Source organism: Mustela putorius, unplaced genomic scaffold (genome assembly GCF_011764305.1).
Source record: "Mustela putorius furo isolate JIRA1106 unplaced genomic scaffold, ASM1176430v1.1 tig00000253_pilon_pilon_pilon, whole genome shotgun sequence".
In the NCBI taxonomy this organism is placed as follows: domain Eukaryota; kingdom Metazoa; phylum Chordata; class Mammalia; order Carnivora; family Mustelidae; genus Mustela; species Mustela putorius.
Genome location: NW_025421329.1, coordinates 9,318,215 through 9,390,303, shown reverse-complemented (window position 1 = coordinate 9,390,303; position 72,089 = coordinate 9,318,215). Strand labels below are relative to the sequence as shown.

At 44.2% G+C, this 72,089-nt stretch overlaps 1 protein-coding gene and 1 long non-coding RNA gene across 3 annotated transcripts; both read left to right on the top strand.

The window, feature by feature from the left end:
* Positions 1 to 24,379: 24,379 nt before the first annotated feature.
* On the top strand, positions 24,380 to 28,734 carry FOXA2 (forkhead box A2). Of its 2 annotated transcripts, XM_004754118.3 has the most exons (3): positions 24,380 to 24,613; positions 25,637 to 25,706; positions 26,716 to 28,734. In XM_004754118.3, exons 2-3 carry the CDS (start codon positions 25,638 to 25,640, stop codon positions 28,018 to 28,020), a joined length of 1,374 nt encoding a protein of 457 aa, XP_004754175.1. In that variant the 5' UTR covers positions 24,380 to 24,613; position 25,637; the 3' UTR covers positions 28,021 to 28,734. The 2 variants fall into 2 exon arrangements, with proteins under 2 accessions (XP_004754175.1, XP_004754174.1); XM_004754117.3 differs by lacking the exon at positions 24,380 to 24,613 and having other exon boundaries at positions 25,261 to 25,706.
* Positions 28,735 to 31,319: 2,585 nt separating this feature from the next.
* Positions 31,320 to 63,635, top strand: LOC101681516. The gene is made up of 5 exons (XR_001179746.2): positions 31,320 to 31,492; positions 45,962 to 46,466; positions 49,533 to 49,708; positions 60,176 to 60,248; positions 62,382 to 63,635. It is a non-coding gene; the product is annotated as an uncharacterized LOC101681516 (long non-coding RNA).
* The last annotated feature ends 8,454 nt before the right edge of the window (positions 63,636 to 72,089 follow it).

The following is a 72,089-nucleotide window of genomic DNA, read 5'->3' as shown; positions in this document are numbered from 1 at the left end:
GTCTGGAACATAAAACTCAATTATAAGAAAGACCATTGGGATAGTGATAAAAATAAAGGGTAGAATTTCCAGATAAATTCTGAAGAGTTTTGTAACTGATGTAAGGTCCCATTAACCTCATGGGGATCTAATCAAAGGCTTTCTGTTAAAAGTAAATCTGAGACTCAGGGAGTGAGAGTTCTTGCAAGGACAGGTGAAATTCCATCAGTACTTTGTAGAAATGGCCCTGAAAATGGGATGTCCCTTCTCACACAAAGTGGGAATATCACAGTCCCAGTTTTTGCACAAAAGCGCTTAAGGGTCAAATCGTAAGAGGTTTTCTCTGTGATCTATAGTCTAATTTGAGTCACCAGTACATTGTACTTTCTGGCCGCAGGGTTTAGGGAGCAGCTGGAGATCCAGTCTTCACTATGAAGATTTTTCACGGTGAGATAATTTTATCTTGAGTCCCCATTTACTGCATGTGAATCATCTCACCAGGAAATGAGAAGCAAGGCAATAGTTTACCTTCTATTTAATAAGGAACAAAGTTCACCATTACTCAATACTTCAGCTGACTCTTACACCACTGAGTGTTGGAAATGCATAGTTTTAGAATGTTTCTGTTCAAACTTGGCATTTCTGCCTGTCTTCCTTCAAGTAATGAAAGACCTTGCATTTCAGGGAGCATTGCAGTGGAGACATAATCCTATTAACCCTCTAGTTGACATCGACCCCACTGATCCTAAATGTTATACCTAAAAAGTGGAAAGTAGAAAATGTTATACCTAAAAAGTGAAAAAAATCACATTACTGAGTTCTGAGGCACTTTTCTGAGGAGCACAGTTCATAGTTCCATACTAGAATATCACTTCTAGTAAATACAGGTGATTCACTCTACATACTTCTGAAAATCAAATTTGGAAGGTCAATCCTATCTTGAAGGAGTTGGAGGGGACTCCTGGCCTCTCCACTCTTGGGAATGCAGTGCTGGGGTCCAGAGCATGTGATAACTGTTACTACTATATGTCTACTTGTCTCTCCCTTCCCTATCAGTCATTCTTAAAGATATCTTTTGAGAACTAAAGCCAAGTCAGATGGAAAACTTCACAGTGATGATGAGGCACTTATCATCATTATCCTTGTTTTATGACAAGGATAAGGCCTCTAAAATCTTGGCACTAGGAAATGGACAGTAGAACTTAAACAAATGATGTCAGAGCCCCAAATATATCCCCCTAAGCCCACCCTCCATCTGTCAACATATACTGTCCACAGAATTCTACCTTTCCCACACACGACTGGAAGAGCCTAGAGAATTAAGACTGCCCAGCAGCAGCTGCTGTCAATCAATGACTGACATGACTTGGTGTATAAATACCCCAGTTCCCTCTCCCCTTGATAGGAAGAACCCTGAGGTCTTCATTCTGTTGTGTCCCCCAGGGTCCCCAGCAAGATTAAACCTCAGTTGCCCTTAGCAGTAACTAACTCAGTGGCATGCCCTTTATTGGCTACCTTCCCTTCCCAGTCTCAGTTTGCACCCCTTTCCAAATGTTTCCTGGCCAAACACCATGTTTGTACAGAATGCTTAGACATACTTCTAGGGGAACCAAATGGAAACACAGAACTTTTGACTCTGGTTCTATATTTTCATTTCACCCAATGCTTTCCTGGCTTTCTCAACAGTTTGGAATTTTCTGGAGAGACTGTCAGAGGCCAGAAGTAGATCTCTCCTTCCAGAATCAGGCCATGTCCATTACTGTATAGTAGAAGCCAGAGACAATGCTGGTCTCAGAAGTGTAGCTTCCCCACCCAGATTAGTGCTGTAGCCTCCTAAATGGTTGTATTAGCTGAGTTCCCTGAAGGCAGCCTTTAAGTCAGAGCTTAGCATGAGCCATGGTTAAGAAACAGGGGATCAATGACTTGTGTGGGGAGAGGAGGCAGGAACCGGGGTGGGGGGGGGTAGATATTGGCTCCAAAACTGTCTTGGTCCACCCCAAAGAGAGCTCCAGAGCTAGTGTGGCCCTCAGATTTTTCTGGAATTTGGTTGAGATGACTGGGTTATATGAAGGGCTGTGACTTCAAGAGAGGTTATCTCTGCAGATGAGGTGACTCCAAAGGGACTGACAGCTGACTAACTTGTCCTTCTTTGATAAGGACCAGTTTAGTAGTGATCCTGGGTCCCACCTCACCTTCTTCCACACTACTGAGAGAACAACTATTCCAAACCCTCAGTGATTCCCCATCCTCAAGGAAAGAGGTCCAATTCCTTATTCTTCAGCTTCTTTGGCAATCCTCCCATCTCCCACCAGCAATCTGTTTCTCCAAGGATGTTCCCAAACCCCCACTGTTGAGCCATACCCCTGCATTGGTGTTTCTCTCCAACTAGAGAGAGACCAGAGGAGCACCTCAGTTCCTTTCAACTTGGGGAACAAACTCTTCCTCTTCCCCCAGGATTTGACTTAAATATTGCCCCATCAAACAGGAGGCACCTCAGCCTTCCCAGACAAAGAAGAGCAAACTGCTCCTGTCTTGGGGATATACGGCCTACTGTTGCAGCAACACATTGCATTATGTTCAGTTTGTTCCTGGCCTACTCCCAACCCTGTGAACTCCTTGAAGACATTTGTGGTGCCCATGATCTGTGAATCCACAGACATATTGGGGATTCAGTACATGTTTATCTAATGCATTTTGGTAGAGCTTCTCCCAAAACACAGATAAATGTGCCTTTAAGTGGGAGCTAAGACCAAGATTAATGCACACCCCTGTCACAGCTGGGGCAGGAAAAGAATGAGGGCCTCTTCAGGAGCCTTGGACTCACAGAATTCCTAATTCCTGAGCTTGCAAGCAAAGGAGGAGGAATTAGTTCCATCACTGCTATCTCTGGCTCCAACCCAAAAGGAAGAGGCTCAGAGCAGAGACACTTGGCAAGTCTCTTGACCAGAATTGCTAACATTTAATTGGTTGATGCGGTTGAAGATATTTTAGCATATGTTAAATGCAAAAACAACACATAGACATATTCTTCTTGCAAAAAAATTTAAAACATTACAAGTAAGGGCAAAGTCCCCTTCAATACCCCCCCTTTAACACCCACAGTGCACACTTTTTCCTCCCCAGAAAAGTATGGTGTGGATCTTTCCAAACCCTCTGTGCACTAGAGAAACACAGTCACATGCATACACAGACATGTACAAAAAATATTCATTGCACTACTGTCTATTTAGCAAAATGTAAAGTTGTCCCATAATGTATACTATTGGTACACTAGCCAACTTCCCTCTTTCCATTTTTGTCATTTGGTGTGGGGTTTTCAGTAAGCTTCTGTGCCTGCTACTCTATCAGAGCCTGCTCTTGGGCTCTAAGAGCCTCTTCATGTGCTCCCACAGAGAGTTCCAAGTGCCGGAGAATGTGTGATCTGACCCCAGGATGTGCCTTAACCAATGATGGGCATAGGAGTGAGAACTCATACAGCTCCTGTCTGCAGGGCTTTACCCAAGATGGTTCTTTGCTGGTCTTTGCATCCTTCCCCCATCCCTTACCTGGGATGACTAGCTTAGTAAATCACAAGCAAATGAGCTCCAGCCCTCCAGACTCTGCTTCTAGGGAACTCATCTGAGACACCAGCAGTAGTAAACTGACTAAATACTGGTGGAATATATATATCATACCATAGTATGATAAGAGGTTGTTGTGCATGTTTAAACATGGGAGAATCCCATATCCCCAAGACATACCTTTGTGTAGAAAAAGCTAATTGGAATATAATATGGATCTGTGTGTTAAAATACCATTTCAGGGAAAGAATAACTCTGAGCAATGTTTTAAGAAAGATAACCAAGAGGGGCACCTGGGTGGCTCAGTGGGTTAAGCATCTGTCTTCGGCTCGGTCATGATCTTGGGATCCTGGGATTAAGCCCCGAGTCAGGCTCTCTGCTCTGTGGGGAGTCTGCTTCTCCCTCTGCCTCTCATACCACTCTTTTTCCTCTCTCTCTTTCTCAAATAACTAAATAAAACCTTTTTAAAAAGTTAACAAAGGCATAATTCTCCCCTCACACACCATCGTGTACTCCTGCTTTCTTTCCCTCCACCGCCCCCCGCCCCACTTTCTTTTTACCAGCCTGACTTCTTCTGTTTTTCCAAGCAATGAGCAAAGCAGCAGCTCCTTATGGGAATTTCCATTCCTGCTCACCACCCAATCAGGTCCCATGGAAAAGGGGAGAATTTTCCATTGCTAAGAGCAAGGTTTTCACTTTCTCATGGAACAGGTGGCTATGTTGATCAGCTTAAGAGAGTGAGTTCTTTCAAATTACCTGAATCCAAGTAGAAGTGTTTGCTGTTTTGTTTTATTTTGGTTTGTATTTTATCTAAGATGGAAGTTGGCAAATGTTTTTTCCCAGAGCAAGTTCTCCAGGCTGGGCTGAAACAGCCGGTGGGAGGAGCAGCAGCCTGGCCATGGTAGCTGAGGATCTTTCTGAAAAAATGAATGAAGGAAGCTTCTGCCAGATTTGGGTAACCCAGAGAACATCACATGGGTGGAAGTTAGCTTTGTGGGTGAGAGAACAGCATAGTATAGAAATTAAAGGAATTTTAATTCTACAGGGAGTGAGAAAGAATGGTGAGCAACATATTACCGTGTGGAAGCTAAGGTTTTCTGGACTTTAGGAAGAGAGCAGGAAGGAAAAGGGGTAAAGGTCTTGGAAATGATTGGGGTTATTATCTGCACAAAAAAATGAAATGCTGAATTGACTTAGCCTTCAAAGGGAGGAAAAGCCATGGAATTAAAGCAAAGTGAAGCTTCAGACTACTTGTCAGCTGGGTCAGGCTCCTCAGCTTCTAGCTCTTTGCTACGAAGAATCACAAGATGGGAGAACCCATTTGCTAAACTTGGAGTTGCCCTTGGCCCAGAGGTAAGCACAGCATTTACATCAGAGTGATCGTTTCAAATTTACAGTACCATTTTGAACAAATACCCTTTTCCTTTAAGAAGGTTGTTTTTTTATTACAGTTGAGAGGAGAAATTGTAAAATGCTGAGCTCTTCCTCTAGTGTATTGCTGAGAAACTGTACAGGATACAAGAAGGAAAACAACACTGACCCATGTTCCTGATGTACCAGGCAGTGGACTGAGCTATCATCATGTGCCTCAACTGATTTCATCCTCACCCAGGCCAAGGAGGCAGCTTCTGTTATTCTTCCGATTTTACAGATGAGAAATCTGAAGCTTCTTTGAAGGCAGAGCTAATGAGTCCTCAGTCTTCAGTATACCCAAATTTTTCAGGTTCATAAATGAGAAACCACAGTAAGAACTGAATTTTCTATCCTGAAATGGATAATGCACACATTAATAATAGAAATGGGTTTTTTTTTTCAAAAGAACACATGTCTTTGCTATATGAAATGCATTGAAAGATTCTTTTGTATTTCTTTCCTTTATTTAATGATAGTATTAATGGAATAAACTGCTGTCACAGCATATTAATAAGCCCTCAATTGAAATTTGAAAAGCACTCGGCTAGGATTTGTTGTAATCTGATTTGATCCTTCCAAAACCAGTCTTCCCAGGTTAAGTATGAGTTTTAAATTAATGTTGCATAGCAACTGTCCTCTATTCTTCCATCCATCCATCCATCCGTCATCCATTCACCTACTCAATAAACATTTACTAGCAGGGACGCCTGGGTGGTTCAGTTGGTTAAGCAGCTGCCTTCGGCTCAGGTCATGATCCCAGCATCCTGGGATCGAGTCCCACATCGGGCTCCTTGCTCGGCAGGGAGCCTGCTTCTCCCTCTGCCTCTGCCTGCCATTCTGTCTGCCTGTGCTCGCTCTCTCCCTTCCTCTCTCTCTGATAAATAAATAAAATCTTTAAAAAAAAATAAATAAACATTTACTAGCATGCAGAAGTTGAACCAATTTCAGATTCTCCATCATAGGAACTGATGCTATATAATCAACACTCAGCTCCCAGATGGAAAAACTCATGTCATCAATCCATGCAAAGAATCAGTAAATGGCAGATATACACCCTAGAAATGCCCAACACAACAATTATAGATAGCCCCAGAGCTAATGTCTTGAAGCATAATCGCTCCCCCACCAAACAAGAAAAATATTCTTTTGGACAATCAGTCACAAAGACATGAAAATGTGCAAAGGAGGTAAGTGGAAACAATCACTGTGACATTCTGAGACTCCCTGTTGGAAGTCTCACACAGCAAAGAACACGGATCGGTGACATGAAGAAAACTGAAATCACACCATTCCCACAGATCCCTCGTTCTTGCCTCTGAATCTGTTGTGAGTTCTGCTAACCATGACCACAGGCTATTTAAAATTACACCGTTTGCCTTATTTAATTTTCTTCTGCAGTCATAAATATTAATTAAACTAAACCACAGAGCGCCTGCATTTCGATCCTTTCACTTCCTGAGGTCCATAAGCAATTAAGACCCACAGCCATTTAAGTACTAGCTGGTTCTTTAAGTCCACCTTGTGAATCCACTTTTTAATTTTTTAATTAGGTCAGATTAACAAATCTTAGTGGTTTCTTTTTTGTTACCTAACTTCTCTTGGCCTGTGGGTGTTCCCAATTTGATTCTCTTCTTGCAAATACAATCTCTTTCTTTCAACAGACTTGTTCTTTTTCTCCAAAATAAGATGCAGAAAAGCATATAAGAAAAGCTTAATAAGAATCAGAGATATTTGTGTGCAGTCTGTCAGCTATCCAGTGATATCCAGTGACTTTTCAAGTCTTATTCATGGTTATCAAATGGTATTTAATGACAAAGACAAAAGAGAGGATGATAAAAAATGAAGAATGTATAAAATGCAAGGGAAGCTCTTCTCCCAAACATCCCCAAGGGCCCAACTTCTGGGGTGTCACTGTTAACAGTTTCATGTGACCTTGAAATCTTTTTTATGTACAGACAGATTCACAGTTTATTTTCATCAAAACTAAATCAAGTCACCTTATCCTGCAACTATTTAACCCTTCGTCATAAATATACACATTTTACATGATATTAGAAAGATTGAGGTCATTCTGTATAACAGCTGCATAATATTCCACAATAAAGTTGGGTTGATGTTTATTTAACCATATTCTTTTGGGCTTTTTTAATTTTTTCTTTAAAGGAATTACTTCAGAATAAAGTAAATAAAGTGAGAGTTGTTTTGTAGTTGAACAAATTAAACTGAGAAGAAAGCAACAAGAGTACATTAAGATGTTGAAGCAATTTTTTTTTTTAATTTCATTTATTTGACAGACGGAGATCCAAGTAGGCAGAGAGGCAGGCAGAGAGAGAGGAGGAAGCAGGCTCCCCACTGAGCAGAGAACCCAATGCGGGGCTCAATCCCAGGACCCTGAGATCATGACCTGAGCCGAAGGCAGAGGCATTAACCCACTGAGCCACCCAGGTGCCCCTCTTTTGGGCTTTTGATATTGGACATGTTGTAGATACACCACACACCCATACACACAGTGCCAATAAATGGAGCATTTTCTTTCCTCCCAAGGTTTTTGAAAACTGTTCCATCTCACTAAGGTAAGGTCTGTGGGGAAGGGGAAGAGATCTGGGTCAGAGGGCCTGGGTGTGGATGGGAGGGCTGGAGGACCAGGGGCCAGAGGCTGGTTATTAGCATCTCTCACTCCCAAGACCACAGCAACAATTTGAGTTTCCATCACAGACAGACCTGCTTGTGAAATATTAGCCCTTCCACAACCTCTCTATTCTCCCTCACCTGTGTCAACTAGGAGATCCAGGGAGAATCGTAGAAAAAATTCTGAAATTCAACATGTCAAGAGGGAGAAAAGAATGAAACAACCAGGAAGAAGAAAGAAGACTTCTCCTTCCAGTTTCTACGGAACTGTAAGGGAGTGTATCTCAGAGGTGAGGCACAGGACTCCCACAAAGACCAGATGTTTCCCATCATTAGCATCTACTTAGCACTTTATTTTGAAGACTTTGAGGAATGAATTCACCAGGTTTCTCTTGTAAAGGGGAGAGTTAAACTCTCATAATTGTGAAAGCTATAGACCCATTTATGTAGACTACTTTGGAGAATATTATGCGGACTATATAATTCTTTATATGAGGGCGCCTGGGGCTCAGTAGTTAAGCAGCTGCCTTCAGATCCCAGAGTCCTGAGATGGAGGCTCACTTTGGGCTCCCTGCTCAGTGGGAAGTCTGCTTCTCCTTCTGCCACTCTCCTTGCTTGTGTTCTCTCTCTCACTGCGCCTCTCTCTGCCAAATAAATAAATGTAAAAATATTTTAAAAAAGAAAAGAACTTACATGATATTAAACAATACATTTGAGTTCAGTATCACATATTGCTGTCTTTTGAGCTGAAAGAGGCAAGCAATGTACTAGCTAGCTGGGTGTGAAAGAGACAGCTACAAAACCAATTTGTATTTTATATCCAGTTCCAAGCAGCTTCATACAATTCCCTCACCAGTCTCACTATCACAACTCACGCTGCTTTAAAATCAAACCCAGGTTAAGTACTTGGTCTAAATTTCTCACTGCATTGACATTAATTCTCCACGTGCTTCTACAGGAAAAAAAAACAAAAAACAAAAAACAAAAAACAAAAAACAAAACCAAAACAAAACAAACAAAAAAATACCCTCCCTTTGAGCAATTCCTACCTGGAAGGAAAGAGCCCTTTCCAGAATTAATGCCTTATTTAAATTCCCACAAGGGAAAGGTGTTCTAAGCACTAATTATGAGTGCATATTGCAAATAGAATAAGCATTGAAAAAACATCCTGAATTTTTAAATTGCTCTCCCCTTAGAGACTCAGATTTTAGTTCATAAACGTTTTCTATTTTATACAAAAATACATGAGTGGCAAAGCAAGGGAAACAATGTGTTTCTTAACAGCGGGTTCACTTTGGTATTGTCTGTGAGTTCAGTTTTGATTACTTCTGATGATGTTGTTTTTCTCATGCACTGGTGGGCAGGGCCAGTCCAGCATCGGGTCAGTCTGTGGAAGAAAATTCCTACTCTCAATCACCATCACGAGAGGCCTATGTCTTTTCCAGGAGAAGGACCTGCAAACCTGCAAACCTGCAAACCCATTTGGAAATTCAGTAAACAGGAATCCCCTGTCTCTCTCTCACTTTTGCTCTTTCTCTGTCTCTAACATCTTTCCATTTTTCTTCAAGCAAAATGCATGTTGGGATCAGCTAAATGGTTGTGGGCTATTTAGGAAAGGTCCACAGGGAGGCAAGACCAGACTGGGTCCCATGGACCTCTTCTTTAAGACGAAAAGTTAAGGGGCCTTGGTGGGCGTTTTCTGAAGCCATGTGAAAACAATGGAAACTTTGCTTAGGCCATTTTCCATGCTTGGGAAAGGACAGTTTCCACATTGCAAACTGATCATAGCCACAGGTCCCCTGTCCCTCCTAGCCAAGCAGAGAGGTCCCTCTCTCCTGAAGACTTGTGTGAGCAGATCAGGTATGGGACCTGTGGGGGGCGCTCTGGGTGGAGCATGGGACCTGTGGGGGGCGCTCTGCATCATGGCTGAAAGGAGACTACAGCACTATTTTGCCTGCACATGCAGATAGGTTCTTACTCCTGTGAGCCAGGAAGGTGGGATCTAAGCTGAGGGGAGGGTCAGTGCGGTCACAGGCCAATGAGGGGAAAACAGACAAATGTGAAGAAGGACTTAGCACTTGTTATTTTTTCAAGTCACATGCCACCATCCATCTCGGGACAGACTGCAGACTGAGTGAGAAACAGGCCTTGAAGGGCTGAGCTGGTCTGTCTGTGGCCAAGGACCCGCAGCATGGCTTCACCAGGAAGCTTGTTGGAATGCAAACTCCTGAGTCCTTCCCCAGACCTGCTGAATCAGAATCTGCATTTTAACAAGTTCCCCAGGAATTCCCATGCACATAAAAATTTGAGGGGCAGTCCTGGGTCTGGTTAATTACCTCAGTCACAGTGGATTTCTGTTGTTCTGTTATGCTACCCCTCCCTGTAAAATAAAGCTCCCACTTTTCAGGAACCTCCACCATCCTCCTTCTGGAATTACTTTCGGAAGTGAAATTGACAACGGATACAGAGGTGTGTATTACAAGCACTTGAGGGCTGAGAGCTCTCTGTGCCAACTGCTTTTCTCACACCCATAAGACTCCGTTCTCAAGCCAGCATCAACCACTAGCAGAAGCATCTCCCTGCTTCCTGCTCCTTCTTTCCAAAGCCATAGCCCTCTAGTACCCCATATGCTAGAGGAATCGTAAAAGGTGGATTTATAACAGGTAATTTGAACAACACGTTTCTCCCTTCTGGCTACCTTCTGGCCAGATCCATTCTGCTGGCACTATGCCAACTATTTCAGAGGACTAAGCCCTTGATTTTGCCATCAGTTCTGGGTCAACACAGACAGAACACTTTGTCTTGGGTTTTAGTCCATCCCTGCCAGGAGATAGACTATTTCTGAATGGCGAAATGTAGATTACCCTTTGGAATGGGCTGGGCAACTTCTGCATCATGGCTGAAAGGAGACATGAAAACATAAGGAAAATATGTTCTGCTAGAATAGGTGGCAGAATCAGCAGGAGAAAGTAGAAGGAAACAACCTCTATGAGCCCATGGTGTTGCCTACCTTGTTCAGGGCTGCATCCTCGCCTCTGGAATATAGTAAATACTTATTAAAATAGTTGCTGGACATGTCCTCTGCCCATTTCTTGATTGGATTATTTGTTCTTTGGGTGTTGAGTTTGCTAAGTTCTTTATAGATTCTGGACACTAGTCCTTTATCTGATATGTCGTTTGCAAATATCTTCTCCCATTCTGTCAGTTGTCTTTTGATTTTGTTAACTGTTTCCTTTGCTGTGCAAAAGCTTTTGATCTTGATGAAATCCCAATAGTTCATTTTTGCCCTTGCTTCCCTTGCCTTTTGCGTTGTTCCTAGGAAGATGTTGCTGTGGCTGAGGTGGAAGAGGTTGCTGCCTGTGTTCTCCTCAAGGATTTTGATGGATTCCTTTTGCACATTGAGGTCCTTCATCCATTACAACATGGATGGAACTAGAGCGTATCATGCTTAGCGAAATAAGTCAAGCAGAGAAAGACAACTATCATATGATCTCCCTGATATGAGGAAGTGGTGATGCAACATGGGGGCTTAAGTGGGTAGGAGAAGAATAAATGAAACAAGATGGGAATGGGAGGGAGACAAACCATAAGTGACTCTTAATCTCACAAAACAAACTGAGGGTTGCTGGGGGAAGGGGGTTTGGGAGAAGGGGGTGGGATTATGGACATTGGGGAGGGTATGTGCTATGGTGAGTGCTGTGAAGTGTGTAAACCTGGTGATTCACAGACCTGTACCCCTGGGGATAAAAATATATGTTTACACAAAATAAAAAAATTAAAAAAAAAGTTGCTGGATGGACCAACAATATATAAATGCTTCTTCATTGTCTCTACTTAATTTTGGAGCAAGTTCTGCATAATTATTTTATCTTTATGCAGAGCCCCTGTATCATCTTGAGATGGAGACAAAAAGCAAGCAATTCGTTTCTAACCATAAGACTCAAACTCCAGGCAGTACTAAGCACTTTCTCATCTCCACGACTGTCACATGCTGTCATATGCTTCATCCTCTCATACTTACTGGAAGTGTATTTGTTAATCCACATAAATAATCAGTAGTTCACAGATCTAATTCTTAATTACCTCTCTGTATAGACAGTAACTTCTTTGACATCAGCTGTAGCAACTTTTTTCTAGATCTGTCTTCTGAAGCAAGGGAAACAAGAGCAAAAATAAATATGAGAATGACATCAAAATAAACAGCTTCTGCACCATGAAGGGCACAATCAACAGAACTAAAAGGCAGTCTACAGAACAGGAGAAGATACTTGCAAATGACATAACCAATAAAGGAAGGGTTAATATGCAAAATACATAAAGAACTTGCACATCTCAACAGCCAAAAAAGTGAATAATTCAATTAAAATGTGTAGAAGGGGGCACCTGGGTGGCTCAGTGGGTTAAAGCCTCTGTCTTCAGCTCAAGTCATGATCACAGGAGCCTGGGATAAGGTCTCTCTTAGGGCTCTCTGCTCAGCAGGGAGCCTACTTCCCACCCCCACTCTGCCTGCCTCTCTTCCTGCTCGTGATCTCTGTCTGTCAAATAAATAAATAAAATCTTAAAAAAAAAAAAAACCTTAAAAAAAACTTTAAAATGGGGAGAAGACATGAACAGACATTTTTCCAAAGAAGACATCCAGATGACCAAAAGACACATGAAAATATGCCCAATATCACTCATCACCAGGGAAATGCAAATCAAAACTACAATGAGATATCACCTCACACTTGTCAGAATTACTAAAAACAAACAAAACGAAACAATAAGCATGTGTTGGTGACGTGGTAGACAAAAAGGAACCCATATGAATTATTGGTGGGAAGGCAAACTAGTTCAGTCACTCTGGAAGACAGTATGGAGGCTCCTCAAAAAGTTAAAAATAGGAGGAGTCAAGATGGCGGAGAAGTAGCAAGCTGAGACTGCTTCAGCTAGCCGGAGATCAGCTAGATACCTTATCTAAAGATTGCAAACACCTGAAAATCCATCGGCAGATCGAAGAGAAGAAGAACAGCAATTCTGGAAACAGAAAAACAACCACTTTCTGAAAGGTAGGACCGGCGGAGAAGTGAATCCAAAGCGACAGGAAGATAGACCCCGGGGGGAGGGGCCGGCTCCCGGCAAGCGGCGGAGCAACCGTGCACAAAATCAGGACTTTTAAAAGTCTGTTCCGCTGAGGGACATCGCTCCAGAGGCTAAACCGGGGCGAAGCCCACGCGGGGTCAGCGTGGCCTCAGGTCCCGCAGGGTCACAGAAGGATCGGGGGTGTCTGAGTGTCGCAGAGCTTGCGGGTATTGGAACGGGAAAGCCGGCTACAGAGACAGAGCCGACAGTAAGCTCACAGCTCCGTGTTACCTTGAACCGGTCGCAGGCTCGGTGAGCTCGGAGCGTGGCCGGAGGTCAGGCAGACGGGAGTAACTGGGCGCTGTTCTCTGAGCGCGCACTGAGGAGTGCGGCCCTGGGCTCTCGGATCCTCCAGGCCGGAGACCAGGAGGCCGCCATTTGTATTCCGTCCTCTGGAACTCTACGGAAAGCGCTCAGGGAACAAAAGCTCCTGAAAGCAAACCCGAGCGGATTACTCACCCCGGCCCCGGGTAAGGGCGGTGTAATTCCGCCTGGGGCAGACACTTGAGAATCACTACAACAGGCCCCTCCCCCAGAAGATCAACAAGAAATCCAGCCAAGACCAAGTTCACCTACCAAGGAGTGCGGTTTCAATACCAAGGAGAGCAGCAGAATTCCAGAGGAGGAGAAAGCCAAGCACGGAACTCATGGCTTTTTTCCTGTGATTTTTTTTTAGTCTTGCAGTTAATTTAATTTTTTCTTTTTCATTTTTTTTTTTTTCTCGCCTTCGGGTAAATTTTTTTTTTAACTGTTACCTTTTTCTTTTTTAACGATTTTATACTAGTTTATCTAATATATATATTTTTTCTTTTTTACATTTTTCTTAGGTGTATTCTTTTTTAAAAAATTCTTTTTTTCTTTTCTTTTCTTTTTTTTTTTTTTTTTTTTTTTTTTTTTTCTTTCTTCCTTTTTGAACCTCTTTTTATCCCCTTTCTCCCCACTCACGATTTTGGATCTCTTCTAATTTGGTTAAAGCATATTTTCCTGGGGTTGTTGCCACCCTTTTAGTATTTTACTTGCACCTTCATTTAGTCTTATCTGGACAAAATGACAAGACGTAAAAATTCAACACAAAAAAAAGAACAAGAGGCAGTACCGAAGGCTAGGGACCTAATCAATACAGACATCGGTAATATGTCAAACCTATAGTTCAGAATGACAATTCTCAAGGTTCTAGCCGGGCTCGAAAAAGGCATGGAAGATATTAGAGAAACCCTCTCGAGAGATATAAAAGCCCTTTCTGGAGAAATAAAAGAACTAAAATCTAACCAAGGTGAAATCAAAAAAGCTATTAATGAGGTGCAATCAAAAATGGAGGCTCTAACTGCTAGGATAAATGAGGCAGAAGAAAGAATTAGTGATATAGAAGACCAAATGACAGAGAATAAAGAAGCTGAGCAAAAGAGGGACAAACAGCTACTGGACCACGAGGGGAGAATTCGAGAGATAAGTGACACCATAAGACGAAACAACATTAGAATAATTGGGATTCCAGAAGAAGAAGAAAGTGAGAGGGGAGCAGAAGGTATACTGGAGAGAATTATTGGGGAGAATTTCCCCAATATGGCAAAGGGAACGAGCATCAAAATTCAGGAGGTTCAGAGAACGCCCCTCAAATTCAATAAGAATAGGCCCAAACCCCGTCACCTAATAGTAAAATTTACAAGTCTCAATGACAAAGAGAAAATCCTGAAAGCAGCCCGGGAAAAGAAGTCTGTAACATACAATGGTAAAAATATTAGATTGGCAGCTGACTTATCCACAGAGACCTGGCAGGCCAGAAAGAGCTGGCATGATATTTTCAGAGCACTAAACGAGAAAAACATGCAGCCAAGAATACTATATCCAGCTAGGCTATCATTGAAAATAGAAGGAGAGATTAAAAGCTTCCAGGACAAACAACAACTGAAAGAATTTGCAAATACCAAACCAGCTCTACAGGAAATATTGAAAGGGGTCCTCTAAGCAAAGAGAGAGCCTACAAGTGGTAGATCAGAAAGGAACAGAGACCATATACAGTAACAGTCACCTTACAGGCAATACAATGGCACTAAATTCATATCTCTCAATAGTTACCCTGAATGTTAATGGGCTAAATGCCCCTGTCAAAAGACACAGGGTATCAGAATGGATAAAAAAACAAAACCCATCTATATGTTGCCTCCAAGAAACACATTTTAAGCCCGAAGACACCTCCAGATTTAAAGTGAGGGGGTGGAAAAGAATTTACCATGCTAATGGACATCAGAAGAAAGCAGGAGTGGCAATCCTTATATCAGATCAATTAGATTTTAAGCCAAAGACTATAATAAGAGATGAGGAAGGACACTATATCATACTCAAAGGGTCTGTCCAACAAGAAGATTTAACAATTTTAAATATCTATGCCCCCAATGTGGGAGCAGCCAACTATATAAACCAATTAATAACAAAATCAAAGAAACACATCAACAATAATACAATAATAGTAGGGGACTTTAACACTCCCCTCACTGAAATGGACAGGTCATCCAAGCAAAAGATCAGCAAGGAAATAAAGGCCTTAAACGACACACTGGACCAGATGGACATCACAGATATATTCAGAATATTTCATCCCAAAGCAACAGAATACACATTCTTCTCTAGTGCACATGGAACATTCTCCAGAATAGATCACATTCTCGGTCCTAAATCAGGACTCAACCGGTATCAAAAGATTGGGATCATTCCCTGCATATTTTCAGACCACAATGCTCTAAAGCTAGAACTCAACCACAAAAGGAAGTTCGGAAAGAACCCAAATACATGGAGACTAAACAGTGTCCTTCTAAAGAATGAATGGGTCAACCGGGAAATTAAAGAAGAATTGAAAAAAATCATGGAAACAAATGATAATGAAAATACAACGGTTCAAAATCTGTGGGACACAACAAAGGCAGTCCTGAGAGGAAAATATATAGCGGTACACAAGCCTTTCTCAAGAAACAAGAAAGGTCTCAGGTACACAACCTAACCCTACACCTAAAGGAGCTGGAGAAAGAACAAGAAAGAAACCCTAAGCCCAGCAGGAGAAGAGAAATCATAAAGATCAGAGCAGAAATCAATGAAATAGAAACCAAAAAAACAATAGAACAAATCAACGAAACTAGGAGCTGGTTCTTTGAAAGAATTAATAAAATTGATAAACCCCTGGCCCGACTTATCAAAAAGAAAAGAGAAAGGACCCAAATAAATAAAATCATGAATGAAAGAGGAGAGATCACAACTAACACCAAAGAAATACAAACTATTATAAGAACATACTATGAGCAACTCTATGCCAATAAATTTGACAATCTGGAAGAAATGGATGCATTCCTAGAAACATATAAACTACCACAACTGAACCAGGAAGAAATAGAAAGCCTGAACAGACCCATAACCAGTAAGGAGATTGAAACAGTCATTAAAAATCTCCAAACAAACAAAAGCCCAGGGCCAGACGGCTTCCCGGGGGAATTCTACCAAACATTTAAAGAAGAACTAATTCCTATTCTCCTGAAACTGTTCCAAAAAATAGAAATGGAAGGAAAACTTCCAAACTCATTTTATGAGGCCAGCATCACCTTGATCCCAAAACCAGACAAGGATCCCACCAAAAAAGAGAGCTATAGACCGATATCCTTGATGAACACAGATGCGAAAATACTCAACAAAATACTAGCCAATAGGATTCAACAGTACATTAAAAGGATTATTCACCACGACCAAGTGGGATTTATTCCAGGGCTGCAAGGTTGGTCCAACATCCGCAAATCAGTCAATGTGATACAACACACATCAATAAAAGAAAGAACAAGAACCATATGATACTCTCAATAGATGCTGAAAAAGCATTTGACAAAGTACAACATCCCTTCCTGATCAAAACTCTTCAAAGTGTAGGGATAGAGGGCACATACCTCAATATCATCAAAGCCATCTATGAAAAACCCACCGCAAATATCATTCTCAATGGAGAAAAACTGAAAGCTTTTCCGCTAAGGTCAGGAACACGGCAGGGATGTCCATTATCACCACTGCTATTCAACATCGTACTAGAGGTCCTAGCCTCAGCAATCAGACAACAAAAGGAAATTAAAGGCATCCAAATCGGCAAAGAAGAAGTCAATTATCACTCTTCGCAGATGATATGATACTATATGTGGAAAACCCAAAAGACTCCACTCCAAAACTGCTAGAACTTATACAGGAATTCAGTAAAGTGTCAGGATATAAAATCAATGCACAGAAATCAGTTGCATTTCTCTACACCAACAGCAAGACAGAAGAAAGAGATATTAAGGAGACAATCCCATTTACAATTGCATCCAAAACCATAAGATACCTAGGAATAAACCTAACCAAAGAGACACAGAATCTATACTCAGAAAACTATAAAGTACTCATGAAAGAAATTGAGGAAGACACAAAGAAATGGAAAAATGTTCCATGCTCCTGGATTGGAAGAATAAATATTGTGAAAATGTCTATGCTACCTAAAGCAATCTACACATTTAATGCAATTCCTATCAAAGTACCATCCATCTTTTTCAAAGAAATGGAACAAATAATTCTAAAATTTATATGGAACCAGAAAAGACCTCGAATAGCTAAAGGGATATTGAAAAAGAAAGCCAACGTTGGTGGCATCACAATTCCGGACTTCAAGCTCTATTACAAAGCTGTCATCATCAAGACAGCATGGTACTGGCACAAAAACAGACACATAGATCAATGGAACAGAATAGAGAGCCCAGAAATAGACCCTCAAATCTATGGTCAACTAATCTTCGACAAAGCAGGAAAGAATGTCCAATGGAAAAAAGACAGCCTTTTCAATAAATGGTGCTGGGAAAATTGGACAGCCACATGCAGAAAAATGAAATTGGACCATTCCCTTACACCACACACAAAAATAGACTCAAAATGGATGAAGGACCTCAATGTACGAAAGGAATCCATCAAAATCCTTGAGGAGAACACGGGCAGCAACCTCTTCGACCTCTGCCGCAGCAACATCTTCCTAGGAACAACGCAAAAGGCAAGGGAAGCAAGGGAAAAAAATGAACTACTGGGATTTCATCAAGATCAAAAGCTTTTGCACAGCAAAGGAAACAGTTAACAAAATCAAAAGACAACTGACAGAATGGGAGAAGATATTTGCAAACGACATATCAGATAAAGGACTAGTGTCCAGAATCTATAAAGAACTTAGCAAACTCAACACCCAAAGAACAAATAATCCAATCAAGAAATGGGCAGAGGACATGAACAGACATTTCTGCAAAGAAGACATCCAGATGGCGAACAGACACATGAAAAAGTGCTCCATATCACTCGGCATCAGGGAAATACAAATCAAAACCACAATGAGATATCACCTCACACCAGTCAGAATGGCTAAAATCAACAAGTCAGGAAATGACAGATGCTGGCGAGGATGTGGAGAAAGGGGAACCCTCCTACACTGTTGGTGGGAATGCAAGCTGGTGCAGCCACTCTGGAAAACAGCATGGAGGTTCCTCAAAATGTTGAAAATAGAACTGCCCTATGACCCAGCAACTGCACTATTGGGTATTTACCCTAAAGATACAAATGTAGTGATCCAAAGGGGCACATGCACCCGAATGTTTATAGCAGCAATGTCCACAATAGCCAAACTATGGAAAGAACCTAGATGTCCATCAACAGATGAATGGATCAAGAAGATGTGGTATATATACACAATGGAATACTATGCAGCCATCAAAAGAAATGAAATCTTGCCATTTGCAACAACGTGGATGGAACTAGAGCGTATCATGCTTAGCGAAATAAGTCAAGCAGAGAAAGACAACTATCATATGATCTCCCTGATATGAGGAAGTGGTGATACAACATGGAGGCTTAAGTGGGTAGAAGAAGAATAAATGAAACAAGATGGGATTGGGAGGGAGACAAACCATAAGTGACTCTTAATCTCACAAAACAAACTGAGGGTTGCTGGGGGGAGGGGGTTTGGGAGAAGGGGGTGGGATTATGGACATTGGGGAGGGTATGTGATTTGGTGAGTGCTGTGAAGTGTGTAAACCTGGTGATTCACAGACCTGTACCCCTGGGGATAAAAATATATGTTTATCAAAAATAAAAAATTAAAAAAAAAAAAAAGAAAAGAAATTAAAAATAGAGCTTCCCTATGACCCTGCCCTTGCACTCCTGGGTATTTACCCCAAAGTGACAAATGTCGTGAAAAGAAGGGCCATCTGTACCCCAGTGTTTATAGCAGCAATGGCCACGGTCACCAAACTATGGAAAGAACCAAGATGCCCTTCAACGGACGAATGGATAAGGAAGATGTGGTCCATATACACTATGGATTATTATGCCTCCATCAGAAAGGATGAATATCAACTTTTGTAGCAACATGGATGGGACTGGAAGAGATTATGCTGAGTGAAATAAGTCAAGCAGAGAGAGTCAATTATCGTATGGTTTCACTTATTTGTGGAGCATAACAAATATCATGGAGGACAAGGGGTGTTAGAGAGGAGAAGGGAGTTGGGGTAAATTGGAGGGGGAAGGGAATTACGAGAGACTATGGACTCTGAGAAACAATCTGAATGGTTTGAAGTGGCGGGGGTGTGGGAGGTTGGGGTATCAGGTGGTGGGTATTATAGAGGGCACGGATTGCATGGAGCACTGGGTGTGGTGAAAAAATAATGAATACTGTTTTTGAAAATAAATAAATTGAAAAATTTTTAAAAAAACAAACAAACAAAAAAAGAACACATTTTTAATACTGCAAAAAAAAAAAAAAAGTTAAAAATAGAACTACCCTGGATTACACTATTGTGTATTTACCCAAAGAATAAAAGAACACTAATTCAAAGGGATACAAGGACCCCTATATTTACAGCAGCATTATTTACAAAAGCCTAATTATGGAAGCAGAGCAAGTGTCCATCAAGAGATGAATGGATGAAGAAGATGTGGTATTTGAATACAGTGAAATATTATTTAGCCATAAAAAATGAAATATTGCCATTTGCATCAACATGGATGGAGCTAAAGTGAATGCTATGTGAAATAAATCAGTCAGAGAAAGACAAATCTCATGATTTCACCCATATGTAGAATTTAAGAAACAAAACAAATGAGGAGAGCGGGGAGGTGAGAGGCAAACTAAGAAACAGACTCTTGACTACAGAGAATACGCAGATGGTTACTAGAGGGGAGGTGGATGGGGGATGGGTTAAATACGGGATGGGGATTAAGGAGGGCACTTGTCATCTTGATGAGCACTGGTTGATGTATGGAAGTGTTGAATCACTAAATTGTACACTTGAAACTAATATAATACTGTATGTTAACTAACTGGAATTAAAAACTTTTTTAAAAATATTTTATTTATTTATTTGACAGAGAGATATCACAAGTAGGCAGAGAGGCAGGCGGGGGTGGAGGGGGGAGCAGACTCCCTGCTGAGCAGAGAGCCTGATGTGAGGCTCCATCCCAGGACCCTGGGATCATGACCTGAACCGAAGGCTTAACCCACTGAGCCACCCAGGAGCCCCTAAAAACTTTTTTAAAAAGAAAAAACAATTATCTCTCTGTGTAGCAAAGGATTCCCAAGAAGAAATGCCCAGGGTCTGATTCTTCAGGTCTGTGACCCACTCTTCGTGACTCCTGTCCCCAGTGTAGTTTACTGCTTGCCTTTTTGGCAGGAATAACAGAGACTGCCTCCAAGAATAACATTCAAATATATGAAATAGCTCCCAGGGCCACAAATGCAGATGCATCTAATTTAGGCATCCCTCAAAGAAGAGTTTATGCTTACTCACGTTGACATGTTATTATTGCTACTAAAAGTTGTCATTTCTTTATTTTTATCTCTTCCAATTATGTTAATTACCTGCTATAATAGTCTCGCATACTAGGAAAGTGCTCAAAACTCAAGAACAGTGGACAGGATGCTAAGTATATACCAGAAATATTTGTGGAACCCTGGACCCAAAAGGCAGCGTGCTGGCCTTCACAGACCCACACAGATGGAAGCCAAGTTGACAACTGCTCAATCCAACTACTGGAAAGCCCATAAAAGAGGAACAATCCATAACTGCACCAACCTCCCAACAGCAATCACATTACATGTAACGAGAGAGAGAGAAATCCAGGTGCCAAATTCATTCTAGTAGCACCCCAAGGACTGTCTTCTTTCTTCTCTTGTGCCATGCTAGGAAGTCACCATCTGTGGCTGACATGACTATTACTTCTCTCCTTCCCTCAATTCAAGGAGGGGCACAGCCCACTTTCTGAGACAGGAAAGAAAAAATAATATTGGTTTGCTTTTCGGAACTCAAACCTTTGGTTCATTTGAACGGTGCCTTCATCCATCTCCTTTTCAGTGTGAGAATTGAAGGAATAGCTCTAAGTTAGTTTGTGAAAGTTTCCTTGACATCAGATCTAATATTTATTATATATTTCACCTTAGAATAATTTAAACATTTTAATAATCAAATAATAAATAATAATATAAAACGATACAGTTATACTGCAGAAAAGATGTAGATTGAAGGTATGAGTCTACCACTCAAAAATCATATTAACACCATATTTATTTCATTTTATTTTATCCTTATTTGTTATTACTTCTTTCCCATCTTTTCCTGTGAATCTTGCCCAGGAGAGCAAGATTACATTGTATCCAGGGGCATTGCATATTGAACGTGTACTGTTGCTTTATGCTTTTTTTTCCCCACTTTTATCAGCACATTCCTCTGTGTGTATGCATGTGTTTCTGAAGACTAGGACATGCTTAATCTTTTCTTCAATCTTCACATAAATCTCCTTTGATAACATAGTCTTAGCTAATTAACTTTCTGATTGACCTCTCCATAAACAACTGGTGGTTTGGGCCATCAAGGAAATATGAAAGCCAGCAAAAGAGTATCTGAGGTTGTGTTCAGCACCAAATAGACTAATTTTGTGGTCAGGTTTCTTTAAATAAAATTTCAGAAATAACAACCCACCCGCAGAAAGTGAAATGATGATTGTAACCTTCGGCATAACTATATGCCTTTTCTTTATGAAGACCTAAGATTCACCCTGAAAATTCCATTTTGAGAGCTGTAAGCATCTGATTTCTGCCAAGTCGAAAACTTATTTAAAAGTAAAAAGTGTATTTCCACAAAACTGTGCAGTCACCTTTCCTTCTCCTCTATCTTAATCTCACCTGCAGACCAGCCTGATAATGCCCTAGAAGCAAGGCCTGCCCTGGACCTTTATTCTCTGAAGGACTTCAGGAATTGTAGAATCGATGAGCCAAATGCCAACCACATCCCGACCCCCATCCTTGGTATTTTAGAGGTTATTTCTTAGGGAATTTGGTATCCCTTTCCCCAGAGGCTAGTGTTAGAGCACAGAAAAAGCCCCCAGGTGAAAAGGGTTTTGCTAGGGAAATGCAGGATAGTAGCGTCTTCTCCCAGCAAGAGCAGAGGAGGCCCAGATTTGAGCCCAAGTCAAATCCGCTGGGGGAACATCAGAATATAAACCGTGTGCTATCCCCAAGCGTAGCCGTCAGGGACAAGGAGGCCTTATACTGAAACGGGGCAGCGCCGAATGAAAAGAAAGGAAAACGGGGAGGACACGGGCAAAGGAAAACTTCTCAGGTCTCGGTCCTAGGTAGCATTTAAACTAAGGAGGCATCAGGGGAAACATCTGTTTTCAACCCGAGTTACCCGCGAACTTTTTCCTGGAGAGAAGCTCCCAGAGCAATTTACAGCATTCCAGCCTGAGGCTTTCGTGCCAGACGCTCTGAATAAACCTTTAGAAACCGAAGCTGCCTGCCGGGGAGGACCAGGAGTGTGCAGGGGAGGTAGCGCCTCCAAAGACCTCCGCGCCGGGGACGGAAAGCGAACCTCAGGCTGTGTGGACGTTCCTGTCTGTTTGCTCCGTGCAGTCGGTGCCTCGAGCGCACTGCAGGCCGCCCTCGCCTTCCTCCGAGCGGAAGCGTGCTCGGGAGCGTCCCGTACTGGCGGCTCGGACCTGACCAGAGCCCTGGGCGCCTCCGAGGAGGCAGGAGGCGGTTCGGGTTTGTGCAGAACTTCGGGGGTCTCCGAGCAAATGCCAAGCCCGCATCTGGGAGGCGGGGGAAAAGGTGGCCAGGCACTTGGGTTTCGGGGTTAGGAGCACAGGGGTAAGGAGGGCTCGGGTCGGGCCCAGGGACCGCGCGGCCGATAGGGGGCGTCCTGTCACTGCGGGAGCCGGGGGCGAGCGCTCCCGGTGCGCCGGAATCCCGACCACCGACCCTGCGAGAACTTGAAAGGTTTGCTCTTTAGGAAGGGAGCGCTCCTTCCTCCCCCGGACCTCCTCTCTAGGTCCCTTTCGCTCCTTTGCTCGTGGAATAATTTCTAGAACCATAGTTTCAGTCGGGACCAAAAAGAGAAAGGGAAATGGAATACATACACACATGGAAAGATTAGGTTAACCAGAATTTTCGACTCCATACACACGAGAAAGCTATGTGTCTTGTCGTTGATTCGCAGGTTTGTCTGTTTGGGCGTCTCTTTTTTACTGAATTTGAGAAGCGCTCCCTGGGCAGGGGTGTGTGGGTGTGTGTGTGGAATTGACAAAGTGTTTTGAGGTGTGTGTGTATGTGTATAGCTGCGTTTCTGCTCTGATCCTCTGCAGAAAGCTTTAAAACACACACACACACACACACACACACACACACACGCAACTTAACCTCTTGAGTGCCAGTGCGCACCCTTCTTCCCCAAGCCCTGGGGAGAACAGTTAAATTGCTCCCCTCATGCTCTGAGACTCGGTGAGAGATGCCGGGAATCTATCTCTTGGGCTCCCCAGCACGTACATACACTAAGTGTTCATTCATATACCCCACAACACACTTCCTAGATGCACCGGGCTGGCCTGCCTCTACCGAGAGCCCTCTGGGCTGCGCAGGGCTTTGAAAGCCATTCAGACTTCAGCTTTGGGGGATCCTACCCTGACACTCTCTAACCCCCTCACTATGAATGGGTCAAACCATTTGAGGTTCAGCAAAAAAAGGTGGTACCAGCGACTCCATCTGGTTCAAAGAGATGCAGGCCTGGGATGGGGGCGGGGGGGAGGAAAGGGTGTCTTCCCTGCATGGACTGCTCTTCCTCGCTGTCCTTCTAGACTGACCCTCATACAGTCCTTCCATTCTCAGTGCTCAGCTCCTGTCTTCTGACACCATTACCCATCACTTTGGCCAGTGGACCAGATACCCACTATTTCCTATTTGTTCTTTATCTCTGTGGTGAGGGAACAGGGCTGAATCCTCATGGCCCAGCCTGTTTTTAGAACCAAGAAAAGAAGTCCACATCAAACACCTGCAATAGCCCCAAACCCTGCAATCTGGGCTCACTTAAGGTGTTGGTAGCTGGCCCAGGACAGATGATAAGCTGAACCCAGAAGCGGTAGCAAAAATAAAAAGGAAGTAAATGGTTGCGGGGCTTCTAATTCTTACAGAAGAGCCCCTCAAGAAAGCAGAGAACAGAGACCTTCCTGAAGTAAATTCCATGTGTCCCATTATTGATTCCTTTATTCCCCTCTCTCCTCCCGCCTCACCCCCCACCTCCTGCCCTGTTTGTTTTAGTTACGAAATGCTGTGGGCACCTCGGTTGTGACTGCAAAGTAACCTTGAAACACGGCGTCCTGAATGTCAGAGACAAATAGCAGTCTCCCAACCGTCGACTGCAGCTGGCGGGGGCCGAGCGCGGGGCGCTCGGCGATCGGACAGTGCTCTTGCCCGACAGCCACTCCCCAGCCGGTCTCGGAAGGCTGGGCTCGGAGGAGGAGAAAGCGCGCCCCGCACGCCTTCCCGAGCCGTTTGGGTCTTAACTGTAACAGGGAGGGGCGTCCCAGGAGCAGCGGCAGGCGAGTTCAAGGTGTGTACACAGTTTTTCTAAATACGACAGCGCTTTGCAAATTGGCTCTGTCACCGTCTTGTCGTTTTGACAGGGAATGAGCACTGAGAGCGAAGAAACCCGGGATAAGTGAATGCGGCGTTTCTAAGGCTCTGCGGAGGGGCAACCGGGCGCGGAGGCCGGGCTCGCCCTCCGACTGGCGCACTAGGCGCCGGGCGCTAGGGGACCGGGCGGCGGTCAGAGCCTTGTGCCGCTACTGGGGTGGCTTCCTCCTAGGTCCCTCCTCCCACGGGCACTCCCCGCGCACGGGGGGGGGGGGCATGGGGGCTGGAGCAAGGAGCCTGCTCGCCCACTCGCCCCGCTCGCCTGGCCTGGCACCGGTGCGGGCGCGGCGGCATTGGGGCGGGCGCCGGGCGCCGAGGGGCAGGTGCCGGGCGCCTGCCGAGGCTCCCTCTCACCTAGGTGTGAGCTGATTATTCAAATGGGCTGTCCCGGGTCTGGGGATTGGAGGCCCGCGCCAGCGCGCCGCGCTATATCACCAGCCGCCCACGTCACTGCGGCACTTGTCCGCTCCGCGGTCCACACCTCCTCCGCCTCCTCCTTCTCCTCCTCCTCCTCCTCCTCCTCTCCTCCTCCTCCTCCTCCTCCCTCTCTCCACCACCCCCCCCCACCCGCCCCCGCGCCGAGCGCTTCCCGCCGCCTCCGGGCAGCTCGCACTGCCAACCTCGGCCTCCGCCCGGCAGCCCGCAAGCGCGGCGGCGGCTGCGGCGGGCGCTCCCTACAGCGGGGCTCGGGTCCGGGCCTCCTCCCATCCTTGGCCCCCTCCTCCCGTGGCTGACCCCTCCCGCCCGTTCCAACTACCGCCTCCGGCAGGCCAAGGGAAAGAGAGGGAGTGGAACGGGAGAGAAGGAGTGCGAGAGAGGGAGGGAGGGGACGGTGCCTTGGCTGACTTTTTTTTTTTTTTAAGAGGGTGGGGGTGGGGGGTGATTGCTGGTCGTTTGTTGTGGCTGTTAAATTTTAAACTGCCATGCACTCGGCTTCCAGTATGCTGGGAGCGGTGAAGATGGAAGGGCACGAGCCGTCCGACTGGAGCAGCTACTATGCCGAGCCGGAGGTAGGCACTCGCCTTTTCCAGGGGGAAGTGGGGTGGTGGCGTTCGCACTGTTCCCCAACCTCAGGACCGTTTCCCTCGCCGGCACCCGCCCCCCACCCCCAGCCGCTCTGGGCAGCCGCCTTTTCCACCCTCCTTCGACTCAAATGGGTCTCTTTTTTATACGACACACTGTTAGCCTTGAGATAATATTAACTTTGTGATCAAATATTGACTTGCGGCGCCTCCAAATCCTCTTCGTGGCCGAGCCACGCACTATCCTAACAGAGTTATGTTTGGCAGCGCGCGGCTGGGGAGGGGTGGGAGGTCGGCCGGCAAGGGGGTGGGGAGCTGGAGAGAAGGTGGATAGGAGTTGGGGACTGAAGTAGAGTCAAATTCAAAGACTAGAGACAAAGAGAAAGAAAGTTTGTGGCTGCAAAGCCCAGCCGCCTGTAGTTCGGTTCTCGGTCTTCTCCTTGCCCCTTAACTCAGTGCCTCCAGCTGGCCCCAAACTCTGCGCAGGCACTGGGTCTTGGTTCCCCTGGGGCCAAGGATGGGGTCCCAAGAGGAAGGATGAACGGAGAAGCCTGGAACAATCTCCGCTTGAGGCCGCTGGGCGCCCTAGGCTGTGACCCACAGGTTGTTCACTAGGGTCGGAGGACGCGACCAAGGCCACGGTGCGGATTCGGTATGCTGGCCTGAGAGTTGAGGAAAGGAGATGCATTTGGGGTGCCTGATTTAGGGGTGCTCCGGGGGACCCTTGCTTTAGAATCTGAGCAAGGGGCAGAAGGGCTAGGATCCAGCCACATGCAAACAGCAGCAACCTGCTGGCCAACTCCTTCTAGACGATCCCGGCTTTCTCCGGGTGAAACGGACTCGATGTCCGGGGCCCAGGGGCCAGCCGGGGGAAGGACTCCCCAGAGGCCTCCTCGCAGGCGGGGGGGCCTGGGCTAGCCTGGTGGGTGGGAGGTCAGGGCACGCTCTAGTTTCGATGCTAACCCTGTGCGCCTCCCTCCCCGGGCTCTGTCCGCAGGGCTACTCCTCCGTGAGCAACATGAACGCCGGCCTGGGGATGAACGGTATGAACACTTACATGAGCATGTCCGCGGCCGCCATGGGCAGCGGCTCCGGCAACATGAGCGCCGGCTCCATGAACATGTCCTCGTACGTGGGCGCGGGCATGAGCCCGTCCCTGGCCGGCATGTCCCCCGGGGCGGGCGCCATGGCGAGCATGGGTGGCTCAGCCGGGGCGGCCGGTGTGGCGGGCATGGGGCCGCACCTGAGTCCCAGCCTCAGCCCGCTCGGGGGACAGGCGGCCGGGGCCATGGGCGGCCTGACCCCCTATGCCAACATGAACTCCATGAGCCCCATGTACGGGCAGGCGGGCCTGAGCCGCGCGCGCGACCCCAAGACTTATCGGCGCAGCTACACGCACGCCAAGCCGCCCTACTCCTACATCTCGCTCATCACCATGGCCATCCAGCAGAGCCCTAACAAGATGCTGACATTGAGCGAGATCTACCAGTGGATCATGGACCTCTTCCCCTTCTACCGGCAGAACCAGCAGCGCTGGCAGAACTCAATCCGCCACTCTCTGTCTTTCAACGACTGCTTCCTCAAGGTGCCCCGCTCGCCGGACAAGCCCGGCAAGGGCTCCTTCTGGACCCTGCACCCCGACTCGGGCAACATGTTCGAGAATGGCTGCTACTTGCGCCGCCAGAAGCGCTTCAAGTGTGAGAAGCAGCTGGCCCTGAAGGAAGCCTCAGGCACCACGGGCAGTGGCAAGAAGGCCGCCGCCGGGGCCCAGGCCTCGCAGGGTCAGCTAGGGGAGACCGCCGGGCCGGCCTCTGAGACTCCAGCGGGCACCGAGTCGCCCCACTCCAGCGCCTCTCCGTGCCAGGAGCACAAGCGAGGGGCCCTGGGGGAGCTGAAGGGGACGCCCGCTGCGGCCCTGAGCCCCCCGGAGCCCGCGCCATCGCCGGGGCAGCAGCAGCAGGCTGCGGCCCACCTGCTTGGCCCTCCCCATCACCCAGGTCTGCCGCCAGAGGCTCACCTTAAGCCCGAGCACCACTACGCCTTCAACCACCCCTTCTCCATTAACAACCTCATGTCCTCGGAGCAGCAGCACCACCACAGCCACCACCACCACCAGCCCCACAAAATGGACCTCAAGGCCTATGAACAGGTGATGCACTACCCTGGCTATGGTTCCCCTATGCCGGGTAGCCTGGCCATGGGCCCGGTCACGAACAAAGCGGGCCTGGATGCCTCGCCACTGGCCGCAGACACCTCCTACTACCAGGGAGTGTACTCAAGGCCCATAATGAACTCCTCTTAAGAAGATGCTGGAGCCAGGTAGCTTGGGACAAGGACAAGAAAAAAGGAAGTGGGGTGGAGAGTTTGAGGAAGGGGTGCTGGAGAGATCCAAGGGAGAAGAAATCCATTACCTCCTCACCCCCAGGACAGCAGCCTCACCTCGCCCTCAGCAGCTTCCCCTCCCAAACAGAGGGGCCACACTGATATCTATTATTCTGTATAAGGAGGGAAGGCAAAAAGAGATATAGTCAAAAACAAACAAACAGAGGAGAGGAAGAAAAGAGCAAAAAGCCTCTGGTTTCTACTACTGTGTAGACACCTGCTTCTTTAAGCATTTGCGAGTTCTGATTTTTTTTTTGTTGTTGTTGTCTTTCTCCTCCATTGCTGCTGTTGCAGGGATGTCTTACTTTATTAAAAAATGAAAAACAAAAAAACAAAAACAAAACCCCACAAACTTTTGTGAGTGATTCAGTGTAAAATCATGTAGTTTTAACAGAGAAGCAGAGTTGTACTATTGTTTAAAAAGGAAAAAAAAAAAAAAGATGTAAGGGTCTGTTGTAAATGACCAAGAAAAGAAAAAAAAAATGCATTCCCATTCTTGACACGGTGAAATCCAGGTCTCGGGTCTGATTAATTTATGGTTTCTGCGTGTTTTATTTATGGCTTATAAATGTGTGTTCTGGCTGGAAGGGCCAGAGTTCCACAAATCTATATTAAAGTGTTATTGCCAGTTTTACCCCTTGAATCTTCAAGATTTTTTTTCCTTTTGCCTGACTTGAAAAATAAACAGGTCCAGAAATTATTTAACAGTGGGGGGAAGGGGATCCTGTCTGGTTGGAGATTTCATTCTATTTTGGTGAAGGGGGGGCATGATGGTTGTTGTTTTAACATTTTATTATTAAAACTTTCAGACACACTGAAGTACAACAGATTTTACAGAAAACACACATGTGCCCATTGCCCAGATCCAACAGCTATTGTTTCACTATTCTTGTTATATCACATATCTGTCCAGCTGTCTGCACCTACATTGATCAATTCAGGTTATTTTTTTCTAAGTGCATTTCAAACGCGATCAAGCCCATTCAGCATGGTATGGCCATAGACCTAAATGCATTTCAAAGTAAATTTCAGACATCAGTACACCTACCCCTAAACACTTAAGCATGAACATCATTAAATAGAACTCAATATTATTTATGATTGCTTTTGGAGTTTTGAGTTGATCTTTACACACATTGACTCACACAGATCCAAGGTGGACCATTCCCGGGTTTGATGCAGGTTTACGTATAAAGTTGGAAGAAAACATATATCTTAATTTCCCATCTGGCTCATGTGAAGGAACAATGTAGTTGATGTCTCTTGGGCCCCAGGAAGCTGACTTCTCTGGGGCGAAGCCTGTATTTTACTGTATTTCCAATCTTAGGCCTCCCTTCAAGTCAGTGAGCCCAGATTGGATTTGCAAATTCCTGGTGCACCACTTTCATCTCTGCTTCTCTGGCACCCCTTTACCCTCCTACAGAACTGGAACTCTGCGTAGATCCTAAGCCTCAGGGCTCCCATTAGCCTCCACCACCCTATCCTACTCTCCTCCATTTAGATGTTCTGCCCAGCCTTGGTAGACCTAACTGTAGCCAGAGAGCAGTGAGATTTTCGGGACCACCTCCTCCCACTGTGGCACCTGATTCAGAGAAACAGAATTTCTCCTGGAATTGGTGTTTAAAGGGATAGCTCAAGGTGATGGTCTAAATCTCCTTTATAAAATAAGGTATATTTGGGGTTGAGGTTGTCAAGTGACCCTGGCCAATGGTGAGAACCCAGGGTCTGTAGATCTGTTTACTCCACCCTCTCCACAAACAACCCCCTCTTTGGACAGTCATCAATTAGCCCAGGCTGGGAAGTCAGGAATGCAGGGCCAAGGGTATAAGGAGGTGTTTTGTGAACCTTAAATGAAAAATCTAAAAGTATAAAGAAAGACCAGAATAGATTCTTACAAATCTTGCTGTATCTCCCCACAGATGGTGAAGCCTCCCCAAATAGGCAGCCAACCGGACTGAACTGGCTACCAGAGAGGCGAAGCACGGCCTGGGCGGGCAAAACGGACCCGGTTTTGACTTTGCCTGGGCCATGTGCGGGCCTACAATCTGGCGGGATGAGGGCAGGAGCCAGTGTCCCCGCAGACTTAGAGATGTGCCATGCACAGCTATCTTAAGGTGGACGATTACCGTCTGCACAGGCTTCTGAAGCAGGACTTTTTGCCTCAAAGTTTCACAGCCCAGGACCCTGTTTTCAAGGACTAGATTTTTGGGCTTGTTGAGCACCCAAACCTGGAGTGTCCCAGGTTCGCCCCTACTCTGGAGACATGGAGACAGCCCCCCCCCCTTCGCCCTCTGCCACCTTGCGAGGTCTCTGCACCCTCAAGACCTGGCCTTCCCACGCGCTTGAGGGGGTTTGCCCTCCCCTCGCATCAGCCCCCCCCCCTCGCCCAGGCTCCAAATCCCTTTTTAACATGCCACATTGTCCCAGGAACACAAGGAAGAGAAATTGGGGAGGGGTGGGGGGGATCCGGAGGCCACAGCCAGCAATCAGGCCCGTCTCTCCCCCTGGCAAGGACACACACGTCGTGAGCCCGGCCTGAAATGTGTTTCATTATCACATAAAAGGCTCCCGTGGCGAAGGAGCCGAGAGGCAGGGCCGGGGGCCGAGTGGGGGACAATGGAGGCTGAAAGCGCTGCCCTAACCTGCTATGTTTCGTATCGCACGCCCATTGTGCGAGGGTCGTTTTAAACTACTTAGCGCTCCCCCCTCCACTGATCCCGGCCGATAAGATATAGTTCTGTCCGAATACATAAAAAGGATGTCGGAGAGGGGGCGCTTTCGGAGGCTTTTCTGCGCTTCTGGTGTCTTTCACACACACCGCCCCCACCCCGCCCGCCTCAGACCCCTCCCCCAGCCGGGCTCCAAGCTCTCTAGCTCACAGTTCGTCCTCCTCCCGCTTTCCCCAACTCTAAGTATTGTAGGGTGCAGCGTTTCTTTTTTCCTACCTCTCTCTCTTTTTCTTCCCTTTCCCCGCGCGGTCCGCGCGTCGGTTTAAGCAATCGTGATCTGTGAATAAACAAAGTCAGTAAACAACCGAAAAAAACATTCTAGATCCGAATTCCAGGAGGGTAAACTTTCCATGCCACGTCACACTTCAGCAAATTTGCACAGATATTATATTGCCTCCCCCTCCTTTATTATTCTTTTTTTTTTTTTTTTTTTTTTTTTTTTGCTAGGATCCCATTGTACTTAACTGAATTTTATAACGCTGATCGATATCTTGGTAAAATATTCATTTTTAAACTAGCGGGCAGTGAAATCTTTGCTTTGTGTGCTAAAGTCAACAGTCGCTCGGTTTGAGCTCAAATAAATGCGGAGATGCCTCGGCTCGGAGCAGTTGGCCGCCTCCCTCCGCGAGCTGGACGCTCCGCCGCCAGCCCGCCACACCGAAGGTAGGGAGCGCGCCCACTCTGGGGCCATAACCAGGTCCCCTGGGCAGCGTCCGCCCCCCATTCCCGTCCGCGCGCTTCCCCTCCCCCAGCCAGTCCCTTAACCTTCTAAAAGCTCCAACGCAAGGTGTTGGGGGTTCGGGAGTGAGAAACTAAGTCGGTGAAGAGACCTGGGGTTTGTGAGATGGCCTTTTTTTTTTTTTTTTTTTTTTTTTTTTTTTTTTTTTTTTTTTTTTTTTTCCGGGGATTTCTGAGACTGCACGGTGTGGGTGGATGAAGGGGTGAAGAGTTGCAAACAGACTCAGTCTGGGGTCTGAGCATACAGAGTTTCTTGAGGCCCTGAAGCTGTGGAAGCCAGGACAGACTCCTGCATCGCCTCTGGGCTGGGGATTCGATCCGACGGCTTCACGTTTCCCAAGGACAGTGAAAGGGTGGGAGTGGAACACTTCTGGCCTCTGAGTCTGGGGTGGGTGCAGCGGAAAATGGAGGGCTGGTACCGGATCGCTGCGGGGCAGAGGCCGGAGAGTGGCGAAGTCCTCCCCCAAAACCTGGCGTTTGGGTTCCAGTCTGGTCTAAGCGTTTGCCTCAAGTCCCTAAACCGGGCACAGTGGGGATCGACGCCGCGAGGCATCAGGGGAGGGACAGGGCCTTTCCAAGAAAGCTCCAAGAAGCGGCCGGTGCCCTTTACGCACAGGCGCGCACAGCTACAGACAGGTTTGGAAGCCTCGCGGGTTACAAGCGGGACCCCGGGTGTGGAGGAGGGGAGAGAAACAGGCCACTAGGCCATTTATCTCCATTTTCCCAGAGGCTGTCCGGCGCAGGGGCGCGCTGCGGTAAGGGAGGACGGGATTTTGGAGGGCCGAACAGAACCAATCGCATCTTAACTGCCGCGGGCGGGAAGGCACCGGCTCCGAAAAGCTAAAAGTTCCAAAGCTGCCAGTTGAAACTGCAGGAACCCGGGGTCCCAGGGCAGGGCATAGGGTACTGGAAAAGTATCTTTCCTCTGGGGTCTACCAGGTGTTCCCTGAAATTTGCAATTCCCCTAGGGTGTTTGCTTTAAAGAGCTAGACATCCGGCCTTTTTTAAAGCCCGCGCAGACTTCTAGGTATTTCGCCAGGCGGAGAGACAAGCGCTCTTCCCGTCTGCCCCGGAATCACCAGATCCCGAACTCAAAAGGGCAGAAATAGGTCCCTGTGATTGGCAGGGTCAGTTATGTGGGCACCTCTGTGTGGGGAGCACAGGCGCCCCCTCCCTGCCTTCCCTGGCGCCCCGGCCCTGGCACTTTTGTCCACCTCACCAGCGGCGGGCTAGAGAGAGCGCCCGCCGAGCTCCCACGCCCGGGTTCCGGCTCGCGACGGTTATCTTCCCTAAACAAGATAGAACGCCTGCAGGACATACGCCTAGACTAATCGTTTTTAAATAATTAATGCTTCACCGTTCTGCTGGTAATGTGCGGCCTCGAATCCGTCAATTACTTGTCATTAGACGAGTGTCGCCTAACGGCCTTCCCTCGGGCCTTTGATGGCTCCAGGTCACCCAGCCCAGCCCACTCACGGCCGAATGAAAAGGTGTCCGGCCTTTGAGAGCCGGGCGCGGAGTAGCTGCGGCCCTCAATTCAGTGCGAGTTTTGAAAGAAAGACCGTCGCTGAAGAGATGTAATCTTCCAAATGGACAATTTAAACGCCTGATCTTTATCGCCTGCCTTCCCTCCCGGCTTTATAAAGAAAAGCCGGTCCTCAGTGCTTTGGGGGGGGGGCTTTTAATGTAGGGGTGGGGTGGGGAGAAGCAAGAGATGAGGTTTAATAGGGCATAGAACAGGTGTTTGTTCAAGAAGGTACCTGGAGGTACCTCGGGGTAACTGGTTTTCTCAGGGGCAGCTCATTCTCCTAAGCGTGGGGTCTGGAGGTATTGCGGGCTTTGAAGGTAAGGTGCACAGATACGTCGTCCTGAGTGTATAAACCAGAACGTCCAGAGGAAGCGACCGGGCCTTTTCTGGCTGTGAATCTTCACCCTGCCAGAGGCGATAGGACAGGGAGCATTCTTACAGTCACCCACCCACCATGGGCCTGGACATTGCAGGACGGTCTGTGCTAGCTAATGCCCACAGACTTGTGGGCACCAAGTCCTGCAGCGTAGAAAAGGCCCCTAGACACACACACACACACACACACACGCACACACACCAGAGCCACCACCCCCAATTTGCTGTCCCTGCTGTAGCAGAAGAGCAAGATTTGAGACCCCAAATGCCTTTGCTGGGTCAGGGACACTGTGGAAACCAGCCTTGGCCACAGCACCATGGCAACCCCAGTCTGCCAAGGGTTGATGGAGCAAAATTAAAACAGAAACACAAACACAAGAAAAAACTTCCCCAAAGTTGTGATTTGATTTTCATTACATTTCTGCTGCTCCCTTCCCCCGTCCAAAGTTATTCTTATAGTAACGAAATATCTGAGGCTCTCAGAACCTTCCATGGCCCCTTTGAGCAAAACCAATGTGCTGTATCTTCACCACTCTCAGCTTTACAGAGTTCAGATAACAAATTTCTCATAGCCCCCTGCCCAGGATGAGTTTTCCTCTGAGAAGAGGAGAAACATGAGGGAAGGAGAGAGGAAAAAAAAAAAATCATGAGGAGAGTGGGAGAAACTTTAAAAAGAAATAGATGGAGAAAGGGTGACTGAAACGTGCCTGTGTGCCTGCTTGTCCCTGGAGGGCCTGGGGCTGAGCTTTAGGCCCTTGGCTTCAGACTACATCCTTCCTAGGGCATGCCGCCACCATTGGGTCTTTTTGAAAAACTCCTTTTTGATGAGATTCACCGGATATGGGCAGGGTGTTGCAGTCACCTCCAGAAACAAGCAAACAAAAATTGCACAGAATAGATGCTCATCGCCAATGGAGCTCAGCAGGGTCCCCACCTCCAGGGGGCTTCTTCTCCCTTTGTCAAAACTCCCAGGGAGCTCCCCACCCCAGAGCTCTCCAGAGGTTGCCTTGGAAGCCTAAATCCTGGGGCATCTTCCCCATTCTGTTCGCAGCCTTCCTGCCCACTCTCTTATCCTTTTTCTCCTTTCTTCTTTAAAACAATCATGTGTGTCCCCCCTCGCCCCCTCCCGCCATTGTATTTGTTGATGACCTAACACGCTCACACCAAAAGCCACACACAGAAAACCAACAACGTGGGATGGGAGGAGAGACCAATTATGACTGAGGCTAACAAGCGGGGAACACCCAAGTTGAAGCCGGCTGTCTCCTGGGAGACTGATGGAGGCTTATTTTACAAGCTGTCATTCCATCGTGGTCCCTATTGCCAGACTGGAGGTGATTCCTATTCTCCCCTCCCCCTCAGCCCCTGCACCCAGGGGCTCATTTCGGATTCTTTGTATATCCTCTGCAGAAGAAGCTGCCACCGAAGTCCATCTCCTGCTCAGGTAGAGAGAGCAGGGATGTTTTACAAGCACATCGTCACAATACTTGGCTTGTTTTCCACATCCTCAGAGCTCTGAGCTCACTGCCAGCAAGACCTGAACTAGTCACACATGCCTTCGTCCTCCTCACCAGGTTCCCATTAAAATGCTTTGACAACTTAGCCTTTACACTTCTCCCTTCTTCCTCTTCCCCTTCCACTTCTTCCCCCTTTCCTCCTTCTCTTTCTTTTCCTCCTCTCCTTTTCTTATGTCCCCCCCCCCACCAAAGAAGGGATGATATTTTACTGTCAGATAACACAATTGAGAGCTGGATTGCTAAAAGAAGCAACACAAATTAAGTTGTTTTCATTCATGCAAAAGTAGAGGTCTCACATTCTCATTGGAATAAGGGCCTGGGGTTTACCCCCCTCTTGAAGCTAATTAGAGGCAGGAAAGTTCTCTCTGATGTCAGGACACCATACCAGCATCATCATATTTATTTAAATTTAACACATCAACTAAACAGAGAGGGAAAATTTCAGCATCACCAACATGTGTGAGGAAGAAATACTGGAGTATTTCTTGCCATTAGAACTTAAGAAGGGGAAATTGTTTGCTGTGGTTCATTTCTCTTTGAAGAAAGGATTCTGCTTCAGCTTGACTTCCTGCATAGGTAAATCAGCTTTTCTATTGTTTCATTTATCTGAAAAGAATAAAGCCACAGGGTTCAAGAATAAGCAGGGATGTTTTGGGGCCAGGGTTGGTTATGACCCCAGCAAATCAAAACAGGACTGTGTGCATGTGATATTCAACTTGTTATCTCGTTAGAAAGATGATCTCAATCCATTATCCCTTCCTCTTTCACAAAGCAGACATAATTATATAATGAATTTTGTTGGGAAATTTTTGCTCATATGAAAAAGAACACACATTGCTAATCTGAAGACATAGTTGTTAAAAGCACATTACTTGGAAGTGGACGCATAATATTGAGAAGTTTGGAGGAGAAGGCTTGAGAGGACTTAAAGCAGGACGTGGGTGGCTGGAGAACTGGAAAGGGCAGAGGATGCTTATATGTCATTTCCATGATGGAGCAGGGTACAGTGTCAGCTAGGGCAGGACCTGGGTCACAGGGAGTTCTGTATGGAGGCCAGAGGCATCTTTAGCAAAGAAATCAGGATGTCAACATGGGGACTCCTTCCACTCAAGCTTAAGCTTTGTCTTTTAAAACCCTATCTAAGAAATTTAAAACAAAAAAGACCAACCCATTATGTATTTTCCTTTGGCCAGCAACTCTGAATTATGTTCAACTGAGCCATTCACAAACGAAAGAAGTTGTAACTTCAGCTGAGAAAATTCACCCTCTATACTGAAAAGTGAGTCAACTTCTTGGCAAAACTTGTGCCCTTCATCCTACCTTCTTAATATTTTTCAGCTCCCACCACCCACCACGCATCACCCCTCTCTTTTCTTTATCACAATTGTATTACTTCAACCACCAATGAGTACTGTCACCCCTGTGCCAGACACTGGGCAAGGTGTCTTCATGAACATGACCTCATTTAAGTTTTCCCATGCCCCACCAGTAGAATCCAGAACTTATGGGTAATGGACCTGGGTTTGAGAGAAGTGAGGGAACCTGTTCCGACTTCAGAGCTCAGCACTGAACTCAAGTCTTGCAACTTTATATTCTTTTAACTTCTAGTGGCCTCCTCTGACCCTGGGCACAGAACTCTCTGATTCCATTGTAGTAGGAAACCTGCCTTCTCTAGAATACAGTGAGCTGCTGTTGGTAGAGGGGAAGGCTGGAATGTTAGGAGAAGGCTGGAAAGAAACAGGAAGATCTTCAGAAGAATGAGGTCTGGGTCCTCCTTGCTAGGATGGCAGAGACCCCACCTCCTGTCCTAGAAGGGATTAGGATGCGTTATGTCTGAGATCAGGCTGGATTCTTATTTTCTCTCTCAGAGCAACACAGCATTCCTCTGTGACCATGGTTTCTCAAAGTGGCCAGAGGTTCAATCGAGGGCTTGGCTGGAGGGGTGGAGAGAGCGGGGGGGGGGGGGGGCTGGGGGGGTAGGAATCCGCAGCTAGGTGGCCTCTATGGTGTGATCAGAAAGAGAAAATGCCAGGGAAGAGAAAGAAAAAAAAAAAAGTCAAGGGCAGAAAAAACAACCTGACATGGGCTTAAACAATGCACAGAACCAAATTATTTCTTGAGATGTAGCCTGCCAGTGGTATTCCTTACTGGGGATTCTGGAGTAGAGGCCAGGAATGCTCTGAAAGACTCTTGCCTCTGACCTCCCCATGACCCACACCTGGTGGCCTGATGGCACAGGTGACAGCACAGCTGGAATGCATGTATCACACACAGCTGGGCTTCCATGTGCTGTCCCAGCCCCTGCCCCAGCTGCAGGAAGAGCAAGGCCCCAGCCCCCAGAGTTTGCCTCGCCCTCACATATATACAAATGCAGATCCGGGTAAACAGGGGCCTCAGAGGTTTGCCCCTGAATAGGATATTGGCCCAGGAGGACTGGCCTGCTTCCATCACAGAGGAAGGATGGGATGTGGCCCAGCACTCAGTAGGCCTGCAGTTTGAGCGAAGAGAGTGTCCACCTAGCAGCTGCACATGGACCCATGGGTGTGTAGGAACTGGTGGCTGACTCTTGCTGGCGCTAGGCCCTGAGGACACAGTATAAAATGAACAGGGTCCGCTTGGAGTAAAGGTCTCCTTTTTTCTTTTCAGCTTACTGGAAGAGAAGGCCAGTAAGGCCAGTAATGGTGTGAGGTTTCCTGCAGACTTATCATCTTCCAGTTTGGGATTTGAGGGGAGGCTCTGGACAACTGGATTCTAAGGCCATTGCCATACACAACGATGTCTAGGGCATGGAATAACCGACTCTGGGAAGTGCATTAGTTCTAGAGTAAACCATGTTCCACTCTAAAGTGGATACTTGCGGGGTTAGGTTGAGGTGGGGAGAATGCATCCAGAGTGACAGTCACTCAGTCAGGTTGAGCGCTGAGCCTCCTAAGAACTGTCTGAAAAGGGACAAATGCAATCTTCTGGCTGTTTATGGGGACATGCAGGGAGCAGACATCCAATCTATATTTTGTCCACCCTCCATTTAATGACCACTCCCCTCCCACCAGCAGTTTGCCAATTAAAGGCCAATCTCTCTTGATTTCTTTGCTTTAAAAGGACATTTCAATTCACCCAGCCAAACAATTAAATCCCCCTCTCGCCTCTCCCTTCCCAGAGCTCAGGAACAAGATGCTTCCCTATCTCGTGCCAGCATCGAGCCATGGGAAGGAGCTGATCTCAGGTGCTAACCTGCAGTTATCAGAATGCCAGACTCATTTAGGGAGCTCAACTCTGGAACCCGAGGCGATCCTTTCATTGATTGTGGAAAGCGCTGTTTAGATTTTGTCCTTGCTCAGTAAACAACTAAAAGTAACTGCGGGATTTCTTCCTTACGTTCAGCTGAATCCCTCTCCTTTTCTCTCTCTGTCTCAAACAGGCGCGCGCGTCCAGCATCGAGCTTGTGCGTGTGTACACACACACACACACACACACACACACACACTCCTCCCCTCCCACAGACTCTTGTTAATCAGGAAAGGATAGTCAGACCACAGTCCCTTTATAACAAACACCCCCAGCTAGCTTCTCTCCCCACACCCAGTGTCTGGGTCTTTCAGGGTGGTAGGGCTATACATATCCTGCAAAAACTCACATCTCTCCCAAAGGACATAGCCTCCCAAGTTCCTAAATCTGTAGGGAAAGCTCTTGAGAAAGGGTTGTGCCTTTGGGTTCCTCATGCTGCCACCTCTGAAAGTTCCCACCTGACTAAAATATTTGCCAGAGACTTCCTTGGACTATTCCTCCTTGGCCTCCCTTCCCCCACCCTCAGTGCTTCCCGAGGTCTGGGTTGTCTTTGATAAGCTCGGTGCAGCTCAGACCCAGCTCAACAAAGTTGGGGGTTGAGGGGCGGATTCCCTGTCTGCAATGCTGCACTGGACAGAAGGGTCCAGGATACAGATCTCTTCAGGGATAAAGGCGAATTAAATTGGCAAACTCACTCCCATGATCAAACTTTTAAGGTTCTTAGCAAGATCCCCATTTACTCCAATTACTAATAGCAAAAGACAAAGATGCTTCCTATTGTCCACAATCTGCAATTCTCTGAATAGACCATTTGTTTTAATTAGGTCCCCTTCATTTAGCTCTATCTGTAGGAACAGGTTCGCTCTGAAGTGATTGTGTTGAACGTGCGCACTCTGCCATCTATTTGTGTAAAATAAATAGAAAGACATAATTGCCAGTCATCACAATATAAAAGATTAGTGCAAATCCTAAACAATGACCATTTAAAATTTAATAATTCTTAGAAAAAGGAATCAAATGATAAATAAAGCACAGTTTCTCTGAAGGTGTTAGACACAATCAGCCTGCAACGAATGTGTTCTTAAAAATTAAGGAACTTTCTTTTTCCAAGTTGGTCCTATTTCAAATGGAATTCGTTTTTATTTGTTTAAATTCCTTTCACACGAAAAAATCATTTCAAATTAGATACTTCAGCTTCACATACAGTTCTTCAATATCAGCCAGCCTCCAGCAGAAAGCTTCTTAAAAGTCTTACAGATCTAATACCTGGTTTTATTCTTCCCAAGATGCCAAAACTCTAATATCTTTTATTTTTTTTAAGTCCCCAATTTTGTCCATGAGACATCCACTTTTAGGGAAACAAAACAAAACAAAACAAACGAAAATAGATACTGTAATGGGTAAATTCTTAGGACTTCAGATAGAGATATTTTTCACAATATCGAGTGTTCCACAATCATGCATATTAAGCAAATATTTTTTTAATGAGGGATATTTTGCAAATAATTGCTATTTTATTATATAAGGTACAAAGCAATAACGTATGCCATTTCTTTGAACCCCTTCCGTTTTCCTAGTACAGTTTTGTGAAGGAGAATAAAATACACTTGGGGTTTTGATTTATTTATTATGTGCCAAACCATCTGTATATTTGACAAGACTCAGCTATTTTTCTGCATCCTGTACAGTCTATGCTGTGTCCTGAAGAAAGGGAAGAATAACAGAGTGTCCTCCCCTCGACCACTTGTGTTATGGTCTTGGGTGTAGCTGTTCACATGCAGCTCACAGCATTCTAGCTTCATTGTTATTGATAATGCTATTTTGTTAAATACCAGCTTGGCTCGGACTAAAGCTAATTACCTAATTTCACTTCATATTTGCCTCTGAATTTTATGCTTGATAAAATAGCTCAATGATGTTAATTAAATCTCTCCTTTCAATGATGATTTCTTTGTATTTCTCAAGGTTTGTCTTTCTAGCTATGAAATTTACACTGAAAATACTTCTGGGGTAGCAAGTTCATTGATCATTTTTGGATTAAGCCCGTGAATAAAGTATATTTTTAAATGTCTCCAAGTAAAAATGGACTAGATTCTATGTAGAAGAGGAATTTGTTCTGTTTACCTCTTTCCTTCTGCAATGTTTGTGCAGATCTCCCCTCACCTGGGGAGTAGTTTAGATATTTTGTAATAGTTCACCTTCTCTGGAGCCCAGGCATAGCCATGCTAAGTTTTGAAAAATAATTAAGGATAATTCTAACTCGTAGATATTGGGACGCAGGTTGTAACCTCCTATGGCTCTCTGAAATAAGCGATATTCTGTTTGGTGCAAGGGGCGAAAAACACGACCTAACAGTGTTTACATGTGTATTCAGCCATGAAATTGAATATTATCAAAGTTGAAAAATGCAAATCAAATTAAAACCGGGAAAATTGTCTTTGGAATTACAGCGGCTTGGAGCCCCCAAGTGTTTGCTTAAATTGAAGCGTTTAGAAAATGAAAAACCCTAAATTGCTCCCCTCCATCTCCCACCCGCCACTCCCCCGCAGTTATGAAATTTATTCTTTCTCTTAGAAATACATTGAGGCTCAGGCATCAGTCGTTCGTCCTAGGCATCAACCACGTTGGAACAGAACTTTTTCTTAAAAATTGTCTCCCTTTACTTAGTGTTACTAAAGTCGGGAGTGCTTCAGAAACCGAGCGGCACCCTCTTTCCTCAATTCCGAAATGAGCCCCAAGCCATAGGCTGTCGGGCACGGTTTTGCCGCTTGCGAGCGGCGGGGAAACCTTGTGCTACTGCCGGGCGGAATCCAACCAAGCTGTGCGCTCCAGACCCGGGCGGTGCGGGTCCGGAAGGATAGCGAGCGGCGGTGCTGGGGCTCCCGGCCGCACCCCCGGGTCTGCGCAGCCGGGACTGCCAGAACGCTGGGTCCGCGGAGCTGCCGGCAAAGCCCCGGGAACCTCCTCGTGCTTCGGGCGGGCTTTCCCACGTCTGGGAAGCCTGGAAGCTGGAAACGTGGCGCCTTGCTTCGCCCCCCTCTCGGTGCTCCCTTCGTTAACGCAGGACTTCCCAGGGTCTTCGTGGAGGAGGCCGAAAAAGGGAAGTGTCAAAAACCCATTTTTTAGAAGAGAAAGAGATCTATAAAGCAATAGGCGGTGGGGAGAAGGAGCGGGGGCGGGTCAGGGTTGCCTTTTTCCAAGTTCTAAAGTGCAGGGAACAAACCTTAAGTGGCCAACCCACCAGATGGGGCCAATCCCACCCCAAGTAGCCTGCAAACTTTATTCCTCTCCTGCCCCTCCCCCATCTCCCGGCAGCCTGGGAGAAAACCAGCGCGCCCGCCGCTCTCCAGCAGGTGCCAAGCGCGGACACTTTCGGAGAGAGCCCGCACGGCTCGCGCTGCGCGGCAGGACGTGCAGGTGGAACCGCCGGCGGCGCTCTGCGTGAACCGGTCAAGGGTGGCTAGAGTAGGAGCAGGACCCAGGCAGCCATGCCCAGCAGTGTTAATTGGCTCTGTGGGGAGGCTGGGGATGCCAGCGACGACTTGGATGTGCTGGCGTGGACTTGGAAAAACTTCTACCTCATTTGATGACCCCAAGGATGTTCATTTCGCCCCGCAGCCTGCGCTTTCCCCAGTTCGAATACCCAAGCGTGGTCAGGCCAGGGATCGCCAATGGCGGTCTTTTTGTCCCCAGGGGAGGGGAGACAACTGGTGGCCTCCGCGTCACTTGGTCCTCCCTCCTGGATTCCTCCTCAATCCTTGTAGATTTGAGGGGCAGACCCTGTTCCTGAAACGCAGTAAGTCCAGTCCCACGAACCCTGGTAGGGGAAGGGTGGGGAGTAGCGGAAGCCAATTTTTATTTGAAACTTGCCCCTTTATTTCTTTTCCCGGAAGCCCTGGATCAAGACTAGCTAAACTATGGCTGAGTAAACAACCCATGTTCCCCAGAGTTTTAAATCTACCCATAAGTTGTGGTCGTGTTTTGGAGATTCAGGATCCCATTTCCAAGGAGAGTTGTGGGGGCATGTTTATATTTGTTATTTTTAAAATCAAGCAAAGGAAACAGCAGCCAATTAAAATGAAATATTATTATTTGCCTCCAACGTTGTCAGTGATTTGCCCCCAGGGATCCACAATTTTCCCAAGCCTGTTAACGGGTGACAATGAATGAGTGCCTCCTGTAATTTAATTTTCCTGTCACACTAAATAGAGCTACATTGTAAACCTTAGATCTACTCTTACTGATAGGATCGCCTTGTTTTGCCATTTGCACCATAAAGACCCCCAAAAGGGACACTGTATTGTGACCTCTACTCTTGAATTATTCAAGAACTTAATGACATTTTCCATTTTAAAAAGGGAACTAATTGCCATGGATGTAAAGCATGTGACCTTCTCTCAGTGCCCAGTATGAGAATGTAACCATCTGTATGTGCATACAGGAGCTGCAGAAAGCGGGCAAAAATAGAAGAAAGATGTAAACATAAATGAGCTCCAAATGGACATGGAATTAACCACATTATTTAATTCCACCCCAAGCCATTATGTAATTTTCCAGAAAGTTCTCTTATCTAACCTAAAATCTTTATAAAATCAGCCATCAATTCAAGCCTGTTTTTTGGGTATGGCATGACTTGTTAGCTAAGACAGTAACATTTGAATTTGTGAAATCCAGTGTGTCTTCATTAGTGGGAAACTACTTGGCGTGCTATCAAACAAAATATCTAATAATCTGCTCCCCCCTTTTTTCCCTGGCCTTTCTTCATTTCATTTTTTTTCTTTTTTACTCAATAGGAAAAAGAAACTCACAACTGCAAAGAAATCGTACCTCAGTATTTAGTATTTAAATCAGGCTTAAGTTAATTTTGAAATTCTTCAAGACCAGCATTCTCACTCTTCAAATTCCTTGAAAATGGATGCTTATCTTTCCTCAAAGTCAAAAGACTCCTCGTGTATTTTCTACTGTCCTCTCACTCTTTCCCTAACTCCTAGAGGAAAGCAAAAAGAGAGAAAATGTTCTTTGGCTTTATAATTTCACAGTGTGCAAAGATGCTCCCATGCTTTTCCTGATCTATCTAGTAAGTCCACAGCCAATGTTAACCATTTTAAAGGGGTGAGTAAATTGGGAATAAAACACATTCCCCAGGCTGGGATGCAAATACTTCTTTTGAACTTTTAAGTGATGCTTTCAACAAGGAATCATCATTTGGGCCTAGAACAGACAGTTCCTTTTTAATAACCACACCATGGCTTCATTGAGAACTAAGTAACTTCACTGTGAGCCTGTGTGAATTCACATCTCCATTTTGTAGAATTTGTGGAAAAGAAAATAAAGTATATTTGAACACCTGACTCGATTCTGATGGATCCCCCATTACATCACCCTCTTCTATACAACTGTTGCCACTGCAGCTTGGAGTCCTATGCAAAACAGAGTGTCTGACACTCTATCTGTGGAAGGATATTATTTTAAAGGAGTTTGTCATAAAGCCACTATCACTCTCACGTTATATAACAAAGCAACTGCTTTCATATTTCTTCAAAAGAAACTTGTTTCCTTCCTTGGTATTATGTCCTCTTTGTGTACAGTAACATGGCAGAAAAAAGGAGTAGGGACATATAGTTCTTATTGTTAAATAATATGGACATACTTAAGGAATGAAATTTGAAACATTTTCAAACCAAGAAAAGTTGCAACAGATACAGAATGAACAAAGATCCTTCTCCTGGCAAGTTTCCTGTGCAAAAAGTGGTATGTGATGGGTCAAATGTTAATTTCACTTTACTGATTTTTTATTTAGTTCTCCAAATTAAACATTTTTTTTTTGAACAGCTCAAGATAGATAAGAAGACAGAGACACAATTAGAGGGTCTCTCACAGCATGTATTAGACACTGTCCAGCATTCTACAGTATTATAATCCAGTAATTTTTCCACAGTGACCGTATGTGTTCAAAATGAAAATTTGATTCACTGTTCAAACTGTCACCCTGTGTAAATGACAGTGTTTTTTTTTTTCATCATAAAAAACCCCAAAAAACAAACAAAAAAAAACAATGTTCTTGATCTAGTACCACTTGAAGGAAATTGTAAGTACCAAGGAAAGTTTATAGCATCTTTAGAGCACAGCAAAGCTGTCTCCTCACTCTCTTTCTAGATTGCTTCCTCTTTGGAATGGATTTCTGTGTTGACAATTCAGAGAACTGGGAGGAGGAATTTTATCTTCACTGAGCTTGAGTGGATGATTCTAGAGGGATGTGCAAGAGATTCTTTATTTTATTTTATTTTATTTTTTTATTTGACAGATAGAGATCACAGGTAGGCAGAGAGAGAGGAGGAAGCAGGCTCCCTGCTGAGCAGAAAACCTGATGTGGGGCTCAATCCCAGGACCCTGGGATCATGACCAGAGCCGAAGGCAGAGGCTTTAACCCACTGAGCCTCCCAGGCATCCCTGTGCAAGAGATTCTAAATGAGGGCCTTATTTCACCCGGTTCCCATCCTCACCTCCCCCTGCCCCCCAAAAAGCAAAAGCAACAGCTTTGAAAAGCATTCCCAGTTTGGCTTTTATGAAGGGTGCCTTTTCCATGGTGCAGGAGTGGCATTTTAGTTCCTCATCTGTAAAATGGGTTCGTTCTTTCTCCATCAAGTCTGGAGTGAAGGGACACAGTGAGGCTTTGTGACTGTGTCTCTTGGCGGTAATGGAGATCAACAACACTGTGCACTTTGGTTATTTTCCAAGATGCTGTGCACACACGGGAAAGGAAAAATGAAGCAATTATTCAGGGGAAAATAAGGTAGCTTAAGATACCAAGGCAGATATACTATCAAGCCAGCCTGTCTTTATGCATGTGTAATTTCTTCAGTTTTCCAGACCCTGTTAGGCTTTCAACAACTGTGGTGTGCCAACAGCCTGAGGTGCTTGTCTTTTTCCATTTTTTACCTCCTGCCAGGAAGACCGATGTACACATATTTTCACCCCCATTCCTGAAATTGCTTATATCCTTTGTCTCCTCCTCTAAAGATTTTCAACTGTTGATGTATGGAAAACACCAGAGCTAGGCAAAGTTGATGATAACTTTCTGTCTAATTCTATTTATCTGAATGTAGGTGCATATATATATAGAGAGAGAGAACTTCTGACTATCCATTCTTCTTCTCCTGGTAAATAACATCAAGATAGCTCAACTCTGACATGGTTACTAAAAACACCTTTTAAAACACCTCCATTTCTTCTGTTTAGTAAATATTTATCTAATAACATGGATGTGGCCTGACTCTGTGTCAGGATTCTGCTACTGCATGGAAAGTTGCCCATGACTAACAAAATGGTTACAAAGTCACTCAGCAGTAACATTTTCCAGCACAAGCAAGTGTGGCTGTGGAAGTAGGAACATCTGGTTCTGGTGCTCAGGGAGTCGTACAAAACTCTGAAAAGATTTTCCATAGGATGGGTGAAGCTCTTGTGTTATACTGGTCCTCTATGATGCCGATTAAGTGTTTGAATCATGGAGTAATAAAGCATGTATATCTTCACTGAGGCCAAATGTTCTAGGCATGGAAGACATCAATTTTCTAATGAAAATATAGAAACTCTTCAAAACATACCATTGGGATATATATAGTTCACTTTTCAAACAAAATTCGAATGACTGCCTGATTCTCCTTGACTGCATTCTTATGTTTTCTCTAGATTTGCTTGTTCCCAGCAACCAGAACAGAAAGATGAGATGGAGGAAGCTACTATTTTTCTAAGAGTCCCACGTGTTGGAAAGTACATGAACTTCTCCCCAGGCTGAACTTTGACCGTCACAAGAGTGTCTCCAACAGGCCATACCTTTGCTGTCAGATTCGAATTGCTCCTGGATGCTTTCCTCTGAGTTTTCAAAGAGTATCAACTGAGGAATGAGACACAAAAGCAGACTGTTAATAGAGAGGCCATGGCCCAAGTCCAGATGGGTGCTGTGTATGCACCTGGAGCTCTCAAGATAAAGGGAAGGGGGCACATGGAAATCGAGACTTGCCGCCTTGGACCAAACTACCAGACCCACAAAGCATCAGAATATGTCGACAAAAGATGTTAAAATATGAAAGTGTTGATTTGCCCTGCAGTGCAAATTGAAGTTGTGATGGTTAGGTTGCCCAAGTAGACCTTCAACCTTCCATGAAGTCTCTTACCATGACTAATAAAGCTTACTGTGAGTAAATAATGATGAGTGGCCAATTTTTATAAAAATTCCTGGCCTAAAAGTGAGGGACTATCTTAAGATGTCATTACTTTTCAGTGACAGGGGAAAAAAAAATCCACAGACGCAGAGTGATTGCTTGGGGTGAAAGGTGCTCCAGTATTCATCCCTTGTGGGCCTTTCTTGGCTGGTTGATAAGATTTTGTGGCCCTGCCTTGTAGAAAGCAGAGTGGGCAGCATGTACATAGGCCCTGTGAGCTTCTTGGAGTAGCAGAGCAGGCGCACTTTCCCCAAGGAACCCTGACCCTGACAGGACCCACGAGTAGCCCAGGGCACGCACACCAAGGCCTCTGCCATCTCCCCATCATGGCACACACATGGCACACTGGTGATGACACATTCCAAAAGGAAGGGAATCACAGGTCTCAGGGATGGTCAGCTTGGGGACAGTTGTATTACTCTGAGTGCCATTTTCCATTATTGGGGTGAAGTAGGGCATTGAAGGGACAGAGTTCAACCTGTTTCAAGTGAAAAAATGTCAACCCCAAGGCCCACAGAGCACCTCTCCTTTCCTTTTGAAGACTGAGTGTCTTTCACAAGCTGGCCATTTGCTGCATGGGGGTTTCTAACATAATGTGATTTTTTAGTGTGCTTTGTCTCTGTGGAGAGGCTTCAGAAAGCCCTTGAAGTCCTCAGCCTTAAATCCATGTTAATAGGGGAAGTCTTTTTTTTTTTTTTTTTTTTTTTTTTTTTTTGGTGGAGAGATTGGTTGGGAGAAACATTGACCCAGACTGCACTCTGGGTAAACTAGGGCAAAAGACCTGATATCATCTGCTGGGTACTTATTAACCACTGCTCATTTGTGGGATCAATATTTCCAGCAAAGGAGTCAACACTCAAGATACACCACTACGTACGTCTCATTTTTTTCCTTGACACACAATTTATTTTATAAATGCATCTGCTGGAGAAGAAAAGGCAGTAGGAAGGACTGTGTCTTTTATCTGAGGGATATGCAAAGCACATTTATTTTCAGCTTTTATCTCTGGAATTGTATGTTGATCCCATACATATAGATTGATTTTGTTCAGGTAGATAATGAAAAGTCAAGTGGAAAATTACACAATGGCACTCACGATCCTAGTCTTATATCGGTATATAAATTGGTTTATTATTTCATTCTATTAAAGAGTTTTTTTTTTCCCCCCTTAATACCAGGAAAACTTCACAATGCATCATGTTGTCAGTTTCATTGAATTTTCTTTTGGGGGAGGAGGTAGAGAAGGGGAGCAGAGGGAAGCCATTTATTCTGCTCCCTTTTCTAATTGTACTGGCTAAGTGAGCTTCCACAGGCGAGTGTCCTTGCAAATTCTCTCCCCCAGCCCACTTTAGGGTCACACACACAGTTTCTGTAACTCCGGGGCCCTCTGGGCCTGAACAAAGATGTTCACCGTACACGTCCTTTTCCATAAGTGGATATTTTCCACCCCAGGCAATTCTAAATTTTGTCACGATGACTGAAAAAGGCGAGCCCCTCCCCGGAGTACGAAGAGACCAGGGGCGAGAGGGTGGTAGCCGGATAAAGGCCACCACCAAGGGACAGCTTGGAGCCAGAATCCTGGAGGAAACGTTATTAATAAACATCTTCTGGACATTTGGTAGCCCGTGGAGCTTGCTCCAGCTTAAAGCAATTAATTCAGGACACTGACATAAACTCTCCAGGTCTTTGACAGCTTGGAGCCGAAATAAAAATGCTAGTTCTCCCGGGAAGAGAAGAGGCTGGCTAGCTCTTTTCTGGACTGTTTGCTTATAGGCCCAGAGAGCAACCTTCCTTGCAGAATGAAATGCAAGGGCACAAACAATGTACCAGGGAGAGAATAGAAGATGGGAATGAACAGTTTGAACTATTTGCTCAGCAGAAGGGCACCACAATGCTGGGGTAGTGGTTTTCCCATGCATCCACCGTCCCTTCTTTGGGGTCTTTTGTTGTCCCCTGTCTCCTTTGGCCAGATAAGAGCACAGCTGCAGCATTGCAGCTAAGTAAGGCTGTACTTATCCCCCTAAATCTCGGGGTGCCTTTACTGTAATGGGTTAGGCTCGGCTCCCTTTTATTTTACAAGGGGATGGCAAGGGAGAGAATGGAAGAATGGAGTGGGGGAAGGGTGTGTGGGGGGCTAGGACTATGACATGGTTTGTATCTGATTTGTGATTTTTTTTTCCCTTTCTTTCTTAAATCCAGGCAGTGATCAGATATAGTCTTTGTGGGGCATTTAAATAGAAGGGTTCAGTGATTTGTAATGGTCGCTGGATAATATGTTGCTTTTTGGGGAAAGAAGCAGAAAGAAGTGTGTGTATAGTGAAGAAAAGTGGGGGGGGGTGTTGAGACAGAGTTTTTGGTTTAAACAACCAGGCTTTTCTGGTTGTTGGAAACATGGGAAAGTTGTGAATTGGCAATTTAAAAACTGTGTTCATTGATGATCTGTCACTTCTGAAAAATCATTTTGGACTCTTCTCTTTTCCAAACTTCTTTTGTTCAGAATAGGAATGGAAAGAGGTTGCTGGAATCAGAGTTAAAACTAGGATAATCTGGAGATGAACATAAAATGTACTTTTGTAATTGCCATAAATTATACCACTAATCAGAGTAAATGTCACCTAAAATGTAATCAAATGTTCTTTCACATTTGCTCTTTTAAAGTCAGAGCCTAGTTTAAATGCCGTAAGAGACAGTAGACATGGTAATAATACAAAAACAAGCGCAAAGTATGGTTTACATTAAATTCATTTTAAAGTCAGAATCTAACACGGGTTTGCAGTTGTGTGTGTATTCCAACTCAGTGGGTTTTGCCACCAATGTTGGTTTTGGGAGCCAAGCCACAATGCTTAATTCTATTGTAATAAGGTTTATTTAGCCTGAATGGTTTTATAAGGTGAAAAGGCAAAAAAGTTGAACATGGAAGAAAATTCAAGTTTTACTATGATTCTATTAATTGTTCACAGGCCAGAAACCCACCTGCGGGAAGTAGAAAGTTTCAATGCTGTTTTTTGTTTTGTTTTGTTTTGTTTTGTTTTCCACAGACAAAACTCACAGGAAAAAAAAAAAAAAGCTTCTGTATATTTTTCCTGCTGGGTGGTCAGAAGGAAAGGCCACGAAGCCAAAGGCCTCCCATTGAGACAGTGCTCTACGGAAAGCCGACCTCACGTGCAGCAGCCGCAGGAGATGAGAGCACCTGTCGGGTCTCCGCCACTCCTTGGTGAGCTATGCGCGTGCGGGGGGAGGGCAGCCACGCATCACCCCCATGACAGGGGACAGAGCCTTCCTCCACACGACCCCCCCACCACCACTGCCGGGAAACGCCCACCCCATGTGCCCACACGGGCTCAAGACATCCTGCAAAATGTCGTGTGGTCATTGTCCAGTAGAGCTGCTAAGTAGTTTTAATGCCAGTGAGTATTAAATTTGTTTAAAAAACATGTGTGAGTGTGTGGGTGTGTGTTCTGCCCTGCAGGGAAGAAGGGAGAGAATATGGGAGTTGGAGGCCGCGGGGTGGTGGGGGGTGGTTCTATTTAGACTGTTGCAAATGTGTGATGGGACCATGAAAAAAGATTCCTTCATATATGTCATTTTTGCTATGCTTTTGTGTAAACATATATGGATGGCATAACCTTTTTTTTTCCCCTACAAGAATTATAATAAAACTATCAAGTACAAAATGTTATGCATTTGTTTTGCAAGCATAGATTTTAAAATTTTGTATTTAGTACAGAAATGCTACCACATAATAAAGCACAAGCATATCTTCTTTCCTGATTAGGTGCTTAGATTAAATGTATACCATTTACAAAAACTGAGCCAGGTGAAGGAATAGTAGTCTTCTTAGGTAAATGTATTTCTTTTCTCCTCCCTAACTCTTGACATGAAGAAAAACTTGTCCGAAGAAAATTTTTCTCCTATGGCATTTTAAGAGTGATCTGAAAATCATATTGAACCTTTGTGGAAATGACTTTTCTCTTTTCAAGATCATGGATTTCCACAGAAGGGGAAATGAGGTTTTTTTTTTTTGTTTTTTTGTGGGGTTTTGGGGGTCAATTTCTGCAAAGAATGCCCATACGTCTGGTATACAGCACAAAGCTGCATGCGTTGAGAGGCCTCTGAGGGAGAAGGAATGCCACAGTGGAGGGCAAAGGCACAAATAATGAATCAAGTTTAAAAGACTGTGGTCAGAAACAAGGAGCAAGTGATACTGATCTTATATGAGATGTGCTTGGACATCACATCAGCTGCCACGGGGTTTGATTAATGAGGCATTAAGGAGATCGAGTGACACTTACAGCTAGTTACTTATGGTGCTAATTTCAAAACACTTTGCAATAGACAAAGACTCTGCTCATAATGCAAAGTAATTTGTGGTGTGTTCCTGGTGAATGCATTTAGTGAAGCAAATATAGTTATGCAGAATTTAAATTAAGGTTGACACTAATGTAAACAGAGCCCAAGAACCACTGTCCAATAATTTGATGAGGACACAGGTTTTAATCAAGCCTCTTCCACTAAAATAGCAATTTAAATCCCCATCGTTTAAACTGGATAAAATGCTTAACCATGAAGGTTGGGGGGAAAAATAGAAATTTACTAGAAAAAGATAAAAGAAACACAATATCTCTGGGGAAACTGTGACTATATTTTGACCCAACAAAGCGTTATCCATGTTGATTTAAATATCAGATTGATTCCAGGGCTGGATTCTAGGAATTTGAGGGCATTTGCCAAGTATCTTTTTTGTTGTTGTGAAATTATGGCTTAATGCATTCTGGTATTATTAATCTTAAAATAAAAATGATCCTGCTAAAGAGGAAATGGAGACTCCAAATGGATTCTGAATCTCTAGAAGTATTTATTTTATTTATTCAAAGGAAAAATATCACCCTCCATGGACCCCCAACCGACTGGTACTTGAACTGAAATTTTCCAAATTGACTGGGGGTGGTGAGGATGGAGGCAGGCCTGGTACCTGGAGCTGGCCTGCTTACCCAGAAGGATACCTTTTCCAGGAAGAACCCATGCACTCATATATGGCTATTTTCTGGTTTGCTGGTTTATTTATCTTACTAAAAATCATTTGGGGAGGAAGATGGTTAGTCCAGGCATTAACATTAATTAAAATGCCAGCCACCCACATTCCAGGGCCTGGGAGGTCTTCTGTATCAGAAACAAAACAGAATAGCAGTTTACTCTGTCACAGCTCCTGGAAGGAAAAAGCAGAGAAGGCTAGAAACAAAATATCCCAGGTCTCAGGACTTTACTGTTAGCAATGGAATAGGAGAGTGAAGGCAACTAAATTGTGATATGACTGTTCCAGATCATGTTAATGATGTATCTTCTGGGGAAGAATTTGTACGGAGGTGGTTTTTAATTTATTTTTTATTATTATATTTTTAATATTCCAAAGAAAGGGCGCTAAACAATGTAGAAAAAAAGAATGTGTTAAATTTTAAGTGGTAAATGTAAGGTCTTCTGAAAGGCTCCTAGCGGTAATTTTCAAGGTCACCCTCCTTATGGAACTTAGACCAGGGCAAAAGGTGAGGGGAAAACTGGAGACTCAAATTTTGGGGAGAAGTACTGAGTATTTACTTTGATCCTGGTCCCATCTGCGTGGCAACAGGTCCTGTACGTGGTGCATAAATCATGCTTCTAAGGTCAGATGGACAGTAAGGGCAGGGTTATCCCTCTCTGATCCCAGAGCAGTGTCCCCTGTCATCGGCCTCAGCCCCACAAGGGACGTGTCCTATTGCAAAGAAGCCGGTGTCCCTTTCTCCCTTTCTTTGCTACTCCTTCCTCTGTGGTGGTTGAGTGGACTGTCAGTGCTGCTTTGGGAAGACTCCACTTCAGGTGCATCACCTGAGGAATAACCGAAGACTCAGACTCCCTTCCTCCAAATATGTTTAAGAGGGGAAGGGACCTCTGATCATCTTCATCCCTCTGGAATCAGAGTAAAGGGACTGAAAATGCATCAGTGTGTGTCACAGCTGCGAAGATGGGGATTCTGAAGGTAACGAGGTTTGTATTCTCTGTGTTCAAAACAAACAGACTCTTTGGCATCCTGATGTTGGGAGCTCAGGTGGAGAGGTGAAAGGAGATGGGCTGGGAGGTGGCTCAGAAGCCACAAGGCTGAGGCTCACACACTGGACATGCAGCCTGCAGGCTTCTTCTCCCTTCTACTAGAGGAGAAGCCGCAAAGAGCAGAGCGGGACGGTAGGAGGCGGGGAGAGACCTGTGCAGGACCAACACAGCATGTCAGTGTCTTCCTGAATAATGTAAGGAATATAATTTGTTAGGCGATGTCTTTGGGGTTTCCTGGGTTTGGGAACATACTGAGTTCCTTCTGGGCTCTGATTCACAGACTCTTCACCTTGTCTTTGATGCCTGCTCTGTGGAGTGTTGTCCCTAAGGGCTGTGATGCACTTGGCATTGACACAGAATGTTGATTTTTGCCCTTGGGAGGCATGACCCTGCCTGACCTATGTGGCAAAGTCACATCTCATGGCAGTTGCAAGTTTTGGGGGACAGAGGTAGGTGCTGCTCCTCTGGGGACAGTTCTGATAAGTCCTTAGTGGGGATGGCAGTGAGCAGCCCCATGGTGCTTCTCCTGTACCTCACTCCTGCTTCTTGAGGTCCTGTTCCCAGGAAGCCACATGCACACATGTCCTGCTTCCTGCTGGAAGAGTTGTCCTCCACTTATCTCCCCATGCTCGCTGGGGCTGACCAGTCAGTCCGTGTGGGAGGAACAATGTGGGGGAAGCATTTTGCTATCCCCTTCACTTTATTCTTCTACCCATAAATCTGGAGACTTCGTGCGTCTGAACTCACCTGCCACACACTCTTGGCTGCATCTTATTCTTTTTTTACACTGATGCATTGATGCAGAATTGACGGGGGTGGTTGCATTTCACCCTCAGCTCCTGGGAGGTAACATGGGTGAAGGCTTGTAAATGCCAACCCATCTCTTTTGTCCCCTGTCACTCTCTGTCTGTCAGAGGATAAAACAAAACAATGTCACAGACAATTGTTAAAAAAAAAAAAATGGCTTCACAAAATTCCCTGGACATAACTGACACTGGTGGTACATTTTGGACTCATAGCTTTTTATGGAAACATGGGGCACAATTGTGTGTGGCAAGGCCAATAGGCTGTCAGCAGTCAGCTCTCTACCTTCACTGAGAAGAACTCGCATTCTTTTGCCTGCTCTGTGAGAGAAATCCAAACCTGTTTCTCCTGCCCTACCTCTCGATTTGGAATCCCAGTGCAAATCCCAACATCAACAAGGTTGCTATGGTTTTTTATGATTATCTTAAGAATTTGTCTCAAGTGAGGCTCGAGTATTGCCAGGGGAAGGCGCTGAGATCACACTCGGCTCAGCACACATTCCCCACTTTCTTCCTTCCTGTCTCTTGCACTCCAAACGCCACCTCCGGGCACACAAAACTTGCTTTTTTATAAGAACCACAATTTACCATGTAATTCTGGGCCCAGAGCCCTCCACTGATTTCCTCTTACACTGAAAAGAGATGACAAAGATCTTCTCATCACCTTTAAAGCAGTCCCCATTCGCAATAAACACTGACTCCTTCCCTGGGACCCCCTGGATAGAGCCCTTGGCCCCTTCATGGAAGGCAATCCACTGAGAGGCCCTGGTTGTCTGTAGAAGGTTCTTTCCAGGTACCAGGAGACCTAGACTTCCATCCCAATGGATGCCTAATTCTGCATGCTTGTGTGTACTATTCCTTGTCAAATGCCAGGGTCTGCATTGGGTCACTTCTTAGTGAGGTAGCCGGGAGGGATGAGACCCTTGTCCCACATCAGAGTTAATTTTGCATCAAGGTGGGTTTGAATGGGCTGGCAGACAGCCTCTTTTTGGTCTGGGAATGTCCACTGACAAATAGGTTGAGTGACAGACTCCATGGAAAGCCTAAACTAAACTGCTATTATTTGTTATAGTGTACAGCTTCTAATAAGCATTTTGGGGGCCAGTTCCAGGCCCAAGTGGTATCTCTCAGACCTAATTTCTAGGTTACACTCTCTGTTCTCCTCTTTCCTTCTTCCTCACCTCCAGGACTCAGGTATGGGTTCCTAGTGTGTCTCCTGACTCTTGTCGGGGCTCAAGTTTCCAGCCCCCCCCAGGCTCTGCCATGCACTGAATCATTAATAACATTGATCATATAGCAGAAAGCATAATTCTGACTTATTCTACAGAATTCTTTATATGCATGGGGGTGTTGCCAGCTCCAGCCCCTGTGTGTTTGCTTAACCAATTTATTACATAGGGACTGAAGCCCTGGAGTATTTTCCAGATAAAGAGGTTAATATTCTATTTCTTTAAAATGCACATGGCTCAGCATTTTAGGACATCTCTGAGCCTGGGTGTACTTGATATTTATTAGCAGTTTTCTAAGAAATATCCTGAAATGAGAGGGTGGATTCTGATGGCTTAGGGAAATTTCTGGGGTTATCTGAGCACACCACTTATCTATGAACTTAGAGCAGTACCAGTTGGGATGTCCATTGGCGTAAACCAGCAGGACAGTTTTCACGCTCTTGTGAAATTTCCAAATCACATTCCTTTGTTACTTGAGAGTTGGTTGGCCAAGGTATTGGCAACATCTCAACTCTGCCTTTCTTTAATTATTTACCAAATCCTGTTAATTCTTCTTTCGTAATGTTACATTTATCACTGCTTTTCCATTCTCCCTGCCAGCACCTTCATATTGTGTCCAGGCCCACAGGGCAGGAGAGTTTGAACAAGCAGCTTATCTCTAGTTATCATTGCATTTTTTAGGAGGCATTCTAAACTGATCATTTCAATGTCAGTGACAGACCACATTCTGAACATTGCTTTCATCTTAAAAAAATCAACTATAGTTTGTCATGGATATGAACGTATATTTTTTAAAATATTTTATTTATTTATTTGATAGAGAGAGATCACAAGCAGGCAGAGAGGCAGGCCGAGGGAGAGGGAGAAGCAGGCACCCTGCTGAGCAGAGAGCTTGATGTGGGTCTTGATCCCAGGACCCTGAGGTTATGACCCTAGCCGAAGGCAGAGGCTTAACCCGCTGAGCCACCCAGGCACCCCTGAACGTACATATTTTTTTAACTTAAGGAATATCAATTTTTATATATATTGGACCTAGTATGTATAGAATCTTAATTTTTTTTTTCTGTTCAAAAATAGATTAGATTTTCTGTAAGAGAGTAAGAACTTGTATTTCCCCACAAACATAGTGAAAGGAATTGGGAATTCACCATAGATGGATGGGGTAGGTGTCTCTGGATCCCACATTGATTGGGACTTCACAAAGAGAGAGGCCATAAGATATTTGTACCTATCGATATGATACAATAGAAAACACACATTTTTTGACAAAAATGAAATACAAAACACATAAAACCTCTGGATCTAACTCCCAGAAATACAGAGAACTGAAGAAACTGAATAGCATCATTTGGGTATTGTCAGTAAAATCCAGATGGTGGGAAACAGGATATACTAAACATATCACCTTGTTTCTTCAATACATAATCATTAAAAAAAAAGAGAGAAAGAAAGAGACAGGGAGAACTTACAGATTCAAGCATACAGAAAATGGATGTTAGCCAGTTGCCACGTGTGGACTTTATCTGGATCTTGATTTCAATAAGGCTTCCCCTTCCACTTCTCTAGTCCCTGTAATAGTATTAGATAATTAGAGAAATCTAAACACGTATGAACTATTCAGGAATTATTGTCAACTTTTTTTAGCAATGGCATATGACTATACTTTTTAAAGTCTGAATCCTTTAGAGTGACATTCAAAAAATTATTTAAAGAAGGAGTGATTTAAAATGTAGAGTTAACTTCCAAATGAAGCAGCTGGGGTACACAGTGAGTGGAAGGAAGGTAAATCAGGATTGACCATGGGTTGGAAATTCTGGGAGTAGAGTGATGTGATATACTTTTGTCTCTGATGTGTTTGAAAATTTCCAAAATAAAAAGTGAAAAAAAATTGGGGCTCACATTTGTTTAGCTCTTTTCCTTTCAAATCTCTCAGCAGTTTCATATTAGAGGTAGACTGGAATCTGGGTGACCATCTTCCTGTCCACTGAAGCCAGCTGGTCTTCTCCTAGACTCTTGTCAAGGCCCCTCCTACTGGTAACTGGTGACCTAGTCGAAGAAGTTGTCTAGGAGATGCTGTGACTAACTTACTCCTTATGTCCTTTTCAAATCCCCACTCTTCAGTTTGCTACCAGAACACACACCACATTTCAACTCTGGAATCACAAACCCAACGGCCATCTCTCTGTGAGCATGGCAGCGATGGACACCAATTTATCAGTTTGTCCTTCTTAAAACTCTTTTTCTTGCTTTCCATGATGATGCAGCTCCTGATTTTCTTCTGATGTTGTTATAATTGTTTCCTTAACTCACTGCTCATCATCCTGCCATTGGTTCACAGAAGCCCCTCTATGGCTCCAGGATTCAGCTCTCTGTTTCTTCTCTTGACTCTTCCATCTAAGAAGCCACACTCGCTTACCATCACCTTTGTGGAGGGACCCTCCACCCAGCCTCTCCTGAGTTCTTTAGTCTCTACAGGTGCTTGTCAGACATTATTCTTTTTATCCCTAGACATCATTGCCTCATACCCAGCATTTCCACAAAATGAATTCCTCCTTTCCTCCTCCCCTTCCATGTTTCTTTAGGCACCATATTTACTGTTAGCTTCTCGTTGTAATGTCTCATCTCTTCCATCCTCACCTCCAACACTCAGGTGCAGGCCCCTCTGTTTTCCTCCTTTCCTCCTTTTCCAGAAAACCCTTTCTGGGTTTTCCCAGCATCTTTAACTCTGTGGCTTGACATCTGGAACATATTCCCAAGCCTCTCTGTTCCTGTGTTCACCAAGGCCATCAGAGTGATCCTGTCTCTTACAAGATGAATTTCTCAATTTATTTCTTCAATATCCTCTATCTGATCTCAATTGCTAGTTCAATTATGACTCTACACTAACCTCCTCAAAGACAATGTCTTTGCCCAGTTCTGAACCTGAACTTCTGAAGGGTGAATCCACCTATGATTCAAGACAGCTTACTGGAAGCCATAGGTGGGGTCTCCATAGTCTGAAATTGTTAGCTTGGCTTACCCAACCTTAACTTGGCATGTAATGGAAAGATCACTCTAAGCTGGACAGTCCTCTACTGTTTGCCCTTAAGCCAGTGCTCAAACTCTCTCTATTTAAGAATGAAGATAACCCGATCTTGGATGCCCACCTTCCTGAATAAAGTTGAGCACAGTGCTGGGCCTCAGAATTCATAAGAACTAATTTGCTAAATTCATCCATGGGTATTTTTCCCTTTCTTGGAGAATATGAACATTTTAGAGTTGAGGCTTTCTCACTCATCTCATGGCTCTCAGTCCTCAGCACACTGTGGAGAACAGAAAGTATTCAATAAAGATGGTTGAGTAAATGAACCATTCATAACCTTCTTCCCCTCATCCAATCCTAAACCCAAACCCCTCCTGACAGTCACAGGTATAAAGATGCCTACATACCTGCACATGTCAGCAGATTTTCTGAAAGATGCCCACTTTTAAATGGTCTGCCATTTTTTCCCTAGTAAGTACACTGGTCAGGTCATGTACTGGTATTTCTTTCTTTTCTTAGTAACTGGAAGTTTGTACCTACTAATGCCCTTTGCTACTTCACCTTGCTCCTCCCCCTTCTCTCTTTTGGTAACCACCTGTTTGTTCCCTTTATCTCTTTCTGTTTGTTTGTTCGTTTTGTTTTCAGATTCCATATAAAAGTGAAATCATATGGCATTTGTCTTTCTCTGTCTGACTTATTTCACTTAGCCTTAAACCCTCTTTTTTATGGCTGAGCAATATTCCATGGTATATACACCATGTCTCCTTTATCTATTTGTCTATTGATGAACACTTGAATTGTTTCTGTACCTTGGCTTTTGTAAATTATGCTATAGGAGTGTATATATCTCTTTGGATTGGCATTTTTGTTTTCTTTGGGTAAATATCCAGAAATGGAATTGGTAGATTGTATGGTAATGATATTTTCAATTTTTTAAAAAAACGATTTCATTTTTTTTTTAATTTGACAGAGAGAAATACAATGAGAGAGGTAACACAAGCAGGGGGAGTGGGAGAGGGAGAAGCAGACTCCCCTGCTGAGCAGGGAGCCCAATGCCAGGTTTGATCTCAGGACCCATCCAGATCATCTTCCATAGCTGCTGCACCAATGTACACTTCCACCAACAGTGTACAAGGGTTTCCTTTTCTCTACATCCTCACCAGCTCTTGTCATTTTTTTGTCTTTTTGATAATAGCCTATATGACAGTTGTGAAGTGATATCTCATTGCGGTCTGATTGGCATTTCCCTGGTAATTAGTGATGTTGAACATCTTACTGTGTGCTGTGTATTTGTATTTCTTGGTTTAAAAAGTATCACTAAGTTGGACACACTTTTGGTTTGCAAGCACTGGACCTGTCTAGACGACATCCCTCCACTGACCTAGGCAGCTTGGGGTGGGTGTGGAGGCCCATAGGGAGTACTGAGTGGGTGGGTGCTGGGAAGATGTATATCTTTATATATAAACACCCAAGTCTAAACCTTCTACTCCTCACTTCTCCAACACATCTCACTAAGCTCCCTTTCCCCTTTCCAAATGTTCTCTGAAAGGTAATTTGTTTTCTTTTCCTTTTTCTTTTCTTTTTTCAAAGATTTATTTATGTATTTTGAGAGAGAAAGAGAGAGAGTGAGCAAGCAGAAAGAGGGGCAGAAAGAGAGGGAGAGACAGAATCTCCAGCAGACTGCGTGGTCTGTACAGAGCCAGACTGGAGGCTTGATCTCACGACCCTGAGATCACATCCTGAGCAGAAACCACTAGTTGGCTGCTCAGTGGCCAGCGTAACTCAGGTGACCCTGAAAGATAATTTTTAAACTTACTTTATATATATGCTGAACGTTGAAATTGAAAGAAAACTTTCAGTGCTCCAACATTTTTTATAAAACATTACATGTTTTTACAAAACATATCTGGACACTTGTCCTGCTTTTATTGGTGAAGCTATCTTCTCTTCTTGAATCCAGGTGGACAGTGAGACCGGTTTGACCATCTTGCTTCCTGCTGTGTTCATAAAGTCCAGAACAGTGCTTGGCACAAAGTAGTCACTCAGTAAATACTTGTGAATGATGAGCAAATGACATCCCTGTGCCCAGCTGGGACTGATGTAAGAAAAGCCATTGTCTACTCTTGGTTTTCACATTGTCAACCTGATGCCACATCCTCTTTTTCTGCTTCTGTTACCATCCCCTGGGGCAAGCTTCTCATTACTATAACTAGGGCAATAGTTCCATAATTAATCTCTCTGCAGCATGTGTGTGCTCACTTCATTTATCCCACCCACTGCTATAAACTTGGTATTCCTGAAGAGCAGTTAGAATACTTTCTTTCTCTACTCAAAAGCCATCAGTGACTCCCCTGTGCCTACTACGTCGGCACCAATGCATCTCATTTTCTGGACTTACCTCAATATAACAATTCAATACTTTCAATTTCATAGCTTACATCTTAATCTCTATAAATTCTATGCCCTAGCAAAATGGAAATATCTTCTGTCACCAGAGTACACTTTCTATTTCTCCACCTTAAACTTTTTCTTCATGTGTTTAACAGGACCTCTCCTTTCCAAGTGCACCTGTTGAGATCTGCCCATCGCCGAAGGTCATACTTGAGTACCACCACATCTGTGAGTCTTTTCAGATTAAGCTTTCCTAAAACTTTGTGTCCTTCTTATGATATTTAACATATTTATCTTGGAATTGTTTTCTCTGTACCCATGTACAGAGGCCTGGAGCCTTGATTAGAGTAAGTATTCTGAGATATGTATGGGACAGAACTCAGCACCAGTTATGTACCAAGCCCTCTGGCAGATTCAGGGGATACTGGAAGAGTGACTTTCTGAGGGTGATACAAGAGAAAGTATGAAGAATTACTCTGTAAACCCAGAAGTAGTACATGCATTTGAATAGTATAAAAATGATGATGATGAAGATGGTGTTGATGATGGTGAATGTGCAGGATATTTGCTTTCCCTCTCTGAGTCTACTCTCCACTTTTGTCATCCCATTCTGTCCACTGGGAAGTTGATCCCTATGGATTTCATCAGCCAGACTCCCTTGCCTTTTGGTCTTCTCTTGCATTTGGCCAATAGGAACTATGAATAGAAAATCAGAGTGAGAGGAGAGTTTGGGGGGCATTTATTCCATCAGCTGTCTTTGCTGGGCTTCAGTCTGACAGTGGTTGCATTCTAGGGGTCAAAGACCCTTTCAGCTAGTTCCCCCACTTGTAATTAGAGCTCCTGTTGGACTAGTCCCCCTACCCTGTAGTTAGAGCTCCTGCTGGACTCTAGTCACAACTCCCCACCTGGCCTCTTGAGGCCTAGGATGGTAGTGTCTCCTCATTGTTGTCAGACCTAGGTGTGTCACTAATAAGTTTGCTTAATCCTACCCTAACCACCTTTAAAAACTCTCCATGATCCTCTTTTCAGTGAGGCATTTGTGTTTCTTGCCAGGACCCTGACTCATGATAACTGATGAGGATGGCAGTAGTAATAGTGGTTTTGGTGTTTTTCTTTTCTCCAAGCTGGTGGTCTGAGAATCCTGATGAACAACTGCTTGCAGAGAAGCTGGGGAATTATGGCAGAGACTAGCAGGGTGTTCACTGTGTTGCTTCACAGGTTACTTTTAAACTTGGTGGCTTAAAGCGATAACAATGATTTTTTTTTTACATTTAATAATTTAAAAAAAAATTTATAAACAGATAATGTATCATTAGCCCCAGGGGTACGTATGTGAATTGCCAGGTTTACACACTTCATAGCACTCACCATAGCACATGCCCTTCCCAGTGTCCATAACCCACCACCCTCTCCCTACCCTCCCAACCCCCAGCAATCCTCAGTTTGTTTTGTGAGATTAAGAGTCTCTTATGGTTTGTCTCCCCCCATCCCATCTTCTTTCATTTACTCTTTTTCTACCCCCCAAACCCCCACATTGTGTCTCCACCTCCTCATATCAGGGAGATCATATGATAGTTGTCTTTCTCCAATTGACTTATTTCGCTAAGCATAATACCCTCTAGTTCCATCCACGTTGCAAATGGCAAGATTTCATTTCTTTTGATGGCTGCATAGTATTCCATTGTGTATATATACACCACATCTTCTGTATCCATTCATCTGCTGTTGGACATCTAGGTTTTTTCCATAGTTTGGCTATTGTAGACATTGCTGCTATAAACATTTGGGTGCATGTGCCCCTTCGGATCACTACGTTGCAATGACAATGATTTATTATTTCTTATAATTTTTGTGGGTCTTTAATTTACCTAGTTACTGTAGGATGGTTTATTTCCACCTTATTATGTCTAAGGCCTGCTCTAGAAGCCTGAAGTCTCACTCACTTATAGGTCTGGCAGCTGCTCCTGGTTCTCAGCTTGGGAATCATTTGGGGCAATCAGCTGGAGCATACACATGTATCATATCCACGTGGCTTGGGCTTCCTCACAACATGGTGGCTGAAGTCCAAGCATTCACATTAAGAGAGAGAGAATGAACCAAGCCAAAGCCATATTGCCCTTTACAACCCAGCCTTGGAAGTCCTACAATGTCACTTCTACCAGGTTTCAGTAGTAGAAGTAGTTAGAAGTGTCCACCCAGTTTCAAGGGGGAGGACACATAACCCCATCTCTCAGTGGAGAAATGTCAACCTCTGTGATTGATTGTTGATTGTACCATGTGGACTGAAGTGATGTAAGCAACTTCTGGACCTACACATACATATTCATATGCCACCCACTTTTTCTTCCTATGCCGTGACAGCTATGCAGGATACATCTTGAAGATGACACAAAAGTCAAGGACAACCTAACCCATATCAACCTTTGTAAGTGATAACTAAACATTCAGTATGTTAACTCTCTGAGGTTTGGTGTTTGCTCCAACAATTTTATCCATATCCTCAAACTTCATCTGAGCCACTAGTTTCTTCTTCCTGTCTCATCAGCATCTATCAGGACTACACATCTATGATGAAAGCAAGGAACTGGGGTTAGTTTCTTCTTCCTTGTTATGTGTGTACCTCTCCCCACTCCAAGTTGTATTGTGCAGTAAAATGACTGGGAAGAAGAAGAAGGTCATGGACTGCCTAAATCACTGAAAACAGGATCACTGACTGTGTCCAAAAAGGTCTTAGCCAAGCCAAACAGTGGAAAAGGTGAAATGTTAACATGAATGCAGTAAATATTCAGTCCTTCTTTGGAGAATCTTGAGGAAAAAGGAGAGAGTTGTGTTGGAAATGACTGACAGGTGGATGTCTGCAGGGGCCCACCACACCGTAGAAGACTGTCTGGAGGAGAAGGTGTGTCTGATGTCCTTCCCAATAAAAAGCCTGGGAAAAAACATCTGTCAAGTGATATTTAGAACTGACATTTTCATAAGGATCCAGTCTATGGAGGGTTTTTGCAGGGCTTGGAAAAACACATTTTTCATTCTTCCTCCTCTCCATCTCCTGTAATTAAATGATGTTCACAGTGTTAAATGTATATTTAAAATGACATGCTTCAAGGATTACATTTTAAGAAGCTTTCTATTTGGAAACAATTTTGACAATAATAATGATCATTTCAAAAAGTAATATTTATTTCCTGAGCTCTTTGAGAGTAAGGTAGATGCACACATCATGGCTCTTTACTCCTAACTATTTCCTATTTCCTTCTAAATGTACTCCAAGCTGGGGTCTGAGACACAGAGTGATGCCCAATTTATGACACTAAGCTTTGGGAAATGGAAGTCCAGGTTCTGCCTTTATTTTCCAGCAATTAGGATATTCCTGGAGAGAAATGTTGGCTGAAAGATGCCCATATGGAGAGACATCTGCTCTCTTGCCACAGGTGCTGCCTTGTCTAATATTTTCATGTTCTGCTTGGGTGATGAAATAGAAGGGATGTTTGCTGCCCCACCCCCCACCCCATTCAGGGATACTGATTGGGAATGGGTGGCTAACATAGTTTCTGGGTCAGAAAAGATCTTGATAAACTGGACCTTTACCAAATTAAATATAAAATATATGTTATAGGGGCACCTGGGTGGCTCAGGCAGTTAAACATCTGCCTTCCACTTGGGTCATGACCTTAGGGTCCTGGGATGTAGTCCTAGTTAGACTCCCTGCTCAACTCAGCAGGGAGTCTGCTTTTTCCTCTCCCTCTGTGCTCTCTCTCAAGTAAATAAATAAAATCTTAAAAAAATAAAGTATACATTGTATAAGCATAAAATTTCTATTGTATTACTTCCTAGGTTCTAAGAGACTTTTCTCTACCTTTTATTGTTTCTAAACTTTAGGTGGCCCCTAAAATCTATGTCAAAGGCAGGTAGCTGTGTAATAGTTAAGGGGATTGTAAACAGAAAGCCTACCTGTATGCAGATGAAGGTCCAACTAATTGCCCCCTGGGTTTTCTCCACCATTGGCTGCTCTATACAGGAATAAATTTTCTTCGAGATATAATTTACATACACTGAAGTCTATCTTTCTTATTGTATGATTCTAGGAGTTTCAACAAATACACAGTCATGTAACTGATAACACAATCAGTGTACGGAACAGTTCAAATTTGAATATAAGCATATTGGTATCTCGTGATGGTTTATATTTGTATTTATTTAGTGACAAATGATGTTGGGCATCTTGCCAAATGCTGATTTGTCCATAAATCATCTTCTTTGGTGAAATGTGGGCTCAGGTATTTTTAATTTATTTTTTTTCTTTTTATTATATTTGATTTTTTTTTAACGTATTCTGAGTAAGTTCTTTATGTGTTTTGGAAATATTGTCCCTCAATTTGTGGCTTCTCTTCATTTTCTTAACAGTACCTTTTAAAAACAATTTTCATTTTGGTTAAGTCCACTTTATCAATTTTTTTTCTTTCATGTGTTGTATTTTTGGTGTCATAAGTAAGAAATACATGTCTAATCCAAGGTGGCAATGATTTTCTGCTGTGTTTTTCTCTAGAACTGTTATAATTTTACATTTAGGTCCATAATCCATGAGGTATGGATTGAAGTGTACATTTGCCTTGGTGACTTTTCTGTGTGTTTGATTTTTTTCAAAGATTATATTGAGACTGTATTACAATATCTTGTCTGTTGGTGCCAGCCTGATTGTGGTTCACATTTATGGATAGTATTTCCAAGGTGTGCTTCTAGGAGATTTAAGTGAATTTCAAACTCTGTAGCAATTCAAGTGCGGAATGGAAGAGAAGTCTAAAGCTCAGATCCCATGTTCAAGACTCTGCACACTCTAAAGCACTTCTAAGGACTTTTGAGGCTCTTCTGAGCAGTTTGAAAGCATCAAAAATGTGATCACTTCGATCAGGTCATGATCTCAAGGTCCTGGGATTGAATCCCACATCAGGCTCTCTGCTCAGCTGAGTCTGCTTCTCCTGTACCCCCTGCTTGTACTCCTTCTCTCTGTGTCAAATAAATAAAATCTTTAAAAATATTATTTTTTATATAGTCTGCTTCTCCTGCTCCCCCTGCTTGTACTCTCTCTCTCTCTCTGTATCAAATAAATAAAAGATTTTTAAAAATATTGTAAATTATAATCATAAATATTATAATCTAAATTTATCACCATATTATAAAATAAATATTAATATAATTAATTAAAAATTAATTAATTATTTAAAATTCATACTTAGTTTAAATTTGATTCTTTTAAATTTATATTTAATTATTTAATAAATTTAGTTACTTTGTTAATATAATTAATATAAACAAATACTATAAATATTATATTATAAATCATAATTATAAATAATATTGATGTAATAGAGTCTTCAACTGAAAGAAATGCAAGACTAAGGCAGCCTTAGTTTTTATGAGAAAGACCTAGATGTGAAGGTGACCACATATTCCCCTAAATGGACAGTGTATCTCAGCTTTTAAAATAGGTCAAAATCTTGGCATCCAGGTTAAAGGAGGCATTAGTCCTATTGTTTTCCATACTGCCCATGCCACTTTTGCATTGCTTTTAATTTTTGTGTAGTTTTAAAAAGAGAAGTACTGATATAAGAATGAAGATGAGCAAGATCTTGGTTGGTTTGGCCTCAGGTGGGAGGGACAGGAAGGTGAGAGAAGCAAGAAACTAAATGAATATCATTTCTGAGGAGCTATAAGAATCTTTGGTCTTTGGAAAGGCAGGGTTCAGATCTCAAACTCTGACATCAGCCAAACTGGTTTAAAATCTCTATCCTTTATCATTCTAGCTGTTGACTTCAAGTGATTTGATGAACTTCTCTGATTTTTGTTTCCACATATGTAAAATGCAGATAAGAAAACTCCTTATTTCATAGTTTTTATTGTGAGCAAATAAAATGACATAATCATGCCAAACACCTCACTTAATGCTTGGTGTTGTATGTGTTCAGAAAATGCTAGCTATTTTTCTTGCTACATATTATTTATCTGCTCAAGTTTCATTCATTGAGCTCCTACTGTGTATCAATCATTGGGGTATCAAAATGAGATAACAAGCCCTCAAGAGGTTTAGCCTAGTAGATTTAGAAAATGGACCAGTGCAGCCAGGCTAGTAGAGATGAACTCAGTTGTTTGTATGGGAGTTATCTTGTGTGTGTATATATGGTATATACTGTGTGAGATATGATTAAAGATGTCTATATTTATCATGGTGAGATTTTTGTCTTCCTGAAGAGATAATATTAAGCCAAGGATGGATCCTATAAATGGTAGAATCTTTATTTGAAAGAAGTATGATACATAAAGGAATAATGAGTCAGCATGGAGACCAGAGGCCAACCATGAATTTCCAGAAGGCTCACCCTTGAATTAAGACCTAAAGGGATCAACCAACCTAGAATGGGGGTGGAGGCGAATATAGAGGGGGTTCACACCGAGCAGTCAGCCAGTACACTAGAGCATGTTGGTGAGGAGCCTAGACAGACCTAATTTTGAAAATTCTGGGTAAGTGACAGCTTCTTGAACTCCAGTTGCTTCACTAGTGAGACATCCATAATTTCTTCATCCCAGGCAGTTGTAAAGATTACAAGAAACATTTGTGTAGCCCCTGGTGAACACTGCTCTTCTGCACAGTTTTCACAGTTATCCTCATACTTCAAGCTATCCAGGTAACCCAGAACAGAAGATGAGGCAGGGGATGGTGGAGGATGAGACTGGGGAGGCAGAGGAACAGAGGGTAAATTGGCTGGGGTTGTGTGCTCAAGAATGTGGATGTTATCTCTAAGGTAACGATTAGCCAGGGAAGAATCCTAAGCCTGGAGTATGGAATTTTAGAAGACCAGACAGGACAACAAATTGCAGGAGGTCCAACTGGCGACAGGGAGAGGAGTTAGGAGATTTTCGGAAATCCAGGGAAGGCATGAAGGCTGCAGGAAGTGAGGCAATGGCAAGGGGGATAGAGTAAAGGGCAGAGGTGAGGAGCATTCAAGAGGCAGCGCCAGCACCTGGATGGCTGAAAGAGGCAGATGACTTCCTAGTGTTTGACTTGAGTGAGATGAGAGAAGACAGGATGGAATGGGTTTGTAGGGAAAGCAAATGAATTCACAGACATCCAGACAACCAGAGAGACCCTGCAAAGAATTAACGTTTGGGTCTAGAGCCTAAAAGAAGGATCTTTCCTGGAGACAACTACATAGCAGATGCCAATAGATTCTCAGACAGAATCTTCGACAGGGACAGAATCACTCAGAGACAGACTAGTCAAGAGACAGCCAGTCCATCTATGTTAGCATGCTTTCTCAGACTGACCTGGCTTAGGCACATTTCTTAACTATTCTGAACCTCAGTCTTCTCATCCGCAAACTAAAAGTCAAGTACATGTGGCCTTTACTTGGGAATTAAACATATACATGCATGCGAGGTGCTCAGAGTAGTATCTGACACAGAATATTTGATAGTCTTCACTGCATTTTTACAAGACTGAGGGCTGAGGGAAGCACCAGGGAGCAGCCACAGGTGATGAAGGAAGGACTAAGGAAGAGATAACATGACAGATACTGAGAAGAGTCTTCCAGGAGAAAAAGAGAAAGAAAGAGAGAGAGAGAGAGAGAAACTCTCCAGAACATAGTGATATAGAAGCCATGCAAGCAGACTCTTTGATGAAAGAGAAGGTGCTGAGCCATTTCCAAAGTTCCAAAGAGAAGCTGTGAAAAGAGGCCACTCGGTTAGATAGCCAAGAAGCCATTGGCATCTTTGGTGGAAGAGGAAGGCTGGTGACGGAAGCTGGAGGGGGGAGGGAGAACTAAGGGAATAGAGTCAAATGAATGCTTAGCTTAGGCAAGACAGAGAAGATGACATCTGTACTGATAACTATTTAAAACAGTGATATGGGGCAAAACATGCCATCTCATGGGGTATAGCACATCCAAATGGGTATCAACATCCTCACTTTATAGCTGGGAAAATGGAGGCTCAGAGAGGTAGAAAAAGTTCTTCAGAGTCACATTGGAGTCTGATCTTGGACTGACTTGGGCTCAAACTCTAAATCTAATGGGGAGCAGAAGGGAGGACATATGGACTCAAAATTAGGAAGGATATTTTAGGAATTACAAACACTTGGTGATAGACTAAACCCTATCATAAAGGGAGGCCCCTGTCATAGGGATGTTCAGTCAAAGCCTAGATAAATAGCCCCCAGGAGGAACGATCACTTCATGATATCTATATCTATATATAGATATAGATATAGATATAGGTATATATCTCCATGTGCTTGTATCTCTCACTGGATGATGAGTTTCTTGAGGTTCTATTAATTTTTAAAAAACATCCTGACAAGCTATAAAGCCAGGGATATAATGGGAACCCAGTAAGGTTTGCTAGGCAGCTGGCTTTAGATGTACTTCTCATACTAAGAGATTAGACACAATATCTGTGCTTTGAGACCCTTCCATGGTCTAAGGCTCTGAATTCTCTGAGCTGCAATTACGAAGTATCCAACAGGAGTCAGCCTTGAGCACTTGAGGCTGGAAATGGGAGCCAAGCAGTCACCAGCAAGATAAGAAGGAACAGGGTGGGGACCAAAATCCAGAAGTCTAGTTCAAGGACAAAAACCAGAGGGAAATATGGGTGAAGGAAGTAGAGATTCAGCACAAAAAGGGTTTACTGGAAAGAAATATCTACCTTAACAGCAGGTCCCAATTCGGAGCAGAGGTACAGTACACAGTACACAGAGGATGGTTGACCTTGAATTAATCAATTCTTAGTCTCTGCTTTGTAGGGTAAGCTGGTCAGTGGTTTGGACTCCAAGGGGCTGGACCATGTAGTTACCTTCAAGAATCCTGAGTGACCCAAAGTCCTGGTTGCCTGGAGACGCTAAAAAGGAAGTGAAAAACACTTTATGTATCTGCCTGGACAAGACAAGACAAGAGTGCCTTTGAGAATCATCTCAGAAATGCTTTGGAAATGAAGGGTCAGAAATAAGACTTGTCTTATACATTATATGACTCTGTGCTCACAGCCAACAAACCAAATCTGTTCAATGACCCTGACTTACATGAAAATGATTAAAAGCCCTGAGAGGTTGAACATCTAGTCTGGGATCACACAGCAAGGAAATGGGGAGATTGCATGAAGCCCTCCTAGGAGTAGGAGAAGGGAAGAGAGTTTCTTAGGACATAAAACTTAAATTCCCATCTTCTTTAGTGATATCAATACCAGAGCAAAGACATTGATTTATAATCAAGGCAATCTTTTTGTTGCAGGGGAACTCATTTGGAGGGGAAGAAAGATTTTGTCTAGTAGATCTTGTTCCTTGATTCCAGATTCTAATAACTTCACTGCATCTCTGAATATGATTGGAATTACTCCCACACATCAATGTTAGGAATTATTGGGAGGAACATGTTTCAAAATGGCGGGATGGTGGTAAAGGTGATATGTGTGTATACATGTGGAGGTGTGTGTTTGTTGGCTGCGTTATTCTCAAAGGGTGCTGGGGAGAACTCCTCCTGGGACTAGTTTGGAAAGACTCATAAGGCAGGATCTTCAAAGTAGCTGGACTCCAGTGTTGCAGGCTGCAGGCACCTTTCTGGTTAGCTTTCCAGGCATCGGGCCTAGAGAATGAGTGCTTTGTTCTTTTCTCCCTGCCCCCATAGGTCTTTGTTCCTGGCCCAGCTAATTTGGCTTCGTGGTTGATTAGCAGGTCTCAAAGTTAAGGAGAACAATGGCAGAGGTGCTGGTGCTTTCTACCAATGCCCCCCTCCCCCGACTCTGCCTTTTCATTTTTTAGATGATGGATAATTGCAGTTGGGGAGGGTTGATCTCACATTCTCAGCCCCTCTTCCAAGCAATTTTCTTAGTCACATTGTGTGCTAACTGCTCCTTCTAAACGTACCTATTAGTGCTGTGATATCCTCAGCACAAACATGGACTGTCCCTGTGACCACCAGGATTCTCCTGTGAGAAAGTCAAAGCTTTTTTCTTCTTTTTTTCTTGGGAGAGAAACTGCCTTTCTCTGTGGGAGTGGAAGAGGGAGGGGTTCAGCACAATACTCCACGATAGCATTTTTTATTTCATAATGTCCCCAAAAGTTGATGTGGTGGGGCCTGGGCTTGTCCAAGTACAGGAATATGCACTCATGTTGTCAGGTTTCCAAGCTTTGTGCTACACTCACACAAATCATCAATTTGAAAAAGGTCCATTGTGATCTTTACCAGCTGGGGCATGGCCCCTTCCCCAGAGCTACCTCTGAAGGTCACCCAGGCTTGTTTATTTGTGGACTCTTGATAATAGGAAAGGCTCTTAGAGATTGTTTAGTTTAAGTATCATCCTTTCTTACCTTAGGTTCAGGAAGGCCAAGAAATTCATCGGAGCTCACAACAGAGTAACTGGGACCTTGATCCCCTATGATTTGTGGCAGGAACCCAGCCAGCTTTTGTCAACTGATGCAAGAAACTTAGGCAAACCCACACGGCAGTGTTGCCTACTAACCTCTCATCCTCCACCCCCTTCCCCAAATTCCTAGTGTTTGTCTGGAGGTTGGTTTCTCCTAAATTAATTTATATTGAGTGACCAGAGACACCACACTCCATTCTTACAAGGCTATAAACTGTGGAAGTTAAGATGGAGATGTGGGATTGCACAGAAGACAGGAAGCTCCTATTTACGACTCACTCACCAGGTTTCAGGATGATTGTTTCCATCCGTGACCTCCTTGTACCTCAGTTTCTTTATCTATAAATGGAGATAAAAGAACCTAATTTGCATGGTTGTCCTGCAGATTAAGTGACTTATTATGTGTATAATGTATAAGATTATAAATTTTCATTATCTCTGCCTTTCAAAAAGCAAACAAACAAAAAGGTTGCTAGTGGTATAATTCCAAGAACATTGTTCCCTGACAGGAAAAACTGTACAGCAGCAGTGGGAAGATGGTTGAAGGTCATTTCAAGGTGCTAAGTATATTAACTGGCCACATGTAAATCTCATGTTTTGTTTTGTTTGTTTTTCCTTTTTCTTTCCCCACTGGCAGGTTTCCCAGGTGTTTTATCTCTGTAAGGTGATAATCAGCTAATATCACTGACTACTCAATTTTGACAAGTTTTTTTAAGAATAAGAATAATCAAACATTATATAGGAATTTGCAATATACAGATGCTTCTCTCTATGTAGCATACAGTCTCTAAGATGACCCCTAGTATGATGACCACTTCCTGTAGGGCCTGTATGTAGCATACAGTCTCTAAGATGACCACTTCCTGGTATTCATGGCCCTGTGTAATCTTTTTCCCTTGAGTAACTTGCCTCTGACACACAGAATGTGGTCTCAGTAAGAGTATGCCCTTCCTTGATGAAGTTATACCATACTATGACTCCATCTTGCCAGCGGTCTCTGTGTTGTTGCTTTGGTGGGGCAAGCTACCATGTTGGAGAGAGCCTAATGGTAAAGAAATGAGGGTGGTTTCTGGGCTACCAGCCAGGGAGGAATCAAGACCCTAAAGAAACTGAATCCTACCAAGCCCTACACATGTGAGCTTGGAAGGCGATCTTTTTCCAGCTGAACTTTCAGATGAGACCCCAAGTTTAGCCAACGTCTCAACTGTAGTCTTATGAGAAACCCTGAAGCAGAGAATCCAGCTACACCATGCCTGCTTTTATCTACCAGCCAAAAGTGTGAGATAAGTGTGTGTTGATTAAACCACTAAGTTTTGGGATAATTCATTACACAGCAGGAGGTAGGGAATAACACATACCAGATTATCTGATTTCATCTTTGCATCATTTCTCAGAAAGGTGAAGTAACACCTGGCAGATCACAAAGCTAGGAAGTGGTAGACTGGTCCTTGAACCCACATCATCATTACTTCACAGGAGAGGTTGCAGAATGTAGTGTCCCAGACTGTTTTCTATGATTTCCTTAACCCATTTTAGCTCTGGTTTTCTAGAATGATTCCCCTGCTTTCATGTCCTGATGTAGGGAAGGAATTAACACTTACTGACTGCTGACTTGCCAGGGACTCACCGCGTGTTAGCTCTCCCAATCCTCCCAGCATGGTA

Bases quoted from the DNA above. Each gene is read 5' to 3' on its own strand.
- FOXA2 (XM_004754117.3), top strand. From the start codon at position 25,620: ATGCACTCGGCTTCCAGTATGCTGGGAGCGGTGAAGATGGAAGGGCAC. The intron at 25,707-26,715 runs GTAGGCACTCGC...CTCTGTCCGCAG, and splicing joins GCTACTATGCCGAGCCGGAG to GGCTACTCCTCCGTGAGCAA.